Source organism: Stylophora pistillata, chromosome 2 (assembly GCF_964205215.1).
Source record: "Stylophora pistillata chromosome 2, jaStyPist1.2, whole genome shotgun sequence".
Taxonomy (NCBI): domain Eukaryota; kingdom Metazoa; phylum Cnidaria; class Anthozoa; order Scleractinia; family Pocilloporidae; genus Stylophora; species Stylophora pistillata.
In genome coordinates this window covers 17,697,201-17,759,700 of record NC_142520.1, presented here as the reverse complement: position 1 = coordinate 17,759,700, position 62,500 = coordinate 17,697,201, and the positions used below count along the sequence as shown (strand labels likewise).

Below are 62,500 nucleotides of genomic sequence, written 5' to 3'. Positions count from 1 at the left end.
CACTAAAATCATATAAAAATTTCTTGTAACTCTCTTTGGTTTGGGTTTTATCGCCGTTTTATAATTGTGTCTTTTGCACTTTTTTTGGGTGACAAAATGAGGGCTAACTTTGACCGGCTTAAACGACAGCTGGTACCTAAAAAATTTCGACATTAAAACCATATCAGACGAGAGTTCATTTGTCAAACTATACACCTGGAAAGTTTGGCTTTTGGAAATTAAGTCTCGTCTCGGTAGTTAAATAAAACGTGATGCCACCCCAGCGCCATGTAAGCGTGCAGAATGCGATGTTCATTTCAAGCTCATTATGTTTGTCGAAAAGACACAGAAAAAAATAAATGACCATTAAACGGCATCAGCGTCGTTAACTCTCTTCTGTGAAGCTGTGAATGTAAAGCAAAGTAGTTTTTAATCTTATAATCTTTCTTAATGACGTTTTAATTGCCAGCGTGTCTCTTCACGCATGTTAACACGGCTGATGGGATTTACAAACTTCAGAACATGTGCAAAAAAATCACAGTGCTGGCTAAAACGTCGCTAAATTAAAGATGTGTTGAGTTGCTTCTTATCATATATACACAAAAATCTTCGTGCTAAAAAATGAAGAAGAAGAAAGCTATTTGGATCATTCACAGCATTCATGGCATAGACAACGTATGCAATTTGTCAAGTTTATTGACCTCTGCGTGACCTAAGCTGTGATGCTTAACTTGTTCAGGTAAACAAAGAATCGCCTCAAATTCTTTTATTTCTGCTTTAAAATTCTTGGATGAAGGAATAATATAAGAATCCGTCGAGGAAACCATCTTCATATTTTTTAAAGAACGTTCGAGAATTATTTGTGTGAAAATCTATCATCGCGCAAATGGCCTCCTTGAATGGCAGGGATTCACCCATGAAATCAAATCGTGCAGTCAAGGAGGTCCTGAAGTTGTGGCTATCATGCAGGATGTTCTGAAAACCCTAAAGCTGAACATGGGGAAGGAACGAAGGCATATTTCAGGCAAGACAACGCCGATTGCTATCATTCATCATGTTCGATCCTAGCGCGTCCAGCCATTGCAGAATCTACTGGAGTCCAGGTTATCGGAATTGACTTTTCTGACGCGCAGGGAGGTAAAGGTGCCGCAGACAGACTTGCGGCAAAATGTAAAGGCCACGTAAGGGTCTACATAAACGAGGGCAATGACAGGAAGTCAGTTCCAAGAAGCTCTTGTTTCCCGCAGAGGCATCGAAAGAGTGACAGTAGTTGCAATTGATAGCATGGAGGATTTCGTCATTGATGAGGCAAGGAGGATTCCCTGTATCAGCAAGCTCAACAATTTTAAGTTCAGCCCCGAAAGCATTATAGCTTAGCGTGCCTATGAAATCGGGAGTGGGAAAGATATCAGATTAGAGAAGCAATCTTCCGGTAAGTGCTAGTGAGCTACATCATACAGTGTTGACAAGTAGCATATTTTTGATATGTTGCAATTTCCTTTGTCACCTGTCCGTGCGCAAGTCCCCCGTCCATACTCGACCACACCCGTGTTCGTGGGTGTGTTCATCACCCGACCGTCTGACCGTGCATCCATCGATTCTTCTTTCTCTTGTCGAGTACGTGTTTGTTGATTTATCGCTTCCCTCCCGCTTACCGTTTCTCCTTTTTTTCCTGTCGGTCAGATCCGTTAGCCAGTCTCACTTTAGTCAATTTAAAATTAACATAGCAATACTTTTTTTACATGCATGGTGTTTGTCGTACCGAATTTTCTTTGCAAAATTGCATAAAAAAATTACCACAGTTTAACAACGTCTTCTTTACGGAATCTTTTGATGACCAAAACATCATTCTATTTTCAGTGTGCAGTTATCGCTGGATGGGGTCAACATTTTCCACAGGTGGTTTTAAATCACTCAACAAAAAGCAGCCCACGCAGACGGAGTCGGAGACTACAGAAAAGCCTGAACTCTCTAAGACGCATGAAGAGATTGCTGGTGATGAAACAGCAGCATTTGCCTGCCCTCAAGACGGGTGCGTGAGAGGCTTTTTTAAAGGAATTCTGCCTTAGAGAAACACCTGTCCTCAGAAAAATGCAAAAAGTCTTTAGAGAAGAAATCTTTGCTAGACCTGGCCAAGATCGCGTGTAAATCAGCATTGGAGAAAGGTGTGGAAACCATACCAGCTCTTTAACCAGTTCCAGGAAGTGAAAGTTAAACTTATTGCTGTAATAAGACTGGGATTTTAAGTCAACCAAGAAGGCCTACAGGCTTATTGAGAAGCAAATGGCATACCTTGATGCCAAATTCGATATTGGCCAAACGTCAGGTAGAAAATTAGATGGGGGAGTAGATGCAAGAGAGATGAGACGTACCCAAGGACCTGACGATGCTCGAATTTTCAACGTTGTAGATTCCTGAGCCCACAGCAGATCTCTTCCTACTTCTCCTGCCTTGCTGCCAAGGTTCGGAAACAACTACCGGATGATTGCGATGTTCAGGCCAGCGAAGAGGAAATCAACCTCTCGATGGCAAGGAATTTGGCCCTAGAAACGATCTCTCTTCAGCACCCAATAGTGTTTGAGCTGTTCGATATCTGTACCCTAGTGAAGAACGACACGTTGAAGAAGCTAAAGCTTGGCATACTGCAGATATTTGCCAGAACTTGGAGCTAAATGTTCCTGAACCAGCCATTCGACGAAAAGCACCATCCTGTAAGAAATGATTGACAGTTCATAGTCTCGTGATTCGGAGCACATGCTCTCGCAAGGTAGCTAGGCTTCGTTTTTTACACATTCGGTATGATTCTCGCTTAGATATGTTGGAATGTGAATCGAACGATTCAACAATTTAAATTTGGTTGTGGACGAACTGGAAATATTTGATACACACCTTGCCTTGCTTGGTGAAGCTGTTTCCCCGTGCACATGCTAGATCCGTTAGTAACCGATCTTATAAGTTCTGATCGATTACCTGGTTTGCTTGTTTTTAGTACCTAGGGCTGTAATGGCTGAACAGATCGCCTAATTGACAATATTATAATTTAAATAAGTAAATTTTAATCAGCAATTTTGGCATTTTACGTGGTTTAGGAGTTTCTGTTTTTGGTTAGGACAATAGCGTCAGTGATTGAACAAAAAACAAAAAACACAAAATATACGTACGAGATAAGATTTAAAAAGACATGCAGCCGATGGAATAAATGGATCACTTAGCATAACTCTAAAAAAAAGCGAGCAATGGACAAAAAGAACACAATCGTGCGATTCTTGTGTCTCCGAACCACGTTTCTTTTGCTAAATGAAGTAACAACGTACCAGTGGTGAACACCTCAGCTCTCACTCTCTGCACATTATCACAAAATACAGAACGGTGTTAGATAACTTACAAACCCCCAAGGATTCTTTAAGGCTTTTACAGAGATATCCGGTTCCTTTTAACCGCACTTCAATTTGACAATTTAATGTTGTTTATATTTCTGTTAAACTGGATTAAGGGATGCGCTACAATTAGGGTGCAATGAAGGTCTGGTGTGTTGTTTCCATTTTGTCCTTTTTCCAAGTCTTCTGGCTGAAAATTGTTTTTTAAATCTGATAGAAATATCTAATGGATGAGGAAAGTGTGCAACATTGAACAGGAAGAAGCCCTTTGTTTTTTAGAATTTTGAGGTTATAACCTCGGATATAAATACAAAGAAAGTAATAAATGCGGTAAATGGTTTATAAATGGTAAATGGTAAATTTAGCAAATGGTAAATTTATAAATGGTAAAAGTAATAAAATAGCATAAATCAAAAGAAAATTTTACATGGTGAGCGACTTTGGCCAAATCTTTTCGTAGATCAAATTAAACTTAATTACTTAAGAGCGGCCATCCCTAAATATCGCCTGGAGGTGCTAGGTGTGCAATAGGAAAAAATCGAAAATCCCCAAGCTTTGCTAGAATATAGGTCTGGATGAACTATTTTTAGACAAAATCCCTTAAGTTCCATTGTAATTTTTATTTTACGCCAACGGCGGCAAAATCGGTTTGGTGGCTCTCATGTCAGCTTCACTAGGTCCAGGCAACCCATTATTTGAACGTCGCTTGAAGATAAAAAAAAAAAAAAAAAAAAAAAACTTAAATATGACCAACGACTTTCTCAATAGAAAGAACACGTATTTACGAACAGTCTGAAGTGTTACCTGTCCAATTCCGTCGCGAACTAAGTTTCTGGGCAGTTTTTGTTACTTTCATAATTCCAATTATTTAGGGGAAGAAAGAAATGGGAACATCGAGATGGTAAAATCGCACCTTGGTACATGGCATGGGGTTATACCAAGTTAATCCAGCAAAGAACAAGGATTCTTATTCACAAAAATCCAATAGAATTTTTGGCTACTCAAGACTACGAAATTTTAGGACCCCAAACAAAAGTAGGACAGAGGTCAAAATACGCCATTCCGTGTCACGCAATTGGAGGTGAAAAATCAAGAAGGCGCACGTTGAAAAGACGTCAGGCCGTTGTGGGGCAAAAAATCGTTTCTACCCTGGATAGAAAGCTAATTTAGTTCAACTTTCGTTGTTTCTGTTGTTCAGGTCGCCTGATATTTAAAATTTTAGCGGTTATTTTCCAAACAAAACAAGCCAAAATGCAAAATCGTCCTGTACAATGCGGATACAATTTGAAACTGGTGACAATCCATAAAATCCATATGCTTGCCATAATTACATTTTAATTTGAGTATTGTTAATGAATTTGTACATACCACGAATTAGCGCCAAACATGGATTGTGCATTCACTTCGCTCCTGCATCTGTTAATTCCATCTCCTGCATCTATTAATTAGTTAATTTGGTTAGGCAGGGGACGTTAAAGAACCCACTCACGAGATTACTGTGATGTAGTCTGGCCTGTTTATTGGGAGTTTGGTGAAGGGGGCATATTCAAATAAGTTTCCTTCGATTGTTTGTAAACTGCTGATGCAGTCCGGCCAAAGTCCCCTAAAAGTGTTGCGTTGCGCATTTGATCATATCCACATGTTAATTTGCGCAATATAAATAATAAATTATTAAAAATTATTAAATTGTTATTCGCTTCACAAGTTACTGCCGTGAACTGCCCCCTGCTGCTCTCGGATTGCATGAGATGCGGACCCACAAGTCCTGGGCCACAATCGCAATAGCACGCGTCTTTACCACAAACACTGGCATTCTTTCCTTATAATTCTTGCTCGCTTTTACCAAAAGTTAATTTCTCACGCGCGTTATTTATAGTCATCTTTTATTGCCATCTTTTAATCCTCTCTTTTTTTGTTCAAACTGATAAGCTCAGTGAGGGATCCAGTCTTTCCCGACAGTTACTTTTCATCGGGAGAATTCCAACTGAAGAAATCCTTTCGTTTGACAAAAGCAGTCTCCTCTCCAAGAAAAGACAGAGGATATCGTTTAAGGAGAGGAGAAGTTGCATCCATCGACAGCAAACACGCCGATCTTTTTTTCTTTTTCAGTTGAAGGATGCGTGAGTACTTTTCAGCGCCACTGCACGGTATAGCTGTGTATACAGTATGCAAGTGCATATATATAGAGGAAAGGCACTCGCTTCAATTTTCCAGAAGGCAAAGATGCTTTCCATTGAAAAACATCAGGAAGGATCTAGTGCGCAGCCGTATATTGCTCGTTCTGAGATTGCAGAGTAAAGTGTTCAGGCGTTACCGCAGAGCTGGAGCTGGGCATTGCGATCTTCTCGAAAGGCTTCCCGTTTTAGTGCTAAGCAGAAGACCTTCCTAGAAGTGAAATTTAAAGTAGGAGAACACACTGCATTTAAAGCATATCCGGCACAGATGGCTCAAGATATGGGGCATGGAAATCACGAATATGGAGCCGCAGATCAGTCATTGTAGATGAATTCTTAGCACCCAAGCAAATGATGGTCGGTTGCCTAGGGTATTCCTCCCGCAACTCTGATGCGCGCTGGCGCAGAAATCGTCAGCAGCAGTTGGCACCAAACGTAAAGGCCTATTGAAAAATGGCGGCAAATAATGACAGCGCGAGCACATCAAACAAACTATGTTTAAGGTACTTCGGCATGGAGGATGAAACAGAGAGAGAATATCGGTGTTTGAATACCAACTCCGTAGAGATGAAGTTTTCTGAAGAGAAACAATGGTTAAGGAGTGTGCGTATTGCAGAAAATAACCCCAACTAAGGGATGAGAGACCTTGATCCCGTGTTAGAGGAACTCACAGGCAACAAGCTAGAGCCTGCGGGTCCCCTGGTGAATGGCTTTCTTAAGGAAATCGGGCTCTCTATTGATGCGAAGCTCGCTCGCACTAGAATGACTGATCTTAAGGCGCCCATCATTGTATTTATGCCATTTCAAATCTCTAAGCGCTATCTGGCGGATGATTGCTTCGTTAGAAGCATGAAACTTTGAGTAGCAATAAAATGTTATTGAACTAGTCCGACTCCAGAAACTCATCTTTATTCACCGCTCTAGTCAAACAATTATAGCAGATGAAGTCTTCATTTTCAGTTACTACTAGTGGTTATATATATCAAAACACCGAATGGTGGCTTGGTTTTAGTTTGAAGTAATTCATTTTGATCGGTCAAAAAGTAAAAGCATGTCGACCCCGCGGATTTAAAGCATGAAAAAGTTGAAAACGGTCTCGCTTTGGATCGATACTTTCGGGGTATTGTTAAAACCGAAGAACTTAAAAAAACCACATGGTTAGTAGGCTTTCCCGGCGGCGAACGCGGTAAAGTTCTTAAGCGAAACGGGGTACAAAGGGAAAACAAAACAAAACAAAGCAGAAGGCGCTTACAATTTGGTGTTAGGATCCGACATACGCTTATCGGGAACCTTCGGCATTTGTCTTCAATCATTAAAGTGAAAAGTGTCTGTATGTATCGAGAACAAGCTTTGCCTGTAGATTTTAATTGCATGGAAATTTGAAATTTTTACTTATCCATTTATTAATTCGAAAAAGCCACCTTGTTGCATGCATGATTAAATACCACGGCAATATCAAAATAATCGATTAGACAAGGGAAACTAAGCATAGAAGAGAGCTAGTATGGAGAGGTGGAAAAAAAGAACCATTGTCGGGAAGGAAATTATTCAGACAATTAAAGAACACAGTTATAGATTGGAATTGGGTGACTATAAAGAAGGAGTCCCATGAGTATCTTGACAGCGGGCTTGAACCCAGACCACCGGATACAGTACTCTCATCGCTCGCTAACGCTGACCCTATCAGAGAGCCTTGGAAATATCGTATTATATATATATTTCGGCGAGTAATTACCTCTCTTTGTTGGAGGTTTTTAGCTTTAAAGGTCTTAAAATAACTCAACAATTAATTAGTTATAAATACACTTGTAACTTATTTTGTTTTTGTTGCATTTGTAGTATATTGTCCGGGAACCCGTTGAAGGAATTGCCGTCAGATATTTTTAGTACAAATACTGAACTGATGCGGCTGTAAGTTGAGTTAGATTATTTTAAGACACTATAGGAGTAACAATAAAGAGTTAAAGTACCTATTCTCCTTTATAGCTTATAATTCGCTGACGCTTCCACTTTTAAGATACGATAACTTGATATGGGAAATTATATTACATGTAGGAGGCCTTTTTCAAAAGAATGATTGTGCTAGCAAATTCATGTTAAAATCCGTAGATCAGAAATTTCAAGAACAGCTTCAAGAACAATTCGTATGAGGAGGAAGGAACTCACGGCTACGAACTGAACAGTTGGCAAAGACTTCGTTCATTACCTTTCAGTTGTATTTTAAGAGATCATGCGATCACAAACAAAACTTGCAGGATCGTTTGTTTCAAGACCATACGTAAAGGAATGCGATAAAAGACAAAATAAAAGGAAGAAATAAATAAACAAATAGAAAACAAAATCAAAAACAAACATGCAAATCTTTTAATTTACCTAAAGCTGCCATGACAAAAGTTATTATTCTATGTCTATGAATTTGACTTATTGTTGAAGTTGTTGACCCTATGTGGATAAGGATTAACGACCCTTTGGTTTCCTTCTTTTCTTTTTTTATTTGAAAACTGATAATTTTAGGGGTGAAAAGAATGACGCTGCAATGAAAATTTTCCTGATTAGTAATCTCAGTCTCTACTCAGAAAAAGACCAAACATTATTGGCACCATTAGAGTGAGGAGTATGCAGCTAGGCCACTAGGAACTGGATGTTCGACATCTCAGGTTCTTTGTGACAGTTTACTGTCGATAAGTATGCATGGAGATTCGCTTGCTTGCTGCTGGCATTTCCTATACAATGTTAGATATCGACAAGTTAGAAAAAAGTAACGGAAAGTCAATGCCTAAAATAGGCTACGTCCCTTTAAAAAGCAATGTTTTGTTAAGGTTATAGCGTCCTTCTCTTTTTTTTTAAGTTTTTTCCTTAAAACGAGCTTCCAACGATAAGAATTGCCTGGTTATTTCTCAAAAGCTGCGATCATTCTTTTGACGATTAACCAGAGGTTTTCATAGAAACATTGTGACCTCTTTAAAAACAATATCTTCTGCTTCATACGCCTGCCAATCCTGGTTTTGGTGGCCTCTATTTTTATTACTGAATGCAATTAGTATATCAAGAAACACAAAATGACTCAAAATTCAGCTACTTCATCGAAAAGTATCTCCTATCCTATATATCCAAATATATAAATGACTTTAAACTAAGAAGACTGAATGCTTAAAAAAAATCAGAGCTACGATCAGGAGTACAGCTGCACCTGTTTGGCATGATGACTGAATTCAGTAAAGCAGATCGAGTTGTCGGGCATATATCGTAAAATGAAAACATCGAAAGTCGAAGCTATTTCCGAGACACCATATAGGAAAAGGGCTCGGGGAGACCGAGTAATATCTGAAGAGGAACCGCCTGAAAAACATTTGTTTCAGGTCGTTAATTGTTGGAGTGGGGCCAGAAAATTCACATCAGACTGGTTCAAATAAACAATACCGCAAAGACCCTATATGCCGGTTGGCATGAGATTTACAGATTATGACAGCTATAACTATTACAACTATAATGACGATGATGGATACAATAATCCAACATCTAGTCCGCATGAGGGGTAAGACAAATTTGAGTAAAACACTTACTGAAGATTCGTCCTCACTAATCCCAGAGATTTGAGAACCCAGCTCTTTTTTTACGTGGAAGGTGGGTGTAATGATTGAAATTCTTTTCACCATGGACATTACACCTCTTTACACTGCCATTCCTAATGGCGAAGGTCTTCTGGCCCTCCAATTTTTTTTTGATCAACGCACTGTTAAGGAACCTAACTCTGAAACCCTACTTCGCTTAGCTGAACTAGAGCTCGCGATTAATTGTTTTTCATTCGGGGACCACTTTTTCAAACAAACCAATAGCGTAGCCATTGGTACCAAAATGGGACCCATCTATGCCAATCTTTTTGTAGGTTTTGTTGAACACAATTCTTTTAGCCAAAACATTGGCCCCAAACCTGAACTATACGGTCGCTACATCGACGACGGCATCGGCGCTACCTCCTCTACCAGAGAGGGGCTAATTCAATTCATACCTGCAGTCAATTCTTTTTACCCGGCTCTAAAATATACCTGGGAAATTTCCGACAATTCTCCCCCTTTTTTAGATATCAAAGTTTCAATTGAAGGCAACAGTTTATGCACTAGTGTGTATTACAAACCTACAGACTCACATAGTTACTTGTTGTATTCATCTTCGCATCAATCTCATGTTAAGAATTCCATTCTCTTTTCTCAGTTTCTATGACGTCGTCGTTTATGAAGTGATGACTCTGACTTTTCCCACAAATCAGAGTCAGTGTGCCAGATTTTCGAAAAATGTGGTTACCCTGTTTCTGTTGTTCAAGTGGGTCACCACCGCGCCCAACTTATTGATCGACAGTCAGCGCTACAAACATCACAGAAGGAAAGTTCCGACCGCATTCCATTCACTCTCACGTTTCACCCTCACAACCACTCAGTTAAATCCATTATTCTTAAAAACTTTAAATTACTTCAAAACGATCCAGAGACTGGTACTATCTTTTCGCAACCTCCACTTATTTCATTGCACACTAATGACCAACCCGGTACTTTTAAATGTGTTCGCGCACGATGCAAAACTTGTACTTTCATTCAAAACGCTGAGAAAATATCGGGACCCAAACGATCCATTAAGATCACCGATCACTTCACGTGCACCTTTGCTAACGTAATCTATTACATAACTTGCACTTATTGCAAAAAGTTGTACATCGGCGAAACAGGAAGACGACTAAGTGACCGATTCCGAGAACACCTTCGCGACGTAGAAAGGCATGACAAGGACGCATCAAAACCAGTCGCTAGACATTTTAATTTGCCTAATCATTCTAAGCAACATATGGCTGGTGGCAATCTGCGGTCTTTCCTTTCATTTAGGTAACACGGAAAGCTGTAAAACTCTTGAACAAAAGTTTATCTTTCAAATCGAAACTTTTAATCCCACAATTATCAACGACCGCTTTTCATTCCACTAATTTATTCGTGTTATTCTCGTCGCCATGTTCCCACCTATGTCATAGCTCCACTTTCTGCATATAAACCCACACACAACCCATAATTCCTCCATTCGCTCTGACGAAGGGCTAACGCTCGAAACGTCAGCTTTTTTACTCGTTACCGTGGCTAATTTACAATTTCAACTTACTTGATATAACCAAATTACCTGTGAATCTAGTTACCGTGTTCCGTTTCGCATTTGCTGGGGTTCCCTGGTTCTTGCCATAATTTTCCACCAATAAGTATGTTAGGAATTCACAAAATTTCCAAGATTAAATGTCAACTGAAGTGTCCTTCGCCAGAAGACACCTGATTACAAGTTCTTGCTGCTCAGAATATCATGAAAATTAAGTGGGCTTCGAGTTACAGTCAGGTTCACAGACAAATAAAATATCTCTGTGGCTGGATACATTAAGCTAAAAGATGTGCTACTGGCACTTGGTTTTACCATTAGTTTATACCAAGAGAAATCATCTTACAGCTTATTATTTAATATTTCTTCGAATAAAAGAACCGAACTGAAAGAAGAAATTGACTCATTAGTCAAATACTTAGATTTACACTTCTAGTGTAGAAATACCTAACTAACAAGTAAATGATTTTGAATGGTATTGCTGCTGTTTTATATGCTATGCAACATTTATGTATGTGGGCTTTGTCTATAGGTACTTGTCTGAGACTCAAGTGCAAAACCTTCCCCCGGGAATCTTTGACAAGAACACAAACTTGCGGATTTTGTGAGTAATATATATTTTTTTTTTCTGTACGAGTTTTCAATCTCAGGATTACCGACAAGTGGGTCTTAACCCGTGTTGATGTACGTAAAGATACCTATAGATCAAGTTTTAAAGTTAAAAAGTCCTGCTCGTTTGATTTCAATTTGTGCTGTAAAACAAAAAAAAAAAAAGAAACCCCCCCCAAAAAAAACAATGAAACAATTTAAGAACAGAGAATTCTCTCAGCTATCTCTGACAACCGCATCCTCGGAGACCCAGGGGCTGTGAGTCGATTTCAAGTTAGGGCAGAAAGGGCAGAAGAGCCCCTGGGGACATTGTCTTACAAGACTAGTTCAAACGATCGCAGTCGTTCTGGCATCTGATTGGTGCCAGAAAATATTTGTGTTTTTCTGCCCAATCAGGGTGAAGTGTGCTTTAGAGTCCTTTCGTGTGTCCTTCACGGACATATGAGTCCTTAGAGTCCTTCACGGACATATACAAGAAGCTCAGTTTGTCGCCATGTTTGTTTGGGCCGTGAGACGGAGATTTGCTCGAGGTGAAAAGTTTCAGCTTCAGCACACAATGTAAGAGAAATCAATCAGATTGTCCGCAAAAATCTCATCGGAAATTATACTGAATACTTTCGCAGGTATCACAAGAGAACGTGTTTAAAAGTTTGCGAGGTTCCTCTAAAACACGATGGTTGCAGGCGTTGATATGTCGCTTTAAACGAACGAGATTTAAGCTTAGATCTTTCTAGATTTTTTGTTTAATTTGCTGTGACTGAAGCTTTGCCAATCCTGTAAAGTTATTTCGTCGCACGGGCCACGCAGGTATGTCGAGCAACTGGCGCTTACGCAGCTTTCTGTGCGCGCCAAAATCTAATCTAATCTTCGCTTGAAAAAGAAAGAAAAACTAAGCGTGGAAACTTTTGTTTATTAGATGTGAGTAGATGATCCTGTGCTAAGCTGACATTTAAAATAAAGCAAACCCGCCCTTTCCATCCGATATTTCTTGGTCTTTGGTTTTGTTTTCCCCAATAAAAGCAGCATCGTTTCCCAATGATCAAAGGTACTTAACTTGGTCTTCAACAGTCGACAAAAGAGGTGAAATGACAATGACCAAGGGACTAGGAGAGAATCCGTGTTCAAGAATTTGAACACTCTAGGCAGCAGTTGAAAGATTAAGCTCTTTCCAAACCCATTCGGTAACTGTCTGAAAACATCTCTCCTTCCCACGATGTCTTTGATAATAAGGTTTTGTTCAGATTTTAATTAGCTAACCGGAAACATAGCTAAGCTTTCTCTAGCGCCTGTTGGAGGTCGTCCACGAACCTAACGTTCTCTACAACCTTGGCCATATTGTGAAAGACTTTACTGCAAAGCGAAGATTAGATTTTGGCACACACAGAAAGCTACGTAAGCGCCAGTTGCTCGAAATACCTGCGTAGCCCGTGCGACGAAATAACTTTAAAGAATTGGCAAAGTTTCAGTCACAGCAAACTATACAAAAAATTTAGAAAGATTTAAGCTTAAATCTCGTTTGTTTAAAGCGACATATCAACGCCTGCAATCATCGTGTTTTATACGAACCTCGCAAACTTTTAAACACGTTCTCTTGTGATACCTGAGAAAGTATTCAGTATAATTTCCGGTGAGATTTTTGCGGACAAACTGATCGATTTCTCTTACATTGTGTGCTGAAGCTGAAACTTTTCACCTCGAGCAAATCTCCGTCGCACGGCCCAAACAAACATGGCGAGGAACTGAGCTTCTTGTATGTATCCGTGTTAAAATACACGAAAGGACTCTAAAACACACTTCACTCTGATTGGGCAGAAAAACAAAGATCTTCTGGCACCAATCAGATGCCAGAACGACTGCGACCGTTTGAACTAGTCTTGTAAGATAATGTCCCCAGGGGCTCATCTGCCATAACTTGAAATCGACTCACAGCCCCTGGGTCTCCGAGGATGTGACAACCGCTAGTTGAAAACTCAGACTTCAGACCAGTTATCACCAATTTCTCAAGGCTATACGAACAAATAGTTGTACTGGTTCAGTGGTGGATAATATGTATGTCAAATCTTTCTGAAAGAGCGGCCAAGATATGTCACGAAATTTCTCTACTGTTCAGCTCTGAAATTATACTAAAATAATTATTCGCCACAGGTTCAGTGAATATTGTGAAATAATCCCCTTTGACTTCGTCTCGGGGATTATTCGAAGATATTCACCTCGCCTTCGGCGAATAATTGTTAAATATATATAGAGTAAAACTTGATATCCGTAAAACAGTGCTTGATACATGTAGCAGAGTGATCATAACGTGTGATGAGGAGAAAAAAAGTCAATCAACTACATTTTATCCTTACAGACCTGTTTCGTGGCTGCCCACTTATTTGGAGATTTTAATATCTATATATATATATATATATATATATATATATATATATATATTACATAACTAAAACAAAGCGCGCGTTCTGATTAGTTAATTTAGCATGTACTATTTGCCCATGAGTGTATGCTACTGACGTGAGCAAATGCTAAGACTATTTTTCCGCGCGCGCTTGTTTTTTCTGATCACGTAAGATTTGTTGAATAAAAGGGAACTCTTGTTACAATGTATCAATGTTATGTTATAAAACAAATGATAAACACTACCGCTTGTTCATGGTTCTGCTGAGCTCTTTCACTGGTTGTTGAATACAGACCTTATAGAGAGGATTTTGGTCGGTATTTCAGGAAGCACGATTAAACTTTATCGAGTTGCTGGTGTGCAGTCGGTTGTTATGAATGAATTTTTGCGCGCTTGTTTTCTCTTGTCATGTAAGACTACACGAACATTTTTTTGCGATGTAGCTCAATAAAAGGACTTCTGTTCTTCCAATGTCTCAACGTTATGTTATAAAACAAATGGTGGACGTCATGGCGTATACTTTTGAGTTATGGATGCATGCGGGAGGTTACTAAGCACGAAAGAAGCTAGAGTCGCACTCGGCTATCACCTCGTGCGACTCTAACGCTTCTTTCGTGCTTAGTAACCTCCCGCGTGCATCCATAACTCAAAAGTACACGCCATGGCGTCCACCATTTGTTAAATATACAACTGCAGACAGGGCGCACACTGTTTCGACCTATGTGGGTCTCATCAGTGCAATGCAGACACTGGACCAAGCTCTGGAATAAACCATTGCCTGGGCGCTACACTTAAGGGACCAAGTGCAGGGATCTTGCCATGCGAGAGTGCTCAAATCACAACTAAGGTGACGAGCTTCACCATATATATATATATATAACCAAAATAGCGGAATGAGATCATCATCTACTAAAAAGTGCTCAATAACAGGGCTAGAGCTATGGATAATTATACTTCAAGATTTAGGTTACTTGAACTTTTACTGCAACTCTGAGTTTCATGCCTCTTGTGAAGTAATCTTCAGGCAACGAGTTGCCTGACGATTGCTTCACAAGAGGCATGAAACTCAGAGTTGCAGTAAAAGTTCAAGTAACCTAAATCTTGAAGTATAATTATATATATATATATATATATATATATATATATATATATATATATATATATATCAAAAAAGAAACCACAACTTTGAGTTTAAATTGACAAGACATGTTTCGACACTCTCATGTCATCTTCAGATGCAAATGAGCATTTAACTGTTGTACATTTGAATTTATATTAAGGTACGTTACAAACTACGTGTCAGGGCTTACGTTACATTTGAATGTTAAAAACGCGAAAAATGTAAATAACGCGCGCTTGACTAGATCAAAAACTAATTAAATATATAATAATAAAGATAAATTAAAATACCAAGGAACAACATAATTAAAAGGAAAGAGACAATTCTAGATGTTTCAATTGCTGATTAAAGATAGGTTATTACCACGTAATATGCAATGCCTCTTTGACCTTAATTTGGTATTTTGAAGCGGCAGAATCTAAGATCGTGAGACATTCAGTATCACAAGAGTCAAGACAAGCCCTTGATGATTGCAGGTGCTTGTAAATATGCGAAGTTTTGTCTGACAAGAGGTGCTCACGAACTCGTGTACAAATGTGGCGAGTGGTCTCACCAATATAACTGACATTACAGCCAGCACATGAAAATTTATATATGACACGCGAACGTAGACCTAGCGGTACTGAATCTTTCACACTGAAGATGTTTCTGAGTTTAAACGTACTGAGGACTAACTTAACATCTAAATCAGCTCTACAATGACGTTTGAGTAGTTGTCTTAACTTAGTCTGAACGATGTTCGAAAACGGACCAACATAGGGAAGTTTATAATAGTGCGGAGAAGGTTTACCGGAGTTAGAAGAGGCGTTCTTCCTAGTAGGAGAAGGATTATTTTTCTTCGCTAGATACCTGTAAATGACCTTGTCTATGACCCAAGATGGAAAACAATTTTCCGTAGCAAGAAAATAAGTTTCTTGACATCCAGATGAAGACCAACCCAGGAATTATTGATCTTATATGCTCTGTCAATCGACGTTTTGACTAAAACTGATTTGTAAATGAAAGGGGCGAAGCTGAAATAATTAGTAAGAAGACCAGTAAACGTCTTCTTGCGATATACGCTGGTGACGATGGATGTATGATTGTTGTCTAACAATATGTCTACAAACGATAATTTCTTATCAATGTCCTTTTCCATTGTGAAACGAATACTAGGATGCCTGGCGTTGATGCAATCAAAGAACACGAGCGCGTCCTCCACGCTATTGAACAAACAAAAAGTGTCGTCAACATAGCGTCTGTAGAACAGAACTTCAGAGAATGAATAGTTATCTGGCCAGTTTTTTTTTCATGATGTCCCATAAAGAAGTTTGCAAGTACTGGAGCAAGTGGGGACCCCATGGCAACCCCATCTATTTGATCATAAAACACACCCTTAAACAATATAAACGCCGCTGACCTAAAAACGCTTTTTACCTTCACAACAGCTGAGACTGGTTTCATCTAGTCTTAAAATCTGTCGCTGTGAGGCCAACGTACTTTTCAGTTTCTCCCCTGGTGGCGACTGTGGCTTGGTAGACAACCTCGCTTTGCAAACATTCCCCTCCTAAAGGGCATTCGTTTTCGTTTCTGCAGTTACACAATCTTTGGGGGATGCTTTCTTCGGGCATTTTTGCGTTCTTGATTGTGGCTTTGTTATGTCCGTCTATGATCTGTTTCATATTGGGTGTGCATGAGTAGCTCAGTTTAATGATGTTTCTATTGAAAATTTTTCTCAGTTTGTGGGTGACTGGAAAGCACCTGTCAATAAGGTTAATAAACGCTCTGCCTATGTTGGTCTGGACGTTCCTGTTAAATGGTGGGATAAACCAAATTATGTTTCTTAGCCTTTTGGTTTGGTATTGCGGTCGGTACGGTTCTGGTTCAGTGAAGTGCAGCTTGTATGTGTAGCCACTCTTGTGTAACGCGTCTTAGTAGGGAGGTGCGGCTTTGTTAAACATGTCTTCGTCAGAAAGTCTTTTATTAACTGCTTCGGGGATGTTTCGTAGTATGCAAGGTGGGTGGTTAGACTTGAAACGTACGTTGGCCTCACAGCGACAGATTTTAAGACAAGATGGCGCAACCACCGAATGTCGTTCAATCACGAGAGACGGCGAAATGACACAGAGCTGAGCAAGTACCCGTGGAAACTCAAGGAGAAGAGGGAAGACAATTCGATTTCATGGAGAATTATTGCTAGGGCTAGAGCATATTCTAATGCCACAAAACGTTGCAATTTATGCCTCACTGAGAAATTTTTTATTTTGTCTTATCCACATGAAGCCTCTTTCAACAAGCGAAGTGAACTAATATCCAACTGTAGACATCGGCGAAAATATATTCTCAAGAATTCTTAATGCTATTATCGGCGCGCGCATGGTTTTCAAGATTTGAATTTTTAAACAATGTCATGTGATCACGTTGCTGAGTTAGAGTTAACCGTCACGATGCCTCAGTGTGTATGGAGTTTGACTGATGAGTGGATCAACTTTTGTTGGTCTACGAAACAGGTTGTATTAAAATCCATATGTGCGTAACTTGAGTAGTCCATTTGCTACTGTAATCGCTCCTTCATTGTCGAGCACTGTCCTGGATCCTACGTTGCCTATTTCGCTTATATATATATATATGTGTGTGTGTGTGTGTGTGTGTGTGTGTGTGTGTGTGTGTGTGTGTGTGTGTGAGTGTGTGTGTGTGTGTGTGTGTGTGGGTGTGTGTGTGTGCGTGTGTATGTGTCTGTGTTGTGGTTTGAGGAGTATTCATTAGGTTTGTACCTATAACATATCCTGACTCAGGAGACGGATGTCAATTTTTTAATTAATGCTTAATTGTGAAAACACTGATATCTATACCCCTTGTCTAAGGAAATACCCTTTAGTAGTATGTTAATTATTTTAATCAGTGTATATGATAAATAACGCAGACGCCTGAATGACAACGACATGAAACGATTAAATGAAAATGCCTTCAAAGACATGACTGGATTAGAGGAACTGTAAGTAAATTGAGAAATACTTTTTTAAAGGCATTCCTCGTCCAAAACGAAATTATTCATGGTGACAGTTCATCATTTTGTATTGCTGAATCGCGCCATATTAAGATCTCTTTTGTGAATCATCACAAGAGATAATGTGGAAACAGATAAAAAAAAAAATAGAACTAATAACATTTTAAAATTATTCAAATTATAAAAGTTTTCTTAATTCTGACACAATTGAGACTTTCCTTGTTAAAAATATTTATCTCGAAAGGCTTTATCAAGATTTTTTCTGGAGCAAGTAACTGCTCAGCATTTCAGAACTGAGATAAACTAAATATGAAATCTTTATATTGTATCACGTTGAGAATCCATTATCAGTATATGAAAATTTAACTGCTCAATTTTATCTTATCACATGACACAACCCGCTCCACTTGGTCGTTACGTCAAGATCTCGAGCTAAAAAAATTCTACTTCTGCCCTCCTTCTCATTGAATAAGTTTAAACGACTTGATCGCCCGCTTTGCTTTGCATTGAGTCGAGTTGCTTTGTTTTGTAACGTGTGGTTAGAAACATAATCAACATAGCAGTAGAACCTTTCACTCCCCCTATTAGCCTTTAGTTGTTGGTTTTGTTCCTGTTTAACTTTTTTTTAAAATTTATTCCATTGTTTTGCATTATTGCCCCTGTATCTCTATAACCAGAAGTCAATTATTTTCTTTTAATTTTTTGTTTTTTTTGTTTTAACTTTTATCGAATCGGAGAGTACTGTGTTACAGAAGTTGTACCTTCGATATAATCACTAACCTTAACACATTCTATTTTAAAATGTTAATTTTACTTACGCCTGCCCATCCTCACATACAGTTTACTTTCCCAGTTCATCCACCGATCATCCATCAAAGGAGAGAAATCCCATCCTTCTTGGATTCCTTTTACCAGCAACAAAAAAGCCACATAGGTTGATAGTAAAACTTCCGATTAATATTTAAATCACACACATACAACCAGAGGAATATTCATTTTGTAAGCTTCTTAATAAAACCATATCACTTTCTCTTTTTCAACACAGATGGTTGCAAGACAACAATTTCACTGAGTTGCCTCCCAAACTATTCGAAGATCTAAAAAGTCTGAAAGAACTGTAAGTTACATGCAAACGCCTTTTTACGGTAATTAGCTTTTTAGCTGAGCTAAAGGAATGATTTTTAGCTTTCACTGTCATCTCTATTCGAAAACAAGGCAGCTCATGAGTATTGTGAGCTGTTTTAAGTTCTCAGGTGCTCGTTTCGTTTAGAAAAAATCGTGACCCAGCTAAGACGAATGTATCACAATACCTGTTCCATCCTATTTACTAGAATACGCATATTGTTTGCACATGAATGATTACCTTCAGCTCTCTCCATTTGATCACTTTTAATTTGATGACCAGCGTCTGTATGTATTTTGAATTATGAGATACAAATAACAGGGTAAATCAAGACGCAATTTGTTCTTTTGCCTTTCCAATCAGCTATTTGTCAAATAACAAACTGGATAATCTTCCAGAAGGAATTTTTGACAGCCTTTCGAAGCTGACACTTCTGTGAGTAAAATCAACAAAATAAAATGTTATGAAAAGAGGTAATCAGAACTTTCTAAGACCCCGACTGTCAAAGCTGTGCGCCATATTCAGTTAACTGAGACATGGTAAAATTGATAGGTCTGACAAATGTTTATAAATCAAAATTTCCAAATGTTAATTCCTTGTTACAGACACACCCTGGTTTATTTTTTTATAAATTTTAAACCCAAGCTCGCTAATTAAAGAGCTAGAAAACTATAACGAAAGTAATATAGGATCAAGGAAGACAAAATACTCGAGGATCTTTCTCCGTCATAATGATTAGCAAAAATTATGGGTAAAAAAAAACAAGCGTACTTTTAATTGTCCCGATGTCTTGAAAATTTTAAGAAAACAGTTGCGAAACTGTTTAGATGAGTTACACAATGCCATATCATGTAGCTGTGTTTGGTAATTGAAGTTGAGATGCAGTTGTTCTTCAGAGGCCGTGAATGATTTTTTTTCTGCGAATCAATGGTGATATCTCACAATTATAGATTTTGAACCTTGTTTTGTTTTGTTTTTTATTCAGGGACTTGTCAACTAATCAACTTGGAAATCTACCGCCATACATCTTCAAAAACATTACAGAAGTAGAAATCCTGTAAGTGAGGTTTTCTGTTTTCTTTAAGAAATTGAAAATTACTTCGAAGGATTGTCTTGCAAATAACAACGAGTGGTAAATAAATCAGCTTCCTAGTTATGAAAACTTACATTTCTAAAATTCTTTGCATCAGTTAAGAGAGTTTTGTCTTATCATAATCTTTTTTTGAGATAGAGAGAGAGAATATTATAACTTGTTGCCTCGGAGATGTTTCACCCTGAATTTTAAACATCAAAACAGGCTGCCAATTCACTAAAAAAACTCGCTGCAGTAGATGTAGAAGAAAGCTCCAAGCAGAGTTGAGGATATCAATCCACGGTTACATGTGCGTCTTTCAGTCTAAACTTTGCACGGTGCTTTCTTCAGGAAAGTGGACTATAACAAAATTCAGAGGCTTCATGAAGATCAGTTCCAGGGCTTGGTAAAATTGTTTGATTTGTAAGTATATTTAGAACTGACACGTTAATTTTCCACGGTGATCTGTTGTATTCACAAAACAATCCAGAGCCAGCCCATTGAACTGCATTTTAAAAGCACGGTAAATAAAAGTTGAAGTGAGACTGTCTACAGATATTACTTGGTAACATATATCGGGAGCCATAACAGGAAACACCTCATAAGTGAATGTAGCTAGTATCCTCTATTAGTGACGGCTAGTACAATAAATCTTTTAGAATATTTGCCATCAGACAGATATTTGCAAAGGGTGTGATAATATTTAATAATAATTATTACGGTCAATTTAAATGTGCCACGCCTTATTACAATGTTTCAGTTGGATATTAATTTAGAAAATTCCCTTTCACCTGTTTAAGATATCTCTCGGAGAACAGAATTGAAGCCTTACCTGACAAAATTTTCAAGGGCCTTAACAAACTCAAGTCCCTGTAAGTACAAATGAATAAAGGCTGATAGTTTCGAAAGAAACTGTTTGGGGCTGCGTCGGTGGGAGTAACGAAATAATTTGGATAGATCAACAAAGTTGAAATGGTAAATTGGCCACAGTAATTATTACAAAAGCTGACGTTTCGAGCGTTAGCCCTTCGTCGGAGCGAATAGAGGAGTTGTGGGTTGTGTGTGCTTTTAAAGGCAGAAAATGGAGCTACGTTATTGGTGGGTGCATGTCAACGAGAAAAACATGAATAAATTAGCGGTCTTTCCTTCATGAATAAATCTGCGGTCTTTCCTTACACTTAGGTGGCACGGAAAGCCGTAAAAATCTTGAACAAAAGCTCATCTTTCAAACCGGCAGTCTAAATCCCACAGGGATTAATGAACGCTTTTCATTCCACTAATTTATTCATGTTTTTCTCGTTGCCATGCATCCACCAATAACGTAGCTCCATTTTCTGCCTTTAAAAGCACACACAACCCACAATTTCTCTATTCGCTCCGACGAAGGGCTAACGCTCGAAACGTCAGCTTTTGTAATCATTACGGTGGCCAATTTACCATTTCAACTTTGTTGATATATCCAAATTATTCCCTGTAAGTACAGCCGATCACGTACAAAAAATGTCTAGAGTTTTCTAAGGAGATGGAATGTATGTAGCAGAAACATTTAAAATATGAAATTTTGATTTCAAAATGTTAACCTGAAGTAGAACAGGCGTGTTAACAAAAACTGCAATGCTCAGCGATGTAATTTTTGCTGATAATTTTTTTTGAGCTAAAAAAGGTAACCTTTTTAGTAAAACATGCTTTTAATGACCAAAGTGAATATTTTCAAAAACGCTAAGAAACATAGTTGAGTACTTTTTAGCTTTAAAGGCACCTCCATGTGAATTTTTAAGGAATCAATCAATGTTTACCTTGTGACTGTAAATAGTTTTGTTATTCATTTTTACAGCAACATCTTCGGTAATAAGATACAAGACTTGAGCAGTACGACTTTTAAGCATGCCAATGAACTGCGATTTTTGTAAGTTCATTGTAAATGACTGATCTTTGTCATGGTAAATAAAGTCGCATGTTTTGCAATCGGATGAGATGTCGGCGTGAATTTTATTTAGAGCATTGAAGTGGGTTCACTTTCAGTTATTTTGCAGTCAGAGGGAAGGCTTGTAAATAGTTATTTGGGAAAATGAGATAATTGAACAGTTTATACATCATAATCTGAGGTACTTTTCACCTTCTACTCAAAATTGCAGGTTCATACATTACAACCTAATGGCTGAGCTGCCTAAAGGATTTTTCAATTATTTTCCTCACATTATCAGAGTGTAAGATTCCATTCTAATCATTTTACTCAATGGTTTCAAAAGGATATTTGAGGCGAATGTTGTATGAATTGCCTCGAAAAAAAGTAATAAAAAAATATATATCTATACAGCCAAAAACTAACGATAAAAGTCCGACGTTTCGGCGACATCTTGGTGTCATTGTCTAGGAAAACTAAAATAAATATGCGATTTCAAGAGTAACTAATAAGAATCCAAAGTCACTAATTTGCATAGGTCAGTCAAAGACCTTGGCGCGAACTGAGTCTGATTGTACGTTCAATCACGGTCGTAGTTGTTTAATGAGCAACATCTCATTAAAGAGACAATCAAACTTCTTATGGAAATTTTTCAGCACCTTAAAACAATTGTGAAAGTCATCCGGAATCCTGCCCGCGTGTCTGTAATCGTAGTGTTTGCGCACTGACGACGTCTCGCTTCTATGTCCATCAACACGTACGAAGAGATGGCCACGGGTGTATCTGGCATAACCAGTATCGAACTGGTCGCACTTGAAGTTATACTCAACGCATCGTTGATGAATGAGCTGAGGCTTTGGTTCGCTTGTCGGGAACTCCTGGGCAACCTTGCGGCTCGTAAACACTGGTTGGACAATGGTCTGGGGTTTCACAACGAGATCTGTTAACTGTGTCTTAACGATATTAGTTGATTCCTGGTCTTTAATAAAGGGTATGACAAGCCGAGTGGTGTTTGCAGTCGTAGATTTTAACCGCAATGAAGACTGTGATGCCTGATTTGTCTACAGCAAGGGACTTCCTCAACATCCTCAACTACACCCACTCCGCCATTAAATTTACTATGGAGGTCGAAAATGATGGAACACTCCCCTTTCTCGGTATTCGACTCCTAAACCGAGCGCCCCACATTGAAAATAAAGTGTTCATGAAACAAACAAACGGTGGTCTGCTCCTCCATTACCATAGTCATATTGATAATAGGTCCATGCGCGGCCTTTTGACAACTAACCTCGATCGCGCATATCGCCTGTTCTCGTCACGGTCTTACTTCACTGAGGATTGCGAACGACTGTAGTCTTTGTTCTCTAAACTGAGGTTTCCCTTTCAACTTGTGGACTCCACTTTTACAACCTTCCTAAACTTAAGGATCGCTAACCAGTTTTCATTGCGTTAAAATCTACGACGGCAAACACCACTCGGCGGGAAGGATTCCGGATGACTTTCACAATTGTTTTAAGGTGTTGAAAAAATCCCCTAACAAGTTTGATTGTCTTGTTAATGAGATGTTACTCATTAAACAACTACGATTGTGTTTGAACGCACAATCAGACTCAATTCACTCCAGGGTCTTTGGCTGACCTATGCAAACTAGTGACTCTGGATTCTTAGTTACTCTTGAGATCGCATATCTAATTTAGTTTTTCTAAACAATGGCGCCAAGATGTCGCCGAAACGTCGGGCTTTTATCGTTAGTTTTTGGCTGTATATGTTTATCGAAAGCATTGTTTATTGAAAAAATCATAATAAAAGGGTTGTGAAATTGTGACATGAGGCGCTGCAACTTGCATACAACTTTGCTACAGTAGAATAATAACAACTTTAAATATTAACGTCTCTTACTTTGACATGCAGCATGTTGTTATCATTTCAATTATTTTGTTTCAGCTCAGCCTTTTATAGTTCAGATCACAAGTGACTTTGGATTCATGAAAACATTCCCTATCACTTCGAATTTCAATATTGGAAATGATATGATGCTATATTTAGATTTGAAACGCAAATGCTTCAAACATACTTTGTGAGGCTTTCTTATTATTATTCAATCAATGAAAAAGAAATTAATTACTTTCTTATCAATCACCTTTGTCTTAGCTTGCAAAAATCACTGTTTTTCCGATTTCTTTTTAATATATATATATTTTCGTTCTCAATGTTCTAACGATGCACCTTTTAAAATTTCCTTTTCTTTTTCGAATTCCAGAACTCTGGACACCAATCTGATGTGCTGTCACCTTGATCTTTTCAAAGAGAATGCAGATTGCGAATATTCCTTTAATGACAACTTTGCAAGCTGTCAATCCATGTTCCGCAACCCTGCTCCAAGGAGAAGTCTTTGGGTTGTCGGCCTCCTGTCGTTGTTTGGGTCTCTGTTTGTAGTTGGGTGGCAGTACTTTTCTCCTGATAACAATGTGGTCCAGTCTATCATGTTGGTGAATCTGGGTATATCAGACGGCATCATGGGTATTTACCTTATCCTTATTGGTATAAAAGACCTCCAATGGTCAGGGGAATACTACATGCACGACTATAAGTGGCGCACCGGTTGGTTTTGCCATTTCAATGGCGCCATGTCTGTCCTTTCAAGTGAGGTGTCAGTTATGATGATTTCTCTGATTGCATGGGACAGACTCAAGAACATTGTGTTTCCTTACACATTTGCAAAAATTACGCCAAGGCAGACTCGTATAATGTGCGCAGTTATCTGGTTGGTGGGAGGCGTTATGGCATTCCTTCCCTTGTCTGGAATGCACTACTTTGGTGACTGGTATTATGGCAAGAACGTTGTGTGCCTGCCCCTGCAACTTTCCCCGCAATTAAAAGAAGGCTGGGAATACTCCACCTCTATCTTTATCGTCCTAAATTTTTCTCTTTTCATCTTCATTATGGTGGCTTATGTTGCCATCTTGTTGAAATCGTGGTCTTCAAGCAGACGGCTCGGTGCGCATGGAACTGTTCGTGAAATACGAGCAAGAGCACAAAGTGCACAGGCCAAAAGAGAAAGGGCCCTTGCCAAGAGAGTCTTCTTTATTATTCTTACCGATTTCTTGTGTTGGATACCCATAATTTCTATTGGTATCAAGTCGCACGTCGAGAAAACGTTTGATCCACCTGGTGATCTGGCGGTGTGGATTGCAGTGTTCGCCCTGCCGATCAATTCAGCTGTCAACCCACTGCTATATACCCTTTCTACTCCACAGGTAACATTTTTCTCTTTCTTTGAAATAGGGCAAACTTTAATCTTTAGCTCAACAGACACGCTGCGAGATAATTAAATGAAACAAAAACCGATAGATGGTCCCCAGAGATGTTGGCGATGATTTTACTTCGACGAAGGTCTCTTTTTTCTCATGACTGACAAGAAATACTTTAAAACCATCAATTTTAAGTCGAGGATTGCTTTTTATTGCAAAATAACTCGAAATGGAGACAAAAGAGTAAGAGATAAAAATACAGTAAATGATCGCGCAGCTTTTTCTTGTTGCTTTCTTTTTCACGTTTGATCATACCTATGGAGACCAGTTTTTACTAACAAGCGGATAAATTTCTAATGTATAGGTGCAAGCTGTGTTGAAACCAAAACTGAGGAAGCTGTGGGCCAATGTTCGATCTATTTTCCGCTGCAGTGGACAAAGTCAAAAAAGTTCAGTTTTATGTTTCATTTACTTATACTATAAGGTTTTGAAAGGGGATAAGGGTGAAATAGGTTTGAAATGGTAAAAAATACATTGTTTCCAATTAATTAAAGTAAATAATTGAGGCCACAAAGGTGTAATAAGCAAAATGTGAAAACAGAATTATTATTAAGATCATCAAGTGCCACAGTAGAAGTAGGTATGAAAAAATCAGTCAAAGGAGTGGCTTTAAATTCAAAGGTAGAGCTGGGGACAAAGGACTAAATGAATAAATTCAAAAGGGGCAACCACGCGATTTGAAATCTTGATTTAATTTCAATTTATGGACGCTGGTATCTTTAAAGACATTTGTTAGGAATATTGAACTGATTGGACTCAATTTGTAAACCTGCTCGAATTATGAATATGAGCGGAAATTTCTAAACTATTCTTAAAATATAAATAGATCAACTTCTGTTTCTAGTTCCAAGGCGAAGATACAAATCGGCTATTTAGCATTTTTCATAATCAATATTTCGAAAAGCTCGACATTAGTTTTTTCTCCGGTTTGAGAATTTCACTACAAATTGATTGTTTTTTCACGGCACAGAAGAAGCAGGGAATAATCAGCAGAGAAAAATCGGAAATGAAGACGAAGGCGCTAACAACGGTAAAACACGAGTATTTCCAGTGTAATTAGATAGAAAAAGCTTTCTCCCCTCTTCGGCAGGGTTCTGCGTGTAATAAATTTCTTTCGTTTCTTTTCTTCCATTGGGTAGTCCTATTTTTTTTGCACTTTTATCCTCACAGGAGAACAGATTGAAATGCAAGAAATAAAACACAACGAAATCCCAGAAGTAGAAGCCCCTAAACTGCCTGCTCCGCAATCAGGTCTGTACTCCATCTGTATACTTATTTATTCGTGTTTTTCTCGTTGCCATGTTCCCACCAATAACGTAGCTCCATTTTCTGCCTTTAAAAGTACACACAACTCACAATTCCTCTATTCGCTCCGACGAAGAGCAAACGCTCGAAACGTCAGCTTTTGTAATCGTAACGGTGGCCAATTTACCATTTTAACTTTGTTGATATATATATCTTACTAGACGTTCTGTTGTGTAGTATCGTTGAGTACTTTTACGAGTTGTGCCGTATTTTGACGAGCCCGTAGGGCGAGTCAAAATGAAAATAACACGTGAAAATACTCAGCGATACTACACAACAAAACGCCTGATAAGTTATTTATTATCCAACAGGCCAAACTATTATTTCTGTGCGACGAATTTCACGGATTTCATTTACGGGGAGTGCGTGACAGAAGTATGCGAAGCGGAACGGAATTGGCCCGTTGTTGTGTCGCAGTTTCTATTTTCTGCATTAAATGAAGAAATTTTCTGGTCGTCAAGCTGTTTTTCTTCGTTCGATTCATCTAATGAACTTGGAACTATATTTGCCAGCCATTCTGACTCTTCGTCGTCGAAAATATGATTCAAATTGTCCGCCACTTGTTTTTTTTTTTTTTTTTCGTAACTACAATCCAATTCTTCGCTTGCGTGATGCGAGAAAACTTGTTTAACCGATACTACAATAGACGAATAAAAATACCGCGCGATATTCGTACTCGTCTATGGCGTTATTTGTACTCGTCTAGGTGTAGTTGGATAATAAATCCAAATTATTTGCATACTTAATTACATTGATACGTCATTTCACAATTATTAAAGTGGACAATGAAATGGGAAAGCTCTGAACTCAATAATTCCTATTAGAATTCATTAATCTATGAAACGGTAGGTCTTGAAAATATTGATACATCTAGAGTGAAACCATGGGATTTCTTTTTTGCTCTGATATATTACGTATGTGCACTTTAAAAAAAGTAAAGATTAGGCTATGGTTTCCTCATATGACATAGGTGGGAAGAGATTTGGTGTTATCATCCCTTTACATAAGTAACATCTACCTTTTATTGTCTGAGGAATTTATCCTCGTTATCCATATAGCACAGATCTAGTTTGGCGTATTGACAATAACCATTCAATGTTTTAAGTTTTCGAATTTATTACGTGATAAATAAGTCTAACTAAAAAGTAACTATTTGCTTCATCGATAGCAATGGTATTCATCTTTTTGTCCATTTAGGTTCGGTTGAATTAATTGCTCAGCTTCAGCACATGCAACTCGAGGCAAGGAGAGTGAATGAAAAGACAGACCTAAAACTTGAGTTGAAGAAAATTGCTTCAGACAAGGGCTTCAAAATTGTTGACAATGAAGGATCAGGAAACTGTATGTTCTATGCTTTGTCAGATCAACTGGAAATTGCTTTGGGAATCAAAATCAAACATGGCGAATTAAGACAAATATTGGCCCAGTACCTCAGAAAAAACCCTAAACTAGTAAGTTGACGTCCTATACTCTATGTTAACCACTCGCCTCAGTAAATACTTACCCCTATTCACTTTTATTTCGAAGAATAGTTGTTTAATATTTCTGCATTGCCCGTTAAAAGACTTTCTGTGGCTCAAGATTTTTAGTAGAGACCATGTCCGGGTCACGGATGAATTTAGACCTCCTTCTGATAAGGGCTTTATCCTATGAAGAACGCAGGCAACCCAAGGTTTTTTTAAAGTACTTTGCACTTGAATCTCCCCCAGACAGGTCAATACTAATTGGATAACCTTGACTCTGGATAAGGCGGACACCAGATATTCGATGTTTCAAAAGGGAAAATGCCGGAGTTGAGAACGCTAATTCCAATGTAGATCCTTATGTTCGTTACACTGATTGGTTATTATCCGCACTTACTGTTGTTTAGTATCTCGTTGTTTATTTACTCATACGATGACTCCTTCCAACGTACTCAACTTGGTCCATTGTACCATTAACTTTACACTCTAAGTTTTGTTCACTATTTCACTACTCTCACAGCCGGATGAAACAGATCTGTTTCACTTCGTCCATGGACATCAATCATGGGCTGATTACGTAACGTACATGGAACAAGATGGCGCTTGGGGTGACCATGTTATTCTATATGCCGCCGCAAACTGCTACAAAACTTGCATTCACGTGGTCAGCAGTCTTTCCCCTGCTCATGATGTCATTTTACGGCCACAATGTCCTGTTGACAAAAGCAGGACACTTGTGTTGGGACACATCCATGAAGTACACTATATCAGCCTTCATACCACACAAGGTACAATTCTTTACATTACACATAGTAAATGAGGTGTGGGTTTATAATGATAACTTTTGTAATCATCTATATCACCCAGAAGGGAGGAGGTGACTCTTTTGTTCTCTGGTATAAGTCGCCGTCAAATGGTCACTGCCAATGTGAACGTCACATAGCCACACTGGAAGCGCTTCGTTAACTTTCTCAGTGGAACCTTAGGATAGTAATAAAAGCTTACAAAGAAAATGACATTACGGGCTCCTAGTGGGCTATTGACTAATTCTCTATGAGTGTACAAGCTTTGCCCTTCATATTGTGAATTTTAACAGTGCAGTGTCTTGTGAAAATATTTGGTTACAATATCATCATTACAATTCGGAACGAGTGCAGCTAACCGGCATATTTACTTCTGCGCGTGTCAAAACAAACCAAAACGCACGTCGTTTTTTCTATAAACTTTGAACAAATCGGCCTCATAAAAGGAAATTTTTTTCCTTCTTTATGTAGGTTTATACTTATTGCTGATGAATCATTTGACTCCTCAATCCTTTTAATCCTTAAAGAGCAAATGCGGCCGAAAATGGAACATTTTCGAAATATCGTGGCAGTGGCCAAAAAATCGACTCGGCTCATATCCTCAAGTTCGGTGGACCTTACAGTGAAACAAACCACTGAATCCCTCGTTTGGCTGAATATCGATTTATTTTCGAGAAAATCGATAATAACGCCAAAATGCCATTTTAGTAGCTCAAAATTTCAGACGAGTCTCGGAGTATCGCGCACCAATTAAAACGCTTGGACCGATAAAAAGTACCAAGTCATGAAAAGCAAATATAGTAAAATTTAGATTGACAACAATTTGAGCAATTCTTGATTGTTTGTATACACAATCTAATCGAATCCATCCGTCCTTCTTCTGACTAGATGGATCATGTCTACTAACGGTCGCTCGATATATCGGCCGACTATCGGTCGATATGTCGACCGATAGTCGGCCAATATATCGACCGATAGTCGGTCGATAGTCGGCCGGTACTCGATCGATAGTCGGCTGGTAGTCGACCGACTCGCGACCGATAGTCGGTCGCTAGCCGTGTCGACCGATACATTTTTACACAATCGATACTCGACCGATACTCGACCGATACATGACCGATACCTGACCGATACATGACCGATACTTGACCGATACATGACCGATGCTTGACCGATACAGCGATCGATAGTCGGCCGATATATCAACCGATAGTCGGTCGATAGTCGGCCGGTAGTCGGTCGATAGTCGGACGGTAGTCGGCCGACTGTCGATCGATACATTCTTACACCATCGATACTCGACCGATACTCGCCCGATACATGACCGATACATGACCGATACATGACCGATACTTGACCGATACAGCACTTATGCTTGACCGACACTTGACCAATACTCATCCCCCCGAGGGAGGGGGCTATCCTACGATAAAAGATGTAAACTTCTAATAAATAATACGACTACCTCATACTTAGGATGTAAATTTTGTATCTGCATTTGGAATCCAATTTAAATTTCTCTTTGCGCGTGTCGCCTCCTTCAGCGAATTCCAAGGCCTTACAGCGAAGTAATATATTTCTTATGGGTTACGTAACCCTTGCCTCGGGGTGTTGCTTGTTATGTTTTTACAATTGCTTCATTAGCAGTATATTCTTTCTTAAAAAATGTAAGTTTCACTTTGTTAGCTGTAATATACAACTTTTTTAGAGAGGTATCAACAATCTTTCTCACAAGTTTGAGATAAATATTTTCTTCTGATTCTGCCGTCTGTGAATCAAATCTCGCCTACACTTTCTTGATCTCTGTTCACTTAAACATTATGTTTATTTTTAAGGCAACAACTTGCACTTCTCTATTTTCCTTTCATAAAAATGTCAATGTTCACAATCCTGGATCCAACAATGATTTCATTCTCCTTTTCATCTTCCTGTGAGTTGTTTGGGAAAGTTTTCATTCATTTCATTTTATTAAAAATCAAATCCAATGCGAAACAAACCGTAGCACTCAGAGTTATCCACTTAAAACCTACCGAGGGACTTTTTTCATGTGGATTCCATTTCATCAGCCTCCTTTTGACCAGTTTCAGCTCCGATTGCTCTTTTTATTTTTTTCTTTTTGATAAATTTATTTAAAGCATTTTCTTACTTTTACATATAAAACAGGAATTAAAAAAAAGAAAAACTAAAATAACAAAAAAGGCAACTAGGCACACGCACACACATCCGTAGAGAAAGAAGAATACACACACAAAAAGTAGTTAAAGCAAATATATCTCCCCAGTATATAAGGCACGGCGTTGTGCTTTTGAAACGTATGGTAAAAATAATGCGAGGTCCGCCTTTAGGCTTGGCTAAATCTATTTCAACAATAGAGTGTTTCTATCTAGGAACTTTCGGCTCATAGTTGCCCCTCGCAAATTTGATGTTCTTAAAACAAATATTTTCCCAAGAAGCGAAGCATCGAGGCCAAATATGCTGGTTTTAAGAACATCAAATTTCCAAGGGGCAACTATCAGACCTTTATAGTTCACCACTAAATTTTCTCCTATTCTTATTGGTTTAAATTGATCACGTGACGCGCTAGAGTTTATCCGTGGAGAGACACTGTCAGCCTTTATTATCCAACTACACTTCAAAAAGTACAAATAACGCAATTGACGAGTACAAATATCACGCGGTATTTGTACTCTAGAGTACCGGTTAAACAGGTTTTCTCGCATCGCGCAAGCGAAGAGTTGAATTGTAGTTAGGAAAAAAATGGCCGACAATTTGAATCATATTTCCGACGACAAAGAGTCAGAATGGCAGGCAAATATACAGCCAAGTTTATTAGATGAATCCAATGAAGAAAAACAGCTAGACGACCTGGAAATTTCTTCATTTATTGAATAAAATAGAAACAGCAACACGACAACGCGCCAATTCCTTTTCGCTTCGCATACTTCTGTCATGCACTCCCCGTAAATAAATATCCACGAAATTCGCCCACACTGAAATAACAGTTTGGCGTGTTGGATAATAAATAACTTATTAGACGTTTTGTTGTGTAGTATTGCTAAGTATTTTTACTCATTGTATTTTTTTAATTATTTTTTCTTATTTTTTTAAAAAAAGTTTTAAATATAGACTAGTGAGAAGCACTTCTGCGAACAGTAGTTTTAAAAATTTTATTTTCCTACGCGTTTTGTCTAACTGTCGTAGAATTCTTTAGGGATTTTTACAAGTATAACTAAACACCTGTATTTATAAGCCAAATTTACAGGGGCCGATGCGATTTAAAGGCTTGGCCGGACTTACGAACAGGAACAGGCGAAGTTGTGAAAAAGTTGTGAAAAATTTAACACGTGTAAGACAAGGTGAGAAATATGTTTTGGTAGCCACGGTAACTAAAACCGTTTTGGAAGCGACTGCGACTTAGAGCCTATCCTTTTTAAGTTTTTACTGCCGCTGTTTCACGGTGTGCGTTACTACGAGAGGGAGACTTGGATCTCCCGGCCGCCTAAACATAAATCTCGGCCAAGCAGGACTCTTGTCTTTAAGACTACGTTCAACTGCAGTCATGCCCGTATTAAGAAGGTTATCAGTAATATTCTGCCAGACTTAGATTGTACTGTGTGTTACATGAAAACTGTAACAATAGCTAATCTATATAAGTAAGTTTTTGGGGGCCACGGTTTTAGCTAAGACCGTGGCCTCCAAAATATATTTCTCATCTTACCTTACACGTGTTAAATTTTTCACAAATTTCTCACAACTTCGCCTGTTTCTCTTCGTAAATCCGGCCAAGCCTTTACGGTCATAGACCCCTGTAGCTTTGGCTTGTAAATACAGACGTTTAGTTATACTTGTAAAACCCCCTGAAGAAGTCTACGACAGTTAGACGAAACGCGTCAGAAAATAAAAGAAGTTTAACAACTATTGTTCGCAGAAGTGCTGCTCACTCGTCTATATTTAAAAAAAAATTAATAAAAAAAAAATTAATAAAAAAAAAATTAAAAAAAAAAATTATTAAAAAAATACGGCACAACTCGTAAGAATACTCAGCGATACTATACAACAAAACGTCCAATAAGATATATATAGTACCCGTCCGCGGAAAATACCCGGATGGATAGTACTCATCCGTGAAAACTTTTGAATGGTTTGACGGCAGCGAAGTTAGGCAGATCGGAAAAGCAGTGACTTTTTAATTCTGACAGGTAGAACGTATTATTTAGCAAATGTACGGTTGCGAATTATTGACATTTGTGACAGGTTGTACGCATGTATAAATATTTGATTGATCTGCATTTAGTGGGTTTTGACTAGTTTTCCACTGGCGGGCGGAAGAAAATTCAGTGGTGAATAATAAAGACAGTAGAGTGTTTATGTCTCAGAACTATTTAAACAGTAGAGTGTTTCTGTCGAGGAACTAACCGTGCGGTAAAAAGATCTGTTGAAGCCTCCTTAAAATAAAAACGTATTCAGCATGGATTTCATAATCCTCTCTTTGGGGTGTTGCGTGATATGTTCTTACAATTGCTTTTTTATCGGTAGGCTATATCTTCGAGTTGTCATTTACATTCATTCGCGTCTTACGACCTGTCCTTCGCCCTCAAAATAAAATACCCATTGCATAGGTATTGTCGTTTTTATGCTTTAGTACAACATCTTTTCTGGAAATGGCTGTAGACAGTCTCATCCACAGTGAACTAATTGCATCACAAGGAGGCTGAGGAGAGAGATTGAATTGCGCAGGCGCCGAGTATGGCGGCCACGAGGATATTGGCTCCTCTTCTATTAGCTATTTTAATCAATTTTAAGCTTCAATTTTTTTACAATATATACTTGGATGAAGACTTTGACTCTCTCAAGCCTATTTGGAGAGGAAAAAGTTCGGTTGGTTGCGACGTCTTTGGAATCTCCTTCTCAGCTCGTAAGTGCTACTCAACAAGAGTGCACCGCCATGATAGACTTCGAAGGCCTATCATGAAATGGGTTAAACATGGTTATATACTGCTTGCGGCGACGGATTGCTCCCTGTTAACGATAGACATTACAGTTTTTATGGATGTGGAGACGAACCCTGGTCCTATTTCTTCAGAGAAGAGCTATGATCTACGAAAGCAAACCTGGTCGGACGAAAGTAAGATTTCATGTTATGGAAGAAACTATTTACTCGGTTTGAGAAATAAATCTGGTAAACCTTCGAGCCCTGTCTTAGAGACGCTTAAGAAACTACAGCTGCTCAGGTTTCGTGGTAAACGGGGAGGTTTGAGAAAAAATGTTCAGCATGTGAAGGAGAGATCTATTCAGAATATTTCTGTCGTCATTGGACGAAGGGCGGAAAGCGGGTTTGCTATTCCCCGGCTGCGGGTTGAAAAACGACGAAACCCTAGCAATCTCGTCAGTGTACCAAAACAAGTGGTGTCCTGCGAACACACCTCTGTTAGTTCTGGTCAGCTTGCTGTCCCTAAACTTTTGTTTATTAACATCTGTAGTTTGGGGAAAACAACTAGTCGGGTGCGAGCGGTTGTGGCTCTGGAGGCCGACTTAAGAAATAATGACATCGATGCTTGTGTTGTGTCGGAAACTCATTTAAAAATTGAGGTACCCGATACGGTGGTCAATATCTCGGGTTATAATATCTTCAGAAGGGATAGGAATTGGTCTGGATGCGATCTAAGGAATGGGGGAGGTGTTGCTATCTATACAAGGAGTAATCTTTCAGTTATTGATGTTTATCGTTCTAATTTATACGAGTTTATTTGCCTGACTGTGTTGCTGCCAAGTGGGAATTACATTCTTTTATCTGGTCTTTATCACCCCCCGAAGACATCATACCAGCAATGCGATTTAATGGATTATCTTCTTAATGTCTTTGACACAATGCTGGATAATCACCCAAACGCTACTATTGTTTGCGGTGGCGATCTTAATCACCTTGATCTCACGAGACTTAAACGCATTACTGGTTGGACTGCTTTAGTGGATTTTCCAACACGAGGGAATTCATTTTTGGATAATTGTCTTACAGATAAGCCAGAGCTCTTCGGAAAAGCTTTATCTATAAAGATGCTGATTAAGACGGATCACATTGGATTTATAGTTCCAGCGGGCAAGAAACTCAAGCCTATTCGTAAGAAAGTGCAATTTAGGGATTGTCGTGAGCATAGGAAGCAAGCTCTTTACCTTGCCCTCGCATCAGAATGCTGGGATGATGTTTTGGAGGCGGATAGTATCGAAACAGCTGTGAACATCTTAGAATTGAAGATCCTGGCAAATATTAACTGGTGCATGCCTTTACGAACGGTTTCCCTTTCGTCCCGTGATCCAAGTTGGATGACACCGCTAGTTAAATACATGCTACGTAGCAAGTCTCGCATCTCTGTTTTACGTACTAATAAGCATAGAGAGCTTAGTAGAAATGTGTTGAAGGTTATTGGCGAAAACAGAAGGATGCTTCTGGAGGGCAAAATGGGGAGCAGAGAATGGTGGAAAAACGTAGACTTGATATCTCAACGCCGGCGGTCCACAAACGTTTCGCTGGATAGAGAGACCGCTCAAGATTTGAACGAGTATTTCGGTGACCTGTGTACGGATGGCGATTACGTTGAGCCCGCGTTACTTGAAATTGGTCCTGAGGTGAAAGTCCCGGAAATTAGTGAACGATATGTATGGAACTCACTGAGTACTCTAAAGAAGACTGCAACTGGTCCTGACCAAATTCCGTATTGGGTGTGGAAAGACCATGCGGAGATCCTCACTCCAATCATTACTAAGCTATGGAATTTGTCTCTCGCTACGCACCAATGGCCTAGATCGTGGAAAAGGGCAAGTATAAACCCACTGCCAAAAGTTGATGTTCCAGTGGCAAGAGGGGACTTCCGGGGGATCAACGTAACCCCTGTAATAGCAAGAGCCCTGGAAAAGGCAGTCTATAAGATTCACGCCCAAAGGCCGGTAGAGGAACAGCTGTTGAATAGTCAATTCGCGTATAGAGAAGGAGGGAGCTGCACAGATGCTCTGCTACTTATACAGAATAAGATCTGCAAGTTTCTTGATGATCCCAAGTGCAAGGCAGTGCGGATGTTCGCGATGGATTTCAGTAAGGCCTTTGACTCTGTGAGCCATCAACTCCTTGCTGAGAAACTTAAGAGTCTACCACTTAACCCGTATATCATAAACTGGTGGTTAGGTTTTTTGCGAGATAGAAAACAAAGAGTTATTTTCGGGAATCATGTCTGTAATTGGAAAACAGTTAACAAGGGCACAACCCAGGGTAGTGTTTCAGGACCTTATTTGTTCAATATATTTCTTAACGATCTGGAAATTAAATTAGGGAACGAGACACTTGGTTTCAAATACGCTGATGACTGTACGATTATTGCTCCGGTATATTATTATAAAGATCACTCTGTAGACTTAATAAATCAGTTTTTACAGTGGGCAAGCCAAAATAGAATGAATTCAAATTCTACTAAATGTAAAGAGCTTATTATGTATAAAAAAGGTCACACTGCCGAGGCCTACAAAAGTATTTTTGGCATACCTCAGACTAGTACAATAACCATTCTTGGTCTCACGTTTCAGCCGAACTGCAAATTCAGTACTCACCTAAAAGAAAAGTTAGGTAAAGCTAATAAAGGGTTATACGTTATCAGATGCCTCCGCAAGGAAGGATGTAGCCAAGCAGAAGTAGATGTTTTATTTAATTCCATTGTCCTACCTAATATCACTTATGCTCTATCTGTGCATGGGGCCTCTGAGTCAGAGCTAACTATAGCCCAGCAGTTTTTAGATCGCTGTTTTAAACGTAAATACATATCTAAGAAATTAGTGATAGGTGACTTACTTAAAACGCAAGATCACAAAATTTGTCGCAAGGTTTCAACTATGCTGAGCCATCCTCTTAGAGCCTACTTCCCTGAGACCAAGATCACGAGGTATAATTTGAGAAATAAATCCCCTGTCATGCCCGCTATTCGCACAAACCGTTTTAAGAATACATTTTTTTAAAAGAATTGTTTTTAAGTATAATGTAGCTTTGTGAAAGTGTACTTCCTGTATTAGATGTAACATAAGATATGTAATTTTATCTTTTGAACAATAAAGACACACACACACAGACACACAGAGATGAGAGATCGCGCTCACATTTCTTTGGAGGGAGAATGGTAGGAGGCTCTGCGCGATAAAGAAGGGATATAACTGTTACTCCGCGTTCGAGAGGTTTAGACACGAATTTTAGGTGCTGCAAAAATTTTAGGTGCTGCACGACTTCCGCTTCTGTTTGCAATTGGTTTAAAAACCATTGGTACTGTCCTTCCCAATAGACGATGTACAAGATATATACCGGTTACTACAAGATATATACCGCTTACTAGAAGATATATACCGGTTACTACAAGATATATACCTGTTACTGCAATTTCTCATCCGAAAAGAGAATTACATTCTAAAACTCAAATTTGGAGATGGGTTTTGAGTGCATTCATTTCATCAAAAGCTTAAGTGACTATCTCTCTATTTGATCTTAAAAAAGGCACCATTTTTTTCAGGAGGAACATGAATTGAAGCCTGGAATTACTTTCGCGCTAAGAGGGCAGTGAAGTAACATTCTTGTTTCAACTTATTTTTCTTCCAGGACTTTTTTGTCCTTTTTGTTTCCCAAAAATTAGCTAAAAACAAAATACTTGGACTTATGAAATATTCCTCAATCTCGTCCCATCCCCCATTCGACTTTCTACTTTCCTGCAAGTAAAACTAATGATGATAATGGTAATTACGATAATAACTGATTCACATTGATGCTCGGCATTCAATCATTAGTTTTATTACAGCATAATATAAATATGTTTTTTTTTGCAATTTAAAAGTGGATGTTGGATAAAAGGAGGAATATTTGGTTACTCGTTCTTATTTTGAAAAAGTTGCAACAACCTTACTGCATAGCATTCTAATTTCATAATCATCTACATTCAAAGCCTAAAGAACAGCAACAACAAACCAAAATTTCTCACAACTAAGTTATCTTAAACATTTTCTTGGCACACATTCAAAGGTTTTCCTTTCGGTGTACTTTTCTTTAAAGCCTAACAACAAATAATCTTATATGTGAACGATCCTTCGCAGTAAAGCACTATTTGAGCAATAGTGAAAATCAGACCTGAAAAAAATTTTTGGCCTGTACGGGATTCGAACCACTGACCTCTGCCAGACCTGATCAGAGTGCATCAGACCTGAAAAAAAGAAATTTTTTCAGGTCTGATTTTCACTATTGCTCAAATAGTGCTTTACTGCGAAGGATCGTTCACATATACGTCTCATAACCGCAGTTCATACATATGTTTCATATGTTTGTTGTTGTTTAACAAATAATCTGTTAATAACGCATTTATTATAGGATGCACATATTTTAAAATTGAGTAATTTGTTATGTGGTGCAAACTATACCAAGAAGCACTTGAAATAAAACGTTTAAACCCCTCTGCACAAGAACCTCAATAGCCTAATATTTGAAACAGGTTATTATTTGATATAAAACTAAAGGGTGCACACCTGTACAAATAAGATAGGTCAGCATTCTGGACTTCTTGGGAGAAACAGATTTATTAAGTTTTTCTAATTACATGCCGGTGAATAGTGGGGGGGGGGGAGCTCATAAAAATACGGGGCGGGGAGGGTACGGGAGGCGGAAGAGGAACGGGTGGGAAGCGGGAGAGAAATTCAAAACGCTAATTGGTTAGCTAGAAAAAAATTAACGTATGTAGGGCAAAAGCATTTTATTAGGTCTTAACACAAGTCAGTATTTTACGGTGTAGTAAAAGGTCTTTACATCTAGGAAGGATCGTCCGTTGCAAATTATCGAGGGAACGTTCTGCAAAATTAGGAATAGAACTTTCGTGGATCAATTTAACGTTTGTTATTGGCCAGCTAGGCCATGAGGCATGAAAAGGATTGATGATGATTGACCAATTAAGTTAAAAAGCTGTTTTGCATAATGTACATATTTTGTGGGGTAGATTCGACCTCACAAGTTTAAACAAAAGCCTTTTGTTGTTTGTTGTGCTGAAGGAATTGTGCCGAGACTCGGCGAAGATGGAATTGAAATCGTCGCAAAATTATCGGCGTGTCGAATAAGCAGCACCAGGGGAGAGAGGTTGGGAAGTCGCTCATGAGGGCGCTGTTCACACAGGGGTACCTAAAGGGGAAAATGCCCTTCACTATGGGGTAAAGGTTTATTTTTGGATAAAGGTTTATTTCACAAATACATACATGGCAGCCCTCTAAGGGGCTGAATTGCGTATTTCCAAAAATTGTAACAGAATATCTAATAGTATGACTACTGTAAGAATAATAATAAGCCTAAAAGTGAAATTGAATAATGTAAAATGATAAAACCCATCATTAAAATTAATAAAGCTATATTTATATAACATCATGCCCAATTCAAGATTTCAATAAAAATGTGTCCCTGAACCTATATGTTTTCCACATTGGTGTTTCGAAACGCCTGCATCCTCTTAGATGGTAAGACGACTTATGGGCTGAGGGTAAAAGATTTCTTAACCAGTTACTCTTGTCATTTAAAATAGAATTAAAGGTCTTCTTACAAATATCTTCATTGTAACGTTCAATGCTTGGTAGTTTAGTGCTGACTAAAGCATCGCTGTTGTCTATCACCGGGAAAATAACAGCCAGTGCCCTTTTCTGGATATAAGTTAGTCTTGCAGCGAGAACACTGGCGGCGTGCTCGGCTTTCAACAAAAGGTTGATAGTTTTAAAAATATCTAGTTTTACTGGATAGTTTTACTAGTAACGTTAATAAAAGAGAAGAAAAAAATGCATTTTTCCAAAAAAATTCTAAGGAATTAGAATAACGCTAAGTTAAATTGCTGAACTAACAAAAATCAGTGATGTTTGAGGGTTGTCGTTCTACTTTAGTCTTTCCGATGAAAACACTGGCGGCGTGCTCGGCTTTTAACAAAGAGGTGATAGTTTTAAAACTATCTAGTTTTACTAGTAACGTAAAAGAAAATTGAGGAATTGAGAATTGAGAAATAGGCTAAGTTAAGTTGCTGGACTAAAACAATCAGTGATATTTGAGGGTTGTCGTTCTACTTTAGTAAAAACAGTAAAAACACTGGAGGCGCGCTCGGCTTTTAACAAAGAGGTGATAGTTTTAAATTGCTCCTCCATCCTTTTTGTCGACAATAGAACATCGCGTAATTAAAGTTGCTATTGTTGCGGTATGATCATTTTAATCGGCTATCTTCGAATTTACCTCTTGAATTTCGTTTTTGTAGTGGTAGCGAGTTTGAGTTTCCCTCGTGAATTAATAACTCATTGTTTGGCGCTAAACCTATTGTTTCAAGATACGCGTATTACCTAACACGCATATTATTGTAAGAGGATAAATAGATACGTGCCTTGCTTCAAAAAGTAAGAAGAGAAGGCAACCGGAATTGTAAGTAGTTTAATTAGTGATTTTCTTTTTATAACTTTCGCAATTCCTGTAGTTAGCTGTATCTGTAAAATATTGTAACGTATGTATTTTCTTTCCTTTGTATACGTAGTTTGACAACGTAAAAGACAAAACTTAACTGTTGTTAAAGTCAGTGTTCATAAATCTGCTTAGTCGACGTCTCCTCCGAAAGGATAAACATATATCCAGTTCAGAAGCAAATAACAACAACATTGTTCAATTCAAAATACATGATAGGGAAACGTTTGTAAAGTAAAAAGCAAGAGCATAGTTTCTTTCATGGATGGTGGGTTGGGGGCTAATAGTACAGAGAAAGGTGGCTAATTGCCCAAAGACGAGGGGCTAATCGTCTGGGGCTAATTGTCCAGGGGTTGAGTTGTCCGGTAACCGATACCAGTAATCGACATCCTAGCGCGGGTAGGTAGGTAAATAGGTAGGTAGGTAGGTAGGTAGGTAGGTAGGTAGGTAGGTAGGTATACTTTATTAAATGAAAGAAACAGGCTAGCCCAAAGAAAAATCAGCTGGTTTACATAGAGGGCGTGTTTGTACATACGTAAAAAAGAGATTGCAACTAATAATACAAGATTAATAATGTCGTTGGTCTATAATCTTAAGAGTTTAACTATTATGAACTAAAGTCTAGTCTAAGTTGGAAAAACCATATCTATACCCTAAAACTAAGTAAAACTGTCAGTCTAATTGCGAGGCTAAAACATTTCGTTCCTAATGGAACTCTTCTTGATAGTTATAAATCCCTCATTGCACCTTTTATAACGTATGGATTAACTTCTTGGGGAAGTGCATCTAAGACCTTGTTAAATGGTCTTCTTGTCTCACAAAAACGCTTACTCCGTCTTATTCACTTTGCCCCAGTAAGGGAGCATGCAATACCCTTTCAGTTTTTTGAAAGGAAAACTTCTTCCACTAGAATTACAGTATTATGAGAAAATTGCTAATTTAATATACGACATCAATGCTACCTCTGCACCAAGTAATATTTCGAATTTGTTTTCGAAAATTTCCAGCGTTCACTCTTACGGCACACGTTCTTCAATGTATGAGCATTTTTATACTAAAAATTCCTTCGCTTAATGTTAAAAAAAAGGCTTTTTCACCTGTTGGCCTTAAAACCTGAAATGGGATACCAACTAGTCTCAAAAACTCATCCAAGAACTCTCTTAATAAAATCCATAAGAATAAAATTAATGGAAATCCTAGAAACTGAAAACTCCCGTGTTGAAATGCATATCATAACTTCAATACCCGCACTGGCCTTCAAACAAATCATATCAATATGACTTTCCCAGCTCAGTTTTTCACCTATCTGAACTCCCACGCATTTATGTTTAAGTTCGTGAAACGGGTATGTTGTTTACCACAACGGATTGTTCGGTATTCTTATTGTTCAAATTATACGAGGAGCCAATACACATCAATTTAGATTTACAGGGGTGCATTTGAAGTTTGTTTTCTATGCCCTTTGTACACATGATCATCGATATGGTCAGTAATTGAATCGATACTTTACCGACACTTAAACGAAACTTGACCGATACTTGACCGATACTTGACCGATACTTGACCGATACTTGACCGATACTTGACCGATACTTGACCGATACTTGACCGATACTTGACCGATACTTGGCCGATGCTTGGCCGATACATGACCGATAGTTGATCGCTACACATCGGTCGACATATCGGCCGATAGATGACCGATATATCGGTCGACTGTCGGTCAACTATCGGTCGATATGTCGACCGATAGTCGGCCTATAGTCGGTCGACAGTCGACCGATAGTTGGCCGATATGTTGACCGGGACGGCCGTTATTAGACATGATTCGACTAGATTAAATATAGGTCAAAATGAACACGTTATTTAATTGTGAACTAAACAGAATAATTGACCCGAAATCTGGCTTTTGGAAGGCAAAGTATAGTTCTTTCGATCTTCGAAGGACTTTTCGGAGAAATTGCTCAGTGCGATTTAATTAAGTTTTAAAGTAAGGTAAAATGCACAGATTTGACGGAGCCGTCAGTTGGTCAAAAGTATACACATGCACGCGCAAACTCGACTGTCTCGCATTTTAAATCCAAACTGCAGCTTTTTGAACAAAATATCCACTTACCCTGCACGTTGCTGTAAACAATCATTATCAGGAGGTGTTGACTATCCTTCCAAGTTATGTTGCTATTGTGAGAGCGATGCAATAATATCCGGACTGCAATCCTCTATATTGATATAGTTATAGCAGATCTACGGAACTGATGATAAGTGATTGAAGGTTAAGGTGCCTACGGGAACCCTTTTTGATGGAGGAGACTCATCGTTGGTGTACATTGATACAAGAGTAAAATATATACAGTAATTTGTGCGATTTCAGTGAGCACATTATCTAACTTTTCATAATGTTAAGATACATTCAATTGAAAGTTATTAAAAAAAAAGTCTGACTGAAAGTTAACCTCAGCTTGGTGTCAGTCATTTTAGATATATGCGTCGATACAGCAACTGTGGCCGGTTTCAGTGAGCCAATCACTTTACTTTAATAATGTCAAGATGCTCTCAATTCGATTCTTTTGCAAAACAAACAGCTGACCGAAAGCGAACAGCAGCTTCACCTCTGCGTTGATAGAGTCAGAGGTTGCGGGCTCATACGTGTAGGTCTTATTTAGGCACTCATTGCGTACCTAAGGTAACAGGGATAATAGTTATATGGTTAATTGGTGGCCCTTCAACAAAAGCTGTACCAAGTTGAAAAAATTTACCTCTGTCTCAACACTCTCTCTCTCACTTTTATCTCCCTGGTGATCTCCCAAAATGAAACAAACAAACAAACAAACAAACAGAATAACATCATTCAATAAGTACCTTCTGTTTGTAATGTACTTCGTAGGTCGAGAAGAAGAAAAAAAAGCTAAGACTTAAGAGTCAAGTGAGCAAGATAAAAACAATGAAACTCCTAGCTAACTGGGCCAATTACCTGGCCTACCTGTGGGCCGGGTTTATAATGAAATTCACCTTATCTATTTGACGGCAATAGTGTTAGCCTGCACAATGACTATGAAGGTTACATTATAATTGTATTCTATACGTCACTCTCAGAGTTCTCATACTTCATTTAAACCAATAACTTTGTTATCACACAGCAGGAAAATCTGAGGAGCAACTGGAGAGTCAAGAGATTCTAGGGCAAAGCTGCAAAGGTAAAGAAGAAAATCGTTTTTACTTGGTCAATCAAGATATCAAGGCTCTATATGAGTTGCTATAGAATATTTCAAATTTGGTAGAAACTGAAAAAAAGAGGTCTTAAAATTCTTAGATAAAAACACTACTGAGTGACTGAACACTCATGTATCTTTTATCAAGAAAATCTACGGGTAGGCCTTGCATATGCACTTACATATGCCTTGACGCAACAGAGATAGTGGTGACCGGGTAAACTGGTGGCCCCATAGCAAATGCTTTTAGAGGTCCTAGAATTTACTTGTGACCGTTTCAACGCTCTCGAATAATCAGTTATGTTTCCAAAATTTCGATCACGTGGTCGAACAAACATCAATGGGTTAGTATGATTTGCTCAGGTATTTCTGGAGGTCAAGAAGGAGGAAAAAATCCTGACACTGAAGAGCTAACTGAGGAAGGTAAATATGAGGTTTTTTTCAAGGAAATGTACATTGCTTAGCATAACTTTAGTTTACTTACGCATGCAATTCAAGCTTATTATTATCATTATAATTATCATTATTACTATTAGCTTTATTATTATTATTACTATTATTAATAATATTGATATTATTTGTCACTCAAGAGTTAAAGGCACTCATTCAGTACACGAGAAACAGAGACAATGATGATTGGGTATATTAGTAACCCTCCAGCAAAGGCTTTAAAAGATGGTCAAAGTTTATCTCTGACTGTTTCTACGTTCTCGAATAAGCATTAATCTTCCTAAAATCTCGATCACTTCGTAAATTGTAAGTATTAAACTAAACATCAATCGTTGAGTTCAATTTGTTTAACATGTATTTCTTCAGGTCAAGGAGAAAAAAAGCCTGACACTGAAGAGCTAAGTGAGGAAGGTAAATATGACGTTTTTTTAGGAAGTGTACCCTGCTTAATATTAATATATTTCTGCATACAATTCAAGCGTGTTATAATTATAGTTATAATTATGATCATTCATTTCTATTATTGCAATTATTGCCACTATTATTGATATCAATATATTATTATTATTATTATTATTATTATTATTATTATTATCATTAATATTTCAGCCAGGGAATCTGAAGAGAAAGTGGAAAGTGAAGACACTCCTGACACTGAAGAGCTAACTGAGGAAGGTAAAAACTTTTATTTCTTAGGAACTGTACATTGCTTAACATAACTTTAATTCATTTCTGCGTACTGTTGAAGTTTATAATTATTACTATTATTATTATTATTATTATTTTTAATATTCTATCTATGTATTCTACTTATTTCAATCAGAGTCAGCAGATTTTTAAATACATTTTGTTTTGAGATCTTCCTTAGCAACCTATTACTAATGTATTTACATTTGAAATTTAGTTATTTTCGACATATGAAAATATAAAGAGCTATAAATTCCATTTTAAATAGATTCTATCACTTGAAATAAAGTTACAGTTCCTCCTCGGTTTTTTTTTTTAATATTCGTATTATAAGATTGCTACTACCTTAAGATCATTATTTCTTATGGAATTAACGGCAGACTGGGCAAATTTAATGGCTTAATAGAGGGGCAGGGTTTTAAATGGTACTTATACCTTTTTGTAATTCAGAACTTTGTTATCCCACAGCTGGCGAATCTGAGGAGAAAGTGGAGAGTGATGAAACTCCAGTACCTAGTGAGAAAGGTAAATGACAGGAAAGCTTTTTATTGGTCACTTCAGAGGTTAATGCACTAAATCAGCTGTGGAAGCATATCTTTCATCTTTCTAGTCACTGGAAAAATCAGTGATTCTTTAATAAGTTCAGGTAAGAGACAAGATTGAAAGACTGAGTACTAGTGTCCTTTTTTTGGCAAATACAGAACTTTATGAAGCCAATAAAGTTGAACAAGAAGAGAAGGGGCTTGAGCCTGACATGGAGATTGCAGATAAGGGTAAAATTCCTAATAAATCAGTCAATGTACACTCAAAGCAGTTATATCGTGAATGATAATCAGTCTAACTTATCGCCTGAAGAAAGTCGAAAAAAGAAGTCCCTGAATTGAAAGCACAAAACAGAACACTTGAGAATTATTATGCGTCGTCACAGTGAAGGGCCAGAAACTGTCTTGAAGTACTGAAATTCAACATTGTCACATTTGAATTTGTGGAGCTGAATTACTTTTTATAACATTTATAGCTTTACAGATATTTGCTCGGATATATAATACATAGCTGCCACGTGGTACATCTCATTAAATCCAAAAAGTGGTTATGACATGGTGTACCTCAATTTTTAAGACATTTCAACACAGACAGGTGAGCATTGTGTTTGAATTAATAGACTCATAACATGGTAACTTAATTTGTACATATTCCTATCTCTTTTTGTAACAAGGTCAAGAAAAAGTGTTTGATACCAGGCTTTAGCTCTCTGTAAACGAGCCAAGGTAAATGTTTATTATGTTTGTTTTAATATTGAAACCACCGACTGACGGGGTGCGGAAACAAAGCTCATGAAAAGGTTGTGTTTTGATCCATATCTCATCAAACTGTTAAAAGTCTGGAAAGACTGGAAAGCTGTAAGACTACATCAACTTATTGGGCTAATGACTGTGAGGCTGACCGACCTGTCTATCTAACTGCTATTGAGACTATCAGGTTTAGTTTTTGCCTGAACTTTTGCCGGATTGTCTGCCTGACTGTACGCTAAACCAGTTGGCAGGGTAATCGCCTGACCCATTTTTATGGCTGCCTGCCTGGAACAGACAGCCCAAACGGATTGCCGACCTTCTGATTGTCTGATCGGTAGATCAAGTAACCAACTAATTAGATATGTTTTGCTTTCGTTTATCATTGTGCTTTTCTCCTTTTTATCAGTAAAGAGACCGTCAGGGCTGGAGAAAGGAATAAAAGAATTCACCGGAGAGAAAAAAAGGATTTCTAGTAATCATCACGTACAGTGTCTGTGAAAGTAGCTTAGTGAACAAAATCTGACGAGTTTTCGTTTCCCCTGATTTAGTCATAACGTAAATTAGTTAGCTTGTGCACTAAACTTTAGATTCAATATAACTTGGATATATCAACAAAGTTGAAGTGGTAAATTGCCCATCGTAACGATCACAAAAGCTGACGTTTCGAGCGTTAGCCCTTCGCTCCGGCGAAGGGCTAACGCTCGAAACGTTAGCTTTTGTAATCGTTACGGTGGCCAATTTACCACTTCAATTTAGTTGATATATCCAAGTTATTTCATTACTCCCACCGACGCAGCCCAAACAGTTTCTATCGAAACCATCAGCCTTTATTCATTTAGATTCAATAGCAGGGTATAGTTAATATTAATATTGGGCGCCATCTCTGAATAGGTGGCAGTTCTGTCTTTATTTCCGAATTCAATTAGTCTGTTTCTTTTCTTTATTTATTAATTTTTTTGCTCAGTTCCGATATGTCTAACTAAGCGATAATGTAGGTCTATTGCTTTTAGCATATACTAACATGACCTGGTTTGTAGAAAACAGAGCAGAAAACGTAATTTGATAAAATAACATATATCATAATGGCAAACACAAATGTTTAACTCTCAGATTGTGTATTGACAGCTAAGTGTTATAAGTATCTCTAGTTTAGGAAACAAACAAGCACTATTTGAGAAAAAAAATCAACCTAATCTTGAGGAAAATACGTCGATCACAGCAGATTTAGTAGCATAACAAAGCTCTGTGGCTCATTCTTAACTCAAAACAAGTTTGGGAGTATTTTGTACTTAAAGTGCATTATTAATCTAAAAAGAACAGTATTTAGAAGGACTATAAAACAGCTTGTTCGGTTCATATGGCAGATGCTTAGTAGTATCCTAGTAATCTAAATAGTTAATTTCTTAGAACTCTTTGACTCGTTTACAAGCATTTTCAGTTAATGAAAGTAACGGAAACGGTTATTTGAGACTGCAGATTATATCAAAGAACTTAGGAAAAGTTTATGGTCAAGACTTTAGCTATGAGAGGTTATATAACGATAGCCTACGTAACTTAGTTCCACGACTCGTCTAGCGAGCAATCGAGCTAAGTGTCGAGTTTTTTGTTTGTTTGTTTGTTTTGTTTTGTTTATTTTGTTTTTGTTTGTTTTGCTTTGTTTTGCTTTGCTTTGATTTGCTCTGCTTTGCTTTGCCTTGTTTTGTTTTGTTTTGTTTTGTCTCGTTCTATTTTGTTTTACTTGTTTCATTGGTATCTCTAAATGGAAAAAAAAAATAAAAATGAACAAAAAAAGGAGAAGATTTTACTAAATAGCACATCACTAATTAGTGTTCAGGCCTTAATTGATATCAGTAGCTCATTTTTGCAATCGTTATAACGTAATTTCAATTTTTTAGAGTAAAGTAGACCTAGAGTGAAGTCTAAGTAAATGACTTCGACAAACGTTTGGGTAATTAAGTCAGTTATAAGTTAATGCTAGGAAAACAATATGAATAGCTTTTTTGCACAAATCGATTGCTAGTATTTTGCACTCAAGCTGCGAGTCGAAATATTGAATTTCATGGGTATCTCTAGTTGAAAAATAGACAAATAAATAAAACCAAACTACGCTTATATTATTGATATTTCTCTTAAAAATAAAATGATAATAATAATAATAATAATAATAATAATAACTAATTAAGTAAATAGAAAGGTCTGAGAATATCACTCCGTTAGATATTTGGTAGTGTTTCAGGTCTAATTTTGTAGTTCATTTCTAAATTGTTTAACTCATTTTGAGAATTCTAGCTCATTGTAGCACGTGGTATTCAATCTGTTTGAGAACATGGTTCAAATGCAATCATCAAACAAGGCTGTTACAGTGAGAATAATTTGAACATGAAAGTGGCTTTTGGAGGGACATGGCACCCGAGTTTAGAACATTGTACCAAGCTATTAAGTTGTCAACGAGGGAGTCATATCATCTTTACTGTAAACCAGAGCCTTCAATAAAACATCGTGTAGACCTTACCTTTGAGTCTGATGTCAGGAAAGTGTCAAGTCTCGCTTGAGCTTTATCTGCAGTGTTATTAAATCAAATGAAGCTTGACTTTTGACTTTTGTAAAAGTTTTAAGTAATCTAAAAAATATTATTCTTATAAACAATGGAATTGTTACAGATGGGCTGTTGGATGAGCTTCATTGAAAAATTTGGAACAATAATGCAGATTTTGTTTAGTTTCATTTTTTGCTTCTTCGCTGCACTCTTTTCAGTGCTCTGTATCTATTTAATCTAGCTTCCTTCGGCAAAACAACAACGTGAAATAACAAAAAAAAAATGCTTTCTTCGAGAAAGGGTACCCCGACGGCGAATTATTAACCCTTGCAATTCATCAATTCAAACTTAACACTGCTCATATAACTCTTCCTAAAGATGAAGTCTGACGCCGCTGAGGAAGGTTGTAGCATTGACCCATTCGCAAAATTTCTTATATTTGGGTGAACAATTACTGAATTGTGAGTTTCGTTATTTTAAGCAACATTATAACTACAGATCTGCTGTACGTTATGAAACAGTCTAACTAATTGGGCTAGACCTGAAAGATGAAGCTTTTCCTATAAAGTCACCAGGATTATAAACATCAATTACAAGGAGAAAGGGCGCTTAAAATTTCTTTTTGTATTTCCCTATAAATCAACAGAGAACGAAATTACTTGACCTAAATCATTCTAACGCGACGATGTGTGTAGGATCTGCTGATTGATAATTTTTCACGCAAAATACTCTTACTTTGTCATGCTGACCTTTATCTGGGTGTTCAAATCTTTGACACCTATGAAATTTAAAACGTTAAGTCTAACAACCCAAACCACTTTTTATATAACACAAGAGAACTCAGGTTTGTAATTTATCCCAAGGTAATTGTAACCTACTGGTAAAATGTAATACAGGTAGGTATGTGGATTGATTCCCTGAACAAAGTTATAAGCAGCTGAAACCACCTGAAAACCGAAGTATATTCATAGAAATCGAGATTGTGCTCATCAATTATATGGAGAAAGGACCCTCACAGTTCTATTTTACAAGTTTATTATCAACAGTGGATGAGATCATGAAGGTCATAGAAATCTGTCATTTATAATTATCTTTATAACATCTGAACCATTCCATCTCATAGAATATACTTATTTTGTGCTGCTAACCTTTACTTTTCTGTTGAGAAATTGAAAAAAAGTAAAGAGTACTCTAAAATGTTAAGTCAAAACTAATCAAACACTTAAATCACGCAAGAAACTGAACCTAAATAAATAAATTGCGCTACGTCGTTTCTTTGTAATTTATCCCGAGGTAATTATAACATACTGTTAAAGTCTAATACAAACCAGTATGTTCTTATGAATTTGTTTTTGAAAAAAAATTATAAACAGCTTCTCCTAAATATATTTTTTCTTTGGACAAGAAACAAGGTATGTACAAGACATAAAAATCCAGGTGAGATATCTTTAAAATTTAGTATGTAAACATTACAACAAAATACTCATATTCTTCTGCGTTTCTATGGGTGCTGATGCAGGGACGATCTATGTTGATGGTATGATTAGTCTAGCAATTGGGTTAACGAATGAGACGTTGACCTGTTAAATAGTAGCATATGACTGGCAACATTTGTTCTTTCTCTGTTTAAACGTTGATTCTTCTCATCATGTATTTTTAATTTCCAGCGCCATTTTGAATAATTGACGTAATTACTGCATCAAAACATGCATAGGCGAGCATAAATAGTGCAATAAGTTTGTATGATTTTATGCTTAGCTGGCTGTCCAGCGAACAAAAGTAAATCTTAAAATCTGAATTTTAGCAAGTCATTTGCCTTTAAGGTCGTAATAGTAGCAAGTATGATAAATATTGTAAGAAATAGACAACTTTTTTGATAGACATGTTTCGGCATGCTTATGCCATCTTCAAGCAGTGAGTAACTGAACGTGAGTAACTATATAACAGACAAATAGATGAATAAAATTTTCCACTTCCTCCCTACCCCGCGCTTTCAAATGGGAATTTTCGCCGCGCTGAGTCTCGCGCTTGTAGACGCAAACTATCGCCTGCTAGCAAGCTAGAGGCTGTCACAATAGTTGCTGTACACTGTCTTCTATCCCTTTGAGGAGATTTTTCCCCTTTAATTCTAGATCCTTGTGGTTCTTCCTTTTCATTCGTTACAGTAATAATGAGGAATATTCTAACTATCATCGATGCACTGTGAAACGCATGCATAAATGAGTCTATCTTGTATTTTACCTGGAATAACTTTGGGACTGACCGCCATTAAACGTTGTAGATGCTATGCAATTACTATGGAAACACTCACAATGACTTTCTCATATTTCGATTATCGCCCATATCCAGTGAGGCCAAGAGAATATTTCAAATTTAATCAAAGGACTTCTAAGGTTTATTCGATGTGTAGACGTTTTATCTTGAACAAGGTTAACTGACATGAATAATAAGAATGGGTAATATTGTTATATAAAGCAACTTTGAGAATAAGTATGCAAATTTCTATTTTAAAAATTAATGTGAAAAGGTCGGGACTTAAAGAGTACATTATTAAAAAAACAAAAGATAAACTTCAGTTATGAGGTTTTCTGAGCAACAACACTCGATTATGTCTGTACGTAGGTTTTTCGAAGTTCTTCTTATCACAACTGCAATATGATAAAAAAAGTGTTTACTGCGGTGAAATTATAAGTTTAGTTTTATGTCTTTCACAAGACTGATTCATTAACGATCTGCTGATGAAAACTTTGTCGGTTGCAAAATTTGGAGAAATAAGACTCAAGACGTAGATGATTTGCGTAGAAAAACATAAGCAATACCTAAGGTATTCTCGTTTGTTTGCTTTTGTTTTTGTTTTAAACATAATGGGAAGTTAAGTAGATCGAGTTCCTGACAAGTACAGGTATGCTTAAAATTTCTTCTTGCCAAACAAAAGCCTCAGCGATATGAGGTTAATATCTTTCTTGTACCCTAACTTTTAAAGGATAGACATTTTAATTCTTTTGCCGCGGGGCCAAGGTAATTTTCCCTTCCTCTTTACATCTTTTTTACTCCCTTTTAGCTTAGCTTTTCTGTCGTACAGATATTCCTGACGAAAAAAGCCAAAAACTTCGCTTTTTCCGTTTCTGTGATTTTATGGACAAAACACTATAACTAAACCACTGTCTGGTTTTATATCATAACGATTCAGTATTTCAGTGTAATAGATGTAGGCCATTGATAGCTTAACAAAAATACGTATGCTCAAATTTAGATCAAGAAGGCGAATAGGTTCGATAGGTTATTCACTCAGGTCTATGTTGTTTGGTCACAACCGTATTTTCCATTTAACAACTAGACATCTAGTATGTTTAGTATAATGCAGTTTTGGGTGCGATGAATTTTTATGTGTCATGGCCATTCGTCCGACCAGTCTAAGATTTCGGTGTTTTGGTGGAGGTTAATTAGGCTGATGCAAAAAAGAAGATAATAAAAATAATAATAATAATAATAATAATAATAATGATAATTTTAATAATGACAATAATAATAATGATGATAATAATAAATAGATTAAAGCAGGAGTCTTCCCTCAAGTTGCAGTAGTAATGCGTGGTTCTGATGGTATTTATTGGCCATTTGAACTACTTTTGTACTTGTTTACGCATAAATATATATCACGGTTTTGAGAGTGATTAAGTTCTCAAAAATACTGTTTGTATTTCAGTACATTGGGCTCCTAATCAGTAAAGGAGGATATGAATTGAACTGATGGTTTGTTGCGTTTTAGCTACCGATGTTTAAATAGATCGACACTTTTACACTTTAAATTTTCCAGAAAATAAGGTAACTATAAGCCATAAAAGTAACAGTTTCCCCAAGAGGCTCTGATATCGCCATAGCAACCTCATATACAGTATTAATTATTTCAACATGGTGTAAAACCAGTTGCTAGGTACTCAATGGGTTGTGGAAGGCGCGAGCCATCGAAGAAAAAACATTTTAAAATGATGTTGACGTAAAGGTAATCAATAACTCTTTTGTGTGGGATTAAGACAACGAACGTTGTAATAAATCAACCACATTTTGTTGCAATTTTGCTTTTTTAGCGTCTCGACATCGATCTCTTAGTACCTCCAGGTTTTTAAATAAATAAATAATTCTAAGATTTATGAATGATGTCCCTAGTTTCTTTTTATTTTAACTCATGTACAAGAGCCTGACGAAGAAAAGGAGTTTGCAATAAAGCAATCGGACTTCGTGATGCTAAATTACGATTTTGAGACGCCAAAATTTTCTCTTGCCCTGGTGTCTCAAAAAAATAAGTAGAACTGTAAACAAATCAGTAATTTCGTTTCTCTCTTTTTGCAAAAAGTATTTATGGCGAGAGTAAATCAAAAAACGATGTCTTATAGCGCGCTGTTAGAAATAATCAGTTGCATTTTAAGTTGCTTAGATGGAAACCGCGTTTCCCCTCAGAGAGAGGGTAATGTCTGAGTACCTACTAAATCATGGGGCACTCAACTTAAGTTTGCGCACACCATTTAAGAGCCACTGACTTTCAACATCGAAAGTCCGCAGACAGATGCAAAAATTGGAGATTCATTTAGTTTTCCCGAAAGGACCCTTTTGATGAGCCTTTTTCAAAAATTATATCAAAAAGTTCTGTGGCGCCTTTCTTTCTGCGAAATATTGAAAAGTTCAAAATACCTCTAGGTGACCGTTGTGGCCCCCCCCTCCCCCCCAAAGAGCAATGAAAAATTACGCAACCTCGGTAACTTCGTACGCCACAAAGCCATGCAATCACGATTTTAAATGGAGGTCAATGGAGGGGCTAAATGAAAGCGACAGCTGGCGTTTCTCAGATTTCTCACATGTTTCTGACACTGTGTTCACAAACGCTGTGTTCACAAACCCTGAGAAGTCAATGGTGCCATGACGTCGCAAAGTTGTCACTGCTGAACGCAGTCGATCAGTGTACTCATTTTATAAAATTGAGCCCCGCTAAAAGATGCATTGATAGGTTTCGAATCAGACGTCAACGCCCAAGTACCCCTTGGAATTTTACAGACCGCGTCTATTTCTTCATGATGACGAAGGGAAAAAGGCAGGATAGGCACATTCAACCAAAACCATTCCTACCATCCGACATCAAAACTCCGATAATTACTTAATAAGCATAGATAGTGATGGGAGAGGCATTTTTGTTGGATTCAATGCCAGTTGGGCAAGTCAATCACGGTTTTATTGGTCGCTGAATGTCAACTGCAAGTGTGTAAAAATATGTTTTCTTTAAGAATTTTTTGATTAATCTAAACATCTTCGGAATATGCAGCTCATGTACTCTACCTACATGCTCTAATGTGCTCTTTCACAAATGATTAAGCAGCGTCATTATTTGGGTAAACAATAATAAATTGTATAATTCATAATCAAAGACTTCCCACATTTACTGACCAACTGCACGTTATAAGATACTCTAAAGAATTCAACTTTACCTGAAAGCTGTACATGCAAATATCCTTCAAAGTCAGGGATTCTGAATATCAAGTAGGTTGATATGCTTAAAGTTTTAGTTTTATATCTTGGCTGATCAACAGAAAATGAATTTATAACGTCTAAAGATATCTGACATAGATTTGTTTATGATTTGCTGATTAACAACTCTGATTCGGGCTTTCGTTTTGAAGCGTTACCGTAGCTTTGAAGGTTTCTGGTGTATGGTTGCCGTTTATTTTTGTACTGGTTGCCAGAGGAAGCAAGTCAAACTAAAAAACAATTACAGATTTTTTTAAATATTGAATAACATTTGAGAGTTTAACGAAATTTTAACTTACAATTCGTAGGGCACTCCATCCTTCTGATAGATCTTTTGGTGATCTCTGGCTGACCGTTATTTTGAATATTGGATTTTTCGCGACTTTAAATAAAAAGAGGGGTTGGTCCCCTGACTCCCTGGGACAACGCTCTGACGCCAAAACTGTAAAACACTAAGTGCAAATCAAACTCTTTCTCCAGAAACACTGTTCAGGATAGCGAAATTTGTCGCATTAAGGCCCTGGCCGTAAGGGTGGATTTGAGTAACGCGGGTTTTGTTGTCAATGAAGAAAAATCGGTATGGGAACCCACCCAAGTATTGGACTGGCTGGGTTTAACCTGGAATTCCGCACTAAGTACTTTAAAAATTGTAGAAAGAAGAATTGTTAAGATAATCAATACAATTGATCATATCATCGAAGCCGATTTCAAAGTGTCTGCTAAAGAGTTGGCCTCCTTTACAGGTCAAATTATCTCTACCGGCCCCGTAGTTGGTAGCATTGGCAGAATGATGACCAGACATTGTGTCTTCTCCACCTTTTGCAGGGATAACTGGGATTCTATATCCCTTCTCGACGATTACTGCAAGAAAGAACTGTATTTTTGGAAAAAAAATACGTTGGTTTTGCTTTGTAAGTAAAGATCTAAGTTAATTTGTTTATTCGGATGCCAGTGCTACTGGAAGTGGAGCAATTATTGACCTTAACAATGATTTTGTGTGCCACAAAATGTGGTCGGAGAACGAGAGAAGTCAAAGTTCAACGTAGAGGGAGTTATCTGTTATTGAGTTTTCATTACAATCATTTGCGTCAGCGTTGGAAGGATCACACGTTAAGTGGCTTACATATAGCCAAGTAGCTGCTAAGATTGTTGAAGTGGGTAGCATGAAATTAGATTTGCACAAAATGGCCCGAAGGATTTTTGATATTTGTATTCGATCAGGAATTCAGTTAGAAGTGCAATGGATCCCTCGCACTTCGAATCAGAAAGCTGATTATATAAGTCGTTTAATTAACACTGACGATTGGCAAATTACTAGAGAAATTTTTTCTTCTTCTTGATGGCCTGTGGGGCCCGCATAGTGTAGATTGCTTTGCTAATTATTATAATCACAAGCTCCCCAAGTATTTCTCCAGGTTTTGGAATCCCAACACCTCGGGAGTTTATTTTTTTCTTTCAATCTCTTAGGGGAGAAAATTGTTTAGTTGTCCCTCCAGCTGGTATCATCTCACGCGTTTTGCATTATCTCAAATCCTAGGAGGCCGTTCGTTATACCTCTTTGGCCTTCGGCTCATTTCTGGCCTTTAATTGCACACGTGTATAGTCGTTATCTTGTGGCTGACAGTATTCATATCGGGAATGAGGTTCTAACCCACGAAAGAACCTTAATTCGCTCTTAGGGTCTGATCTTTTCACAGGAAATATTATTGCCTTTAGATTGAAATTTATTGAGTAATTCATTAAAGGGAGTGTCCACTAGCCTAAAGATTATTTACATTTGGTGGCGCTGGCCAAGGCAGTGTACTGTTCATCTATGAAGCAATGGCCTATTTATAGCCTATCATTTCATGTGGTGCTGGCTTAAATGGAGTAAAGTTGATATATGTGGCGCTGGCCCAATCTATGGTTGTTGATTTACGTGGCTCTGGCCCATACGATAGTGTTTCGTCTTACTGGCCCCAACAACGATTGAGTTTTGAACGGTTACTAAAAGACGTTTTTTCTTTTGTTCTTCTTTGTTCTTTTGTTATTTTTGCTTTGTTCTTGTCTTTATAGATAATGCTATCAAGTAATTCCTAGAAAAGCTTTCAGCAATTTTATTCAATCAACGTTTACGAGGTTCTAGAAGTTATGTTGAGGTCAAGGGCGGATACAACTACTAAATCTTACATTCGTGTTATCAGAAAGTTTTTCGATTGGTCTAAAACTAGACATTTCAACATGCAGTCACCTTTTCCTCTTAGTGTTGTTTCTCTATATCTATTTGAAGTTCAGCGGTCTTGCGCTTCTAGTTCCTCAGTAATTTTAGCTCATGCGGCCCTTAAATGGTTTCATTCTTTTGCTCCTAGTTTGGATCGTAATCCTTTAGATAGTAAATTTTGCAGGAATATCATCGAAGCTGCTAAACGCCGAAGTCACAGCCAGTTATGAAAAAGAAGCCTATTACCACAGACATAATAAGGAGTATTTTAGATATTCATAACAAGAAAGATGCCACTTTAAAGAATCTTCGTATCGCTGCGTTATGCTCTTTAGCTTTCGCAGGATTTTTTCGTTATGATGAATTATGCAATATTGCTCCTAAGCATATTGAATTTCCCAGCGATTATATACAAATCTTCGTGACTCGTAGTAAGGCAGATGTTTACAGGGAAGGGAATTTCGTCTTTATTAGTGCTTCCAGGTCTAAGTACTGTCCTGTTGGTGTTTTACAACGTTACGTAGATTTCTCTGGTATTGACTTGAGTAGTCTCCTCCCTTTATTTAGACCCCTTGTTTTTCACCGTAGTAGTTCTACCTATATCCTGAGAAGCTAAAAGATTACTTAAACTATTTGTAGAGATGTCTTAAGGAATAGCTTAAGTCAGTTGGGGTATAACCCTAATCATTATAGTCTTCATAGTTTAAGATCCGGTGGTATGACATCTGCGGTACGTAATAGTGGGAACTCGATTTTTTTTTGAGACCTCTTAAAATACATGGTAGGTGGAAATTCGATTCTGCCAAGGATATTCATGTTGAAGAAAGCCTTGAAAACAAGTTACATGTAACCAAGTATTTAGGTTTGTAACATATTGTCGAGCGTATATTAGTTTCTTCATACAGTAGTATCTAAAGAATTAAAAAAAAAATTATAAATAAATAAATGAAATAAATAATAATAATTATAACTTTCTAATTTCTATCTTATAATAAACGGTGTTTTCGATCCGCTTGCGCATCCTACCATATTTCTCGTGTGATCTGTTTATTTTACAGGAGTTTAAGGATAAAATAATTTACGTTTGTTTGAGCGAAGCGAATCAGAACGTAATAACGCATTTAGTTCAGGTCTATTCAAGCTTTCGTCAGTTTGTTCCTCCCAAAATCTTCAAACTAATGAGAAACGAGTTAGGAAACACTTATATAAGCTACAAACATCAAATGGCGACTGAAACGTTATTTAGTGGAGAACAGATCGAAAGAAACTACACGACCGAGTACCATGACTTTGCATACCGTAGACTCATGTCAACAAAATGTCCTGCCTAAAGATAAAACCCAACATTTTTCATTTACGTCAAGATCCCTCCAGTTACTGTGCAAATAAGACATTCCGAGAGAAAAAAATATGCAGTTTTTGTGTGCTATGTTCGTTTAGTTGTTACACTTGTGATAACTGCACATTAGACAACGTGGAAAAATTGCGGCTCACTGTAATAACGTCAGCGGTGCATAGCAGGAAACAAAATCTGGAACCAGAAATCAGGCGTCGGAAAGCGTGAAGTAAGAACAACGGAATATGCTCTCAATGTTGCCTTTTATTTAGCTAGCAGAACAGTCTTAATTTTGGTGGGCGAGTGCTCAGTGTTTTGTGGGTGAAAATTATAGCTGCCATCTTTGATTTTTACAGCAACGGAAGGGTGGGCAGAGAAATAAAAAATAGAGGGGAAGTAGTGGGGCAATGAATAGTTTTCCCCATTCCCCGCACCTTTTCCCCACCGTTGACTTTAACTCCAAATCAAACATGGCAAGTTTAATAGACGATTGCACGTTTAATTCGCCTCAATAAGACGCCTGCACTACAGCCTTTTTTTTTTCTTTCGAATATTTCCCGAGAATTTCTGAACTCTTTCAATTTTTTATTATTTTTTTATCATTATTTTTTTATTTTGTCAACTATGAACCTCCATTTTTCGGGAAAGGTTTCCTGTTCATACTCTTTTGCCTCACGATTATGCCAAATTACGTTTGCTTTGGAGGTCAAACGGTGGTCCCCCGCCAGGGAGAGGGATCGAAAGAAAATGGTGTATCAGGCGGAGATGATGGGTGCTCAGAGGTAGGCAGTGGAACCCATGAAAAACAAGCTGGAGTGAGAGCAGGCTCTCATTGCAGTGGCGAAGATTGCTCCGGTTTAATTGGAGGGAACTCGAATGATGATGGTCTTGTAGAAACTTCCGAATCGCTAGGCTTATTCCTAGGGCTCGTCGAGGTCGTTGGCCGAGGGCGATACTCAACACAGTGGGCACAGTTTGTCCAAAAGGCTTACCGAAAGTGTATTTGTCGAGTGAACTTCGCTCACCGTTTTATAACGAACCTATTGTTAGGGATAATTGAATTCAGGTATTAAATAGGTGAAAGTTCCATCAATTAATTCAAATGGAACAAATACTCTTTTAACTTCCTGAAACACTTTTTGTTTTACTTTTTCTTGAGGTTCTTGACCACATTATAAAATTAAAAACAGCATCCCTTTGTATGAAAAGGCCCTTAAGGTTTTTTTTTTTTTGTATGTGTGTTTGATTGTTTGTTCGTATCTCTTAATGGATGGCTGATGAAGCTTATTTTCCCTGCGTGACAAGCATGTCACATCGGCGAATGATCAATTAAAGCCCGAAACGTAAAGGTTGGACTGAGAGGAATTTTTTTTTTTTTTTTTTTTTTTTAAGATGATTCTAGCTAGCCAAGAGTTAATTAAGACATCAACTTTTTCATTTTTAACTTCCTATAGATCAACATAGATTACGCTTTCCACCCAATGTGGCACTTTTTAAAGCATTTTACAATACGTGGTACGCTGCAGATAGTAACAAAGGAGTAGTAACGTAAATGATAATGGTAATGGTAGTGATAATTATTCAAACTCAGTCCACCGTTGTTTCAGTTTTTTTTGTTTTATTAAAGGAGTAAATGATGTAGAAAAAATATTTTCAATCATAGGAAAATATAATTTAATTTTTTATTTTTGAGATCTGTTTTCAACACTAAAAACAACTGAATGATATAAAAATATTTGATGTGGAAAAATTGTAAGTCAGTGTTGAAATCATCTGTTTTTATAAATCGAGTACTGGCGCGAACAAATGAAAATGTCGGTTGCTAGATAATATTCATCTTTCAATAAGGTCTTTAGGGATCAAATTTAGGTCAAAAAGTCTATATTTTCAGTACAGCATTTTATCGATGGTCCAGTCATTCCAGTTATTTTTCCTTGTGGTCATCAGCGCTTCCTTCAAAACTAAAATAAATTCTCTTTTCTATTTTTGTTGGACGTGTGTCTTTAACAAATTACGTGACGGAAATTCTTGTCTTAACCTTGAATTTATTATTAAAATCTGCAATTAAACAACAGCTGTAAAAACCTTAAATTTTCTGTGGATTAATTTTCTACTTCTTACGTGGGTAATTCGATCGGGCAAAGTGTAAAAGTGAAAAGGGATAATCAGGTACTTAATGTAGTAGCTTTACTGCTTTCCCTTCTTCCCTTTGTAGTTAATTATTTTATCCCCCTTGCGGTAAAAATGTTGTATTTGGTCTCTGTATTGTAAAATAGCTTCCTTGCTGCTGCAGATGTCGATCCTGTTGATGATGTTGTGTCTGTTTTATATTCTAACCGAATATTTACTCTACATTATTTATTCTTAAAGGTATAGTTAGTTGTACGATTCGTTTTATTTTTTTCTACAATGCAATTGCTGCAACGTGGTTTTAAAGGAAAGGATAATGAACTGAATGCAACATGGGACTTCTGTAAAACTGATCAGAATTGAATTTTTCTCCACGAACATTACCATAATGTTGCGTAAATTACTGACGAGAAACAAGAACAACAATCAACTCGTTAAAACGTTCAAATGCTTAGATACACATGGAGATGTAGTGGTAAGATCGTCGGACTGAGGAAAAACTCTACATGAGACTGTCACCTTTGTATTGATGTTTTACATTCTAAACATTAAGTCAAAAAAGCGGCGAACAATGAATAAATACGCGAAATGTAAAGGTTTGATCGTGGGAATTTTTTCGCTTCTTTAAAATTTTTTTCTGGTGAGCCAAGAGTTGAGACATTATCAACTGATTTCAGTGTTACATCCCGATAGAACAACATAGGTTACGCTTTGCACCCGATGGGAAATTTTTAATATATTTTAGAAGACGTCGTTCGCTACAGAGAAAAACATGGGAGCAGTAAATTATAATGATAATGGTTATGATAACTATTCAAACTCAATCCGCTGTTGTTTCCCTCTTTTTCTTTATTGAGGGTGTATTGACCTATGTACAAAGTTATTTTCAACTAAACGAAAATATCATTATTTTTGAGATATGTTTAAAAAAAATAAAAAGAACTAAATTTGTGCGTCCATGATGTGATCATCTGTATTTTTAATTTGAGTTTCTGTTCTTAACTAATGAAAACGTCGATTGCTGAATAATATTTATTTTTCAATATGGTCATAAGGGATCAAATTTGGGTTCAAAAGTCTTAATTTGCTCTGTAGCTTTCCATCAATTGTCGATTTATTCCAGTAATTTTTCCATGTGATAACTAGCGCGTCTTTCAAAGCCAAAGAAAAGAGGGGGGAAACTGTGGAAGCTACAAAAGTTCATGAATGAAGAATTTCAAAGTCAATTAAATGACAACTGTCGGTCAGAGACAAGAAGCAGCCAGTTTGTGAATGATGAAAAATGTTATTGCAGGGTGAAGGACTTTTCGTATGAGAGTGAGAAAAAATAATAGATCTATACGATCCAGTTCATGTGTTGAGTGTTCCAAAAATTCTAAATGCAACCCTATATTTCCTGTTCAGAGGCCGCAAAACACCAGACGGAAAATGAGAGGCAGTTTATCTGTGATGGCGTCATCTCCTTTATTGATATAATCGAGAGCTTGAAAAAACATAACGGTTATCAAATTTATTTAGCATTTCAATTCTGAATGCAAAACAAGACAAACCTAAACGCACCTACTTTACTTCTACAGAAAAAAAAACTGAAACACGTGATGATGGTAACTTCAGTGGCTAAGTGGAGTTTCATCCTCTTTTTCTGTAAGAATGACAGCTGTACACGACTTTTGTCTACAATATTAGCTACGGCGATGGGCATTAGAATATGTTGTATAATGGGAGGGAACGGAGCCCATGGGTAGCGTGGGAGGGGAGGAAGGCTAAGATGTTTGGAAAGGTCAGGGGAAGGGCGAGCAAAGAAGCAAAAGAGGAAAGGAAGGGAGGAGAGTGAGGCGGAGCGGGGACTTGAGGGTATCTCGTCTAAGAGCCGTTGCCTCTAAATATCTAACATCGCCCTACAGTTCAAAAAAATCGACCTCCATTTTATTTCATAAATAGAATCCCTATATAGAAATATTTTCGAAAATGGAGTTTAAAAGGTTCAGCGAATTTTATTTTTCGAGAAATCGAGAAATGTCCGATTTCGACCAGATGGGGCTTGGCGCGAACCCCCAAAAAGGCAAATTTTGCGAATTTTGAGCAGCCTCGCAAAGCAAGTTAAGAAAACAAATTGAGACTATTTTATGTCAAGTAAAATTATGCCATTTATGCTTTCTAATAAAGGTGAGTTTATATTCTCTTTTGCTTTTCAAAAAGTTTTTAGAGGTCAATACATCAACTCCTTCTTAAACAAGGTCGTTTTGCTTAAATTTGACCCTAAATCTAAGGGCAAAAATATCAGCTGGTACGTATCGTTTTTCCAATAAAAATAGTTATTAGTCATTCTTAAGCTCTCATTTCTAACATATCGAAAATCTACGGGCGGCCCGTGAATACTTACTTGTTGTGGGAACCAAACGTCCAAACCATTTTCAGTCTTTCGACGTACCGCACTGGCTCAAAATTCAGTGCATGTCGGAAGGCAATTGTTTCAAAACTACTCGGTCTGATTTGTTTGTAAATTTCTTAAATCATTTATTATTAGAAAAAATAGCCAAGAGAAGTGATATTCTCTCTCCGATCTTGGATTATCCTGACTAAATTGTCGACTTCAAGGCTCTTTCGGGAACAAGCATTTGCCCTTGACAGTGTTTGCGTGACAGTTTCATACGCTCTGATTTCTACTTAAGTTTATTTGCATTTATATAATAACCAAGCCAAAGCGCGCGCTCTAATTAGTCAATCAGCTGTGGGTTATTGTGCCGGTAAACCCACGGAAAAACGGCGCGCCCTCTGAATTAGCATATAAAAGCAATAGACCAGAAGTTTTCTATTAGTTATAGGCTGATAAACCACTTCGGATGTTGGCTGAACACTCGAAGAAATCGTAAGCCCCTCGCCGCCAAACTCACAGAATGTACATTATTGA

At 37.6% G+C, this 62,500-nt stretch overlaps 2 protein-coding genes and 2 pseudogenes across 2 annotated transcripts in view; all 4 read left to right on the top strand.

Annotated features, from left to right (window-relative positions):
* Positions 1-9,163: 9,163 nt before the first annotated feature.
* LOC148737491 (uncharacterized) lies at positions 9,164-10,502 on the top strand (annotated as a pseudogene).
* Positions 10,503-28,470: 17,968 nt separating this feature from the next.
* On the top strand, positions 28,471-45,419 carry LOC111322704 (uncharacterized). Its single transcript, XM_088748718.1, has 7 exons — positions 28,471-28,732; positions 43,370-43,426; positions 43,805-43,864; positions 44,258-44,302; positions 44,501-44,566; positions 45,047-45,103; positions 45,280-45,419. Exons 1-7 carry the CDS (start codon positions 28,531-28,533, stop codon positions 45,405-45,407), a joined length of 615 nt encoding a protein of 204 aa, XP_088604844.1. The 5' UTR covers positions 28,471-28,530; the 3' UTR covers positions 45,408-45,419.
* A 9,294-nt stretch (positions 45,420-54,713) lies between these two features.
* On the top strand, positions 54,714-55,658 carry LOC148737490 (uncharacterized; annotated as a pseudogene).
* Positions 55,659-61,146: 5,488 nt separating this feature from the next.
* LOC148737487 (uncharacterized) overlaps positions 61,147-62,500 on the top strand; it is a 41,262-nt gene continuing 39,908 nt past the window's right edge. The window contains exon 1 of the mRNA XM_088749314.1: positions 61,147-61,233. Coding sequence (XP_088605440.1) covers positions 61,188-61,233 — 46 coding nt within the window. The 5' untranslated portion in view covers positions 61,147-61,187. The remainder of the gene's footprint in view (positions 61,234-62,500) is intronic.

Excerpts from the sequence above, each read along its gene's own strand:
- LOC111322704 (XM_088748718.1), top strand. The coding sequence starts at position 28,531 with ATGGAACAAGATGGCGCTTGGGGTGACCATGTTATTCTATATGCCGCC. Across the intron at positions 28,733-43,369 it reads CAGCCTTCATACCACACAAG|CAGGAAAATCTGAGGAGCAA; the intron begins GTACAATTCTTT and ends GTTATCACACAG. Across the intron at positions 43,865-44,257 it reads TGAAGAGCTAACTGAGGAAG|GTCAAGGAGAAAAAAAGCCT; the intron begins GTAAATATGAGG and ends GTATTTCTTCAG.